Source organism: Manacus candei, unplaced genomic scaffold, assembly GCF_025592945.1.
Source record: "Manacus candei isolate 608988 ecotype Guabito, Panama unplaced genomic scaffold, ASM2559294v1 h1tg000028l, whole genome shotgun sequence".
Taxonomy (NCBI): Eukaryota; Metazoa; Chordata; class Aves; order Passeriformes; family Pipridae; genus Manacus; species Manacus candei.
Window position 1 is genome coordinate 7,569,184 of NW_026138076.1, and position 72,089 is coordinate 7,641,272.

The following is a 72,089-nucleotide window of genomic DNA, read 5'->3' on the forward strand; positions in this document are numbered from 1 at the left end:
CTGTCTACTCTGTCTTTATGGTTGCTGGACACCCTGGCCTCGAATTAATCAATGGCAGAACATTACAACCAAACTAGGCAGAAATAAAAACTGACAATAGCCAAATGATTCGGGAATAGTAATTTACGGGCAAGAAATATCTCATTACTGCAAAACCCCTTCACAGTAATGGATACTGCTCATTAAATAAAATAAGCTTTTGAATGAAAAGTAATTTGTGTAAAGAAGCTAAAAATGATAAACACAAATATAAGAGCTAGCAGGGTCCAGAATCAAGCTGCATAAATGGAATTAGTTTAAGCATTGAATACAATTTTAGTCAACAGGAGGGACAGAGATGCCTAGTCAAGTTCCATCGTTTCTGCTGTTCTTGAGAACATGTGCCCAGGAAGATGGTATAAAGATGTGTTTCAGTTCTTTGAACTCTCAAATGTCTTATGTCATGAATATAACCTGTTTAGAGTCTGTATTCTGTTTCCTGCTGGATATATGCACTTAGCCCCAGAGTCACATATTTTCTCAGAGAAAGTCCGCAGCTGGAACATCAAGATGAAATCTTACGCATGTATATGCCTCTGTCAAGGGGCACGCTCCACTTTGCATAATTATTTTTCTGCAGAGAACGTTGTGCATACACTTTCTCATTTCTCATAATAAGACATAAAAATATTTCTCAGTAAATAATGGAATTGTCATGAAACTAAACTATGAGCTAATTTCCTCCTAACAGAGAGAAAGATGTTAACAGTATTTGGAGTGTTTTAAAATGTGATACTGATTAATTCTGTATTTATTCAACACACATTAACTTTTTAAATCACTCAGGTAGCATCAAATCCTTTGCATTACAGTTTTCACACTGCCTGCAACAGGAGTAAAATGGTTTCTATGTTAAGGAATATATAGCACCAAGTGGAGAAAATAAAAATATAAAACTGTTGTGCAAAATATTTTTGTTATAGAAGATTGGAATTTTTAATCTGTGGTAATACATTGCAAAGGACATGGGTTTTATTATTTAATTAAAAATATGAACAAAGGTAATTACTGCAGGTTTCCAAGAGGAAATCACTCAGATAATCATGGAAACACTTAAGTTAGTTAACTTTGGAGTAGGTAATAGACTAAGTAATTTCTCCAGGTATCTTGCAGCCCTGTTTGGATAATTCCATAGAAGATACTTTGAAATATTCATCCTTCTATAGAATGTTCTTCATTCTAAGTTACTTTTTACTGATAATGAACTGTGTTTCTTGTCAAAACTCCTGTGAGCAAGTGGCTATGTCACAATCAGTGAGATTCAGCATCCTCCCCCTAAATGAATTTCACATGGTGTCTTATAACTTCAATATTAGTACAGACTTGGATACTAGATGTTTTTCTTCACTAAAAGATAAGTAGCAATGCATTTTAACTCCTGGAACTTATTATTATTATTACCTAATATTTTCTGTATTAATAATAGTGGTTATCTCATTTTAGAAAGAAGTGTGGCAAACACTAGTACTATGAAATGCCACTAATCATTGTGTTTCCATTTTTTGGACAGAAAACAGATAATTTTAGAGTTCAACCACAGAAATTGTGATTTTATTTGGGCTGAAGAGCAGTATTTTCATGTTTCTTGTTCAAAATAAAGTCACAGTAACCCCCAACCAACTGCTGAAAAATTTGAGTCTGCATTTCCAAAATCTTGACCAGAAAGTCTCAGATCCTTGAAGCTCTGCAGCCTCTAGTGACTGCAGGTCAACCCATTCTGGGTTGACTGTGAATCTATGGACTCATTTCATGCTCACATCTCTCGGGCGAGTCACAGGCTTCAGGAAACAATTCAATATTCATGAGTCTAGAGAGAAAATGAAGCTGTAGAGAGTATATAGGGAACGTTTGTCAGGAAAATGAGAAAGAGATTAAGTTCTTTATGCTGCATTTTCCTTTAAATGAAGAAAATACAGAAATAGCACTGTAAGCAGGAATCATCATGCAAACTCAGAACCAGTTTGGGGGTTTAAGGTGCTACTACATGATATTGAACAGACATAGCCAGAAACCTCAAGTGTGGATTTGTTATTTTTACATCAAGAGGCAGGTACTGAACACTGTGGCAACCACCACTTGTGGGATAGGGCAATGTGCTTCCCCTGTACATGAATCCACCTTACCCTACTTCTTGTTGTTGATCCTCGTTGCCTCAATTAATTTGCTTTCTCCTACTCCTTGCTCAGATTGCCTTGCCCAGTACCTTGAGTGAATGGCAAAACAGCACATATGCTATGGTTGCTGTGGGGTGTTAGCTGTGGCTCGGTTTTATTTAATAACACTGTGTTATTCTGTGCAACAAATTGTGACTAATTGCTTCTCTGCTACTCTGCCAGCCTGTGAAAAGGCCCGCATCGAAAACCATCAAGTCAGAGTTCCCTGCCGAATGCCTGTAAGCTTGTATAAAAAGCAGACTTCGGTGAATGAGGTCTGACTAGTAGAGAATTGAAGTATTCTGATGAAAGAAACGTGCTGATCATTGACTTAAGAGCTGAAGTTTGTGATTTTCCCCTCAGGTGCAATGTACATAAACAGTTTCGACTCTGCAGATCTTGTGAAAAACTCTTTGTCTTTCTCAGCAAATTGAACTGCATTTATATAAACTTGTGTAATTTCTATTATTTGCTTTATCATAGAATCATAGAATCACAGAATCATTGAACATTCTGAGCTGGAAGGACCCACAAGGATCATCCTGGCTCTGCACAGGATGAATTTTTATTTTAATCCATGAATATAATTTCTCCCTTTCTTGCTTTCTTCCTTAGTGCTAAAAAGTACACAATGTCTTTTTAATATTTAATTAATGATATCACTTTACAGGTTTTAGTTTAAAGGTAACCATAGCACAAATGCATCCATTATTAACTGCAGAACAGCAGGGGCTTCTTGGGAATCCTCTTTAGTTTAATATGAGAACCCCTGTCAACAGAAAACAGTGCTGATATTGTTGTTAAGTGTGACAAACTGGCAAATGCAATGGGCACCACGCTGGAACAATGCAAACTGCTTATATCAATGGAAGAGGCAATGTTTAAAAGTGAGGTGAAGGCGGACAGCGAGAGGCTGTCGAGGAAGGTTCGATTCCGTGTTGCGTCCTCACACAGCGGGAGGGTGCTGAAGGAGGTGTACGCCGATGGGGAGGCTGCCGACTCTCTGGACTCCGAATATGCCAGTAGCTCAGAGACTGAGCAAACCAGCCGGCTGAGCGAAGTGGACGGGCAGCAGAATGGACACATGGGGTCTGAGTGTGATGAAAATGAGAACGAGGAGGACGACTTGCTCATTTTAGTCAGAGCCACTAAAGAGAAAGGATTTGGTACGAAGCGAGTCAACATCCTCAGCAAAAATGGCACAGTCAGGGGAGTCAAGCATAAAGTCAGTGCTGGTCAAGCTCTCTTTGACAATTTGGCAAAAGTATTTCAGGTAGGTAATGCAGTTCTGCTGGCTGTAAGCCCTCTGCCTGTCCCTTTTAATTCCACACATTATTCTTCACTTTGTTCAAACTGCTCTCATTTATGATTTCTCAATATTCTGCTTCATTCCCATTGTATCCACTTGCTGTTGTTGCACAAGAGAGGCTCATTGGTCTTTCTAGCATAAAACAGCTCCACACTCCAAACTGACTGTGAACTTTGGTTTTCAAAATTGACCTAAAGTTTACTGAGTAGAAATATGTATTTTCTGCTTCCCACGTATGGACCAGCAAAGAAATGTAACAGAGGATTTAACTGGGGCTTTGCTGGAGATCTGTACAGGTCCATGGTACAGGGCCGTGTCACATTTCCACTCACATTATATTAATTCTAATGAGTGTACGATGTTATCTCCTGTCCCTAGATGTAAATATGTATACTTGCAAATCCCATTGTTTAATCTGAAAAGTAGATCAAATTAGGTGCAGGGTGGCAGCAATGACAGTTTTCCCACATGAAAATTTCAGAGGAATGAAATCTTAGTCAGAGGTCTCTTTTATTAATGTCTGGTTTCCACTTATTTTATAGAAGGAGCAGAATATTTGTAGTTGAAATAGCATATGCCACACTAACACCTTAGTCAGAGAAACATCAAAGAAAAATCAAGACAAAAGTTCTAAAATATTTAGCTCATATATACAATTTATCTATATATGCTATTCAAACCTTTCAGTCATTAATATTTATACAAAAGAGCAACAAGTGCTCAGACTCTTTCTGAAGGTTCTTATAATCCAGAATTATACTGTTCACTTAAATTGTCCTATAACTGGCTTCAGGGCACTGTATTAAAAGCTTTTATGTGGTTTTAAATCATGGGAAATTTGATATTAATGACTGTTGTTGTGTTCTTCCTTGCACTGAAACTAAGTAATTTCATAATACGTTTATAAATGGCTATAGATTAACATTCTCTTGCTTCTGGATGTGAATTTATCCTCTATGTTGTACCTAAATTATAACAGTCTTTTTGTCAATACAAACGTTCCTGTGGAAGTTGAAGTTTCAAAGATGAATGGCCTGTTATTTTTTCTTCTTTACATAACATCACATCATGTAGCACTTAAGTAGTTTACTTTCTTTCAAGCTATTCACTGAAGAGTTTGTCCTTGAAGACCCTACTCTGACAAAATTTGTAACAAACTCACTTTTTCTAAGGAGATATGAATTAGGAAGTTTTAACTGATGCATGTCTGAGTTCTCCAAATTTGATTCCACTGTTCTGTGCTGTTTCACTACATGTAGTACCCCAACTCACCAGCCTTATTCCCTCCTAAATGCTTTCTTCTGCTACATCAGTGACACCAAGCTAAAAAATTCGAATCAGCTAAATAAATAGACCCATTTGAAGATATCCACACCTTAATTAGTGTCCCCACCACTTTGCTTTTTCTATCTCTAGTTTTATATTGGAAGTTCTTCAGGAAAGACCCATGGACTGAAATCAATGTACCTTGATTGCAATGTTTCTTGAATTCCTAGAAGAGTTATAGCTAAGACCAGCGCTATTTCCATGAGGTGTTTTGCAAGAAGAAAATATTGCTCAAAAGAAGGCATATCCATCTTACAATATCAGAAAATTATATGTATACAAGTCTACCACAGATGTCCATAATTAAAACCTGTAAAATAATGACTGGTTTAAAAGGTGCTAAGAATTTTTTTATTGACAATATTTTACTGCAGAAGAAAGGGGAAAAATTAAATTATCAGATGAAAACAAATTAAACAGTTTTTCATACAGTACATAATTAAATTTAAGAACTCTCTGCTATAGGCATTGTAAAGTCCAAAAGGAAAGGCAGATTTTGAAAGCAGATGAGGAAAATATATGGGGAACTGAGCAGCTTCTGCTTAGGCAGGTCTAGATGACTGATTTCCAGACATAACTGTATATTCTTACATTAAGTGCCTACTGGATCAAAGACATATATTCAATAATACAGAGAACATCATGATTTTATGTTTCTACACAAACAAGTTCCTATTTCCCCAGAGATAAAGTTTGAAGTCTGGTGATGAACAACGATGGATTGCATATTTTTATATCATACTGTGAGCGAATTTTCTATGCTACATAGTGAACGCAGAGGAGAACAAAGCAAAAAGGTTAGTTTTGAGATGGATTTGGAACTGCTTTATTGTAATGTGAAATATGATTGAAATCCATCCAATTACAAATGAAGTAATGGCCTTTAGTGTGAGATTTGAGGATGATTTCTAGTTTTCTGTAAGCATGTTCCAGACTTCCTACTGGAATACCTCTTAGAGAACAAGTGTCCTTCTTTCAAAAAGACAGTAAGATAGAAAGATATCTCTTAGGAGGTATAACTCAAAATCTCTTGATCTGGGCATTTTTGTAAGTTACTCTCTTGATTATGTGAGGTCATCTGCAGTTACATGTTTCTCTTAGATAAGCAGCAGCAGGTGTATAACAATAGTTAAAATGTATATGGAGTCCCTTATCCCTGAGGAGAGTCCATCTGCCCCTTTGATGATTCAGCAGTAGAACTCATATGAGATGAACTCATTGTATATTTCCCAGAGTTAATGTCAAAACTGGTGTTTGTAATCTCAGAATATGCACCTGAACTCTTGGCAATCCTTATCCTAAGCACTGATAAATATGCGTTCAAATACTTCTTATTTAGTATTCACTGTATCACTTATTAACTAAAATGTGTATGCAAGAAGCAAAATATTGAGTATGTGTGAGTGTCTTGTGACTCTGAAACTAGGGGTTTTTTTAATGTTTTCTGCATTGACAACATTCTGATTCTTCAGATTATATCTGCAAATTCCTCTACTATGCTACTTCTCCAAATACCTAGATGTTCCCTGTGATAGGGAAGAGGTCTTTGAAAACAAATCACTTTGCTCAGATATTCTAGGGATAAGCAGGTATTCCTTAACTGTGGTTTGTTATGTTGTGCAGTCAAGACCTTTGATTTTTTTCTGTTCAAATACCCGTGGTAAAATTACTCCTGTGTATTTTAACGTTCCATCAAATATTTGGGATTTTGAGTATTTTTTCCCCACATTTTCTTACTACAGCCTTTCTACAGAATTGGTTCAGATCCTTTCTTCCCACAACAAACTCAGCTGAAAAAAAAATAACCACACCTTCTGGAGCTTTTTTCAATTTTAAGAGAGTGATGTAATACAGGAATTATTTCTAGATGAAGAGGTGGTTTTGGTTGTTGTTGCTATATGATACAAGCCTGGTCTGAGAATGTATATCTGCTGCCAAATAGATGTGCATCCCCTGCTACATCTTCCCACAGTCATGCACTGAGCAGTTCATCACCAGCACAATCCGTGACTTCTCATTTCCACTGTTCCCTGAGAAGTGGAGCTAAGTCCCTTACATTGATTTGCCCAAGGGCTGCCTGTGTCTCCAGATGAGAGTTGCTCCAGTGCTGTGACAGTGAAAGGTCTCCCATCAGGCCATCCCTGCATGGCTGGGGAAGCTGCTACCAGACAGGTAGGAGCAGCTGTGGGCAACTGGGGCTAGTACAGCCATGGGGATGGAATGTGGGACAGAGCAGGACACATCTGAGGATTGTTTCAGCAGCATGGCAGAACATTCTGGGGGAAGAAAGGTGGGGAAGAGACCAGCTCTACTGATGCTTCAGGACAGCACGGTTTCCATGGCAACCCCTCCAGCCTTTCCCTCCATGGGGTGGATGCCACAAGGAGACTGTTGACATAGCAACCACATCCTGGGGAGGGGGGGTGATGGGTGTTGACATAGCAACCACCCTGGGTAGGGAAGGTGGGAGGGAGGTCCCCAGTTGTCTGGTGAAGGGTAGGGACAGTCACATGTGTCATGCAGCCTCTGTCGGCACCTAAACTGGGCCTGGGGGGTGGCCTCCCACAGTGCTGGCAACACAGGTGTCAGACAGCCAGGAACACTTTATTTGTGAGAAACAGGCATTACTGAAAAGCTTGAAAAACAGGAAGGAGCTGAAGCTCCCAGACTCCCTGTTCGTGCACCTCCTTGGTATAAGTGACATTTTCTCCTGCTGAAACATTAAAACTGACAGTGTCAGCAGCTCCGGAGCTGGGGACGAGACTTGCCAATTGTGTCAGAAGCAAAAGCCCCTTCTCTGCATTTCCAAAGTAATGGTTTTATTTCAGTACATTACCAGACATTTTGCTTTCTAATATTAGAATACTATTTAAATGCAAATTGGTATGAATATTTCCTATATTTTCCCATAGAAAGTAGTAGAGAAATAGTTATTTTTTCCTTGAGATAAATATAACTCTCTTCACGACCAATTTTTATGACTAGACCATACCTATGATGGCTTCCAGGTAACAAGGAACAAAAATCCTTGTGTTGTCTGATATATTACTAGGTAATACAATGATCCTTTCATGCCAGTCTGGGTTTCCATCCCAGTGTGCAATGTAATGGAGCTCAGCCAAAGGTTTTATATGGGTCTCCCCTCATTTTCACTGCTTCAGCAAGGGTATTTTCCTCTATTTCCATACTTACACACTCCACTGGCCTTCCAACCTCCTCTGAAAGGTCGCGTTCTGCTAAATTAGCCACAGAACTCATTCTCAGGCAGGGCCTGCTGACGTCTTTTGTGAGAGGGCAGGCCTGGTTAACAAACCTGAAGAACGCCTTTGTGAGCACTGCGTCAGTGATATGGGCCAAGAGTCAGACACAGTGTACTTGGTCTTTACACTGTTTTCCAGCACAGTTTCTCAGGTAGAGCTAACATTTAAGGTTGCAAAGTGCATGTCATTATTCAGCCTGATAAAGAATGAGCTTATTAATGTTTAGGGAGAAAGGTAGGAAAGAATAAGGAATCATGTGGAAGTTTGTTAAGAGAAGAAGAGCTTTTGGGGTGGTTAAGTTCACTTTCATCTTTCTTTACTTGCAGGTGACCTGGTGTTTAAGCCATTAACCAATTTCAGTCTCTCACACCTGGAAAAGTTAATACACAGCAGGACATGCAAAGCTTACAAACCAGTAGGGCTAGCTAATACTACAAACAAAATAAATTGAAATACAGCAGCAAAACCGTCTTCCAAAGAAGGCAGATGCTACAAAGTGTTGTTAAGGAAAGTTTCTTGTGCAATCGTACAAACAAAGGTTTTAGGGTGGGTGGCGTGTTGTATAGTACTCCTCTGGATCATATATCATTAAAACTCCCAAAAGTCTGGGGAGATGAGAAAGTGGGATTTGCACTTTCACTAGAGAATTGCAGTCATGATATTGTCCTCCTCACTTCTTTGGCAGATGATCAATGCTGACATTCCAACATCAATGAACTCTTTGAACCCAAAGACCTCTGCTAGGACTGGAAAAGGATTGTAAAACATCTCTTGAACTTTTCCTTCATATTCTCATCCAAACATACTACCCTGTGATTCTCAAATAGGCATAGCTTGCAAGAGAAAAATATGTGCTGGATTGCTTGTACAGAGCATTTGCTGCAGTAATGCCACTTATTTGGATGGAGATAAAATCCCAATGAGCTGTAGGTATCTGAGGTACAAACTTCCAGTGTATCTTCCTAGTGTTAGGAAGTCTGGAAAACCAATTATTGAAATGCATTGCACTGAAATCCACTGGAGAACAGGAAAAATTGTAATGACACAGAGGATCAAGTGATTATGAAAAGTAGGCTTCTTCTTGTCACAGAAAAATCAGTGTTAGAAGGACAAATGGATAACTACTGGAATGGGCATAGTGTCCTTTCACCAACTCCTTTGTGCCTTCAGAAGGACTTTGATCTGTGACCACATTGCATGGGACAGTGATTCAGCTGATACAGTTGATCAATTCACAGTTATAACAAGTGTTTTCCAGAGTTGATGTCTAAAGAGACACACTGAATTAAAAAGTAAAATGTTCAGTCACTGAATTAAAAAGTAAAATGTTCAGTTCTGTGAGCTTTTAACCAGAGTCTGGATTTGGTCAGTACTTAGGATATTGGTTTTTATTGTTCTCATGTTCCTGTAGAAATCAGCTATAAAGCACTGATATCAGACAAATCTATTATTAGGCTATTACTGGCATTGTAGGATTTGCTTCTGTTGGACTTGAAGCAAATTCTACTTCACATAGAACTTGAATGATCGGCAAATAGACTTTAAACTATCTAAACCACTGAAAGTCAAATACAAGCTCTGATTTAAAAAAGACTAAGCTGTCTCGTTTTTTAAAAATGTAAATATGGGATGTCTTGACTTTTCAATGCACTCAACATTGGGAAGCTTAGCAATAAAACTATGGTTACATTTACTACTTCTTCGAGACTGAATCTATAATTATAGAAAAAAAATTGATAGACTTTTATGCTGGCAGTCTGACTAGCAAGTACTGGACGTCTGTCCAAGCTTCCAGCACACTGCATGGCATCAAAATTATTCTTGCTCTGATGAGTCTTGATCCTTGTAAAGGATCCATAAATGAGGTCAGCATTCTTGAGACACTGGCCTTGTCTCTTCCATGGGAAAGGGCATAGCAAAGAAGCTGTGGTAATACTGTAGTGAATATGTATATACAGAATATGTAGTACTAGACTTGAGATTCAAATCAAGACTTCAGATTAAGATTCAAAATATCCATAGGCCTCTGAAGAAGGACTTAGACATGAAGCTCCAACACTGAGATCCTCCAAACCTCTCTTTGGTGCTACCTTGCCTCAAAGGCAACAAAAGCCTTTCATTAATGAAAACTTGACTAATTCTCTGCCTTGGCCATGTGCCTCATCATCTCAGTGTTGACAGGACATGACAGTTACCTCCTACTCGTGTCCTACGGGAACCATAAAATAGGGGTTCCATTGCCTGTCTCACCTGCAGGGCTTGATGCAGTAGGTGTTCCCTGAGCATGCCTGGTGCATCAGATCCTACACAAACTGTACATAAGCAGATTCTGCTTTGTTACGAATTGTGTCTTCCAGGAGGCAGTGGTGGGAGTTGTACTTTGAAACAGACAGCAACAGGACAGCACGAGTAAGTTGCTGAAACAGGAATGGAACACAGGCTTGCTATACCAAATATTACTGTTCTTCAGCATCATGCTTGACGTCCATTTCTTTGTTTCTCTCTTTCTCACTCTTAAGGAGTACGGTGGTCACATTTCTTCCATATAGAGGTATCCTAGAAAAGCTGGTAGCCTGTGATGTGCTTGCTAGGGAAAAGAGGTAGAGAAGAGACTGAATCCAGGTATCCAAGACATGAGAGATTGCAAACAATCATGTTCTGCCACCTTGTTTCATCCTCTGCCTTTAAATCTAAAAATACATTTGCTTTCTTTTTGAATGAATGAATGCAAATGCCAAATGGAAAAAGATGCTTCCTGGTTGTAATAAGTGGGACTCCTAAGTCATATTGGCCTCAGGATATTCTCTGAGCTGAAACCAGTCATAAAATGAAAGAGTGTTAGTAGAAAATGCCATATATGCTTTCCATCCTCTTACTTTTAATTATCTGTCTGGTAGATGACTTGGAATACCAGATGAACACTGGGTCTGAGCCTACGTACTGCTCTGGGATACTTACATAATGTCCCTTTGTGGAACTGCTCAATAAGATGCTCAGCCTTTGACTTAAGATGAAAAATGCTTCATCTTATTTCAAACTAACTTGAAAAAGAGTCATGTTATGCAAACAGCCTATCAAAAAAAATCTTAGGATGTTAGTGCAGAAATTTTTTCTACTTATTCTAAGAGTAGGATTTTTTTGAAATTGGCCTCTTACAACAGAGATGAAAAAGATGAACTGATTAGTCTCGATCATTAATTAGTAGCAATAACTCTTGTCTTTTGCCATCTGTGAATGTCAACTCAGTAACTCAGCAGGAAAATAAGGAGAAAATGTCTTTTGAAGTACTCTTAAAACTAGGGTTATCAAGAAAATTTGGGGCTATTCCCTTTTCTTTGAAACGGTACAACAGGCTGCCTGCTAGTGCATTGCCACTGAGACTTGTATGCCTTTGACACAGCAAATACAAATTTTGTGGAACATATAAAGATGAACTAAATTGTCTGCAAATATGAACTGTCCTATGTACTTAATTCCTAGCACCATACTTGGTCACTGACCCCTAATTCCATGTACAAATAAATTACTCTGCAACCAAATATTTAAGGGTCCTCATCGCACCTGAGTGTCTTAGGTGAAGTACATTTTACTTAAAACTTTATAAACATGGAAGTAAATACTTGACTACTCTGGGCCAATATGTCACCAGACTGCACAACTGTGCATCTGCAAAAATATGGCAATAATGAGGATGAAACACAGCTCCTTTTTTAAAATTTTAAATATTTCCTAACAAGTTAAGTGCATTAAAATTCCTTTTTTTTTTTTTTTAGTTTACAGATCTCAAAGCTGTTTCGGTTCTGAAGTAGGATTTGCAAATGCACTAGTAAGCTTACACAAGCTAGAAAATATAAATGTATATGTGCCATACATGTTAAGGAGCTAGACTGCTCTGGTCTGTCAGCAGCTTGCTCTGACGTTTTTCTACCAGTGTTGACAGTTTATGACATACTGTACCAGCACAAGGCACATTATTAGTAGCTTGAAAGAAAGAAATGGTCAAAAAGATATTGCTTTTTTTTGGTTTTTTTGGCTAGAGCTTTAGCCTGTGACTGCAATGTTTGGCAGCACCATAATTTTGTAGCTGAAGTGGAATAAAACATTCTTTAAAATGGAATTTGTTACCAAAAAGAAAAGGGTACGGCTTTCATACATAAAAACCTTTCTCATTTCTGCAACATCCATTGTTAGGTAGTACAAAACATGAAATTCAAATACCACTGAAATTTTCCAAAACTTACAAGAGGAATAATAGATAGGACAGCATCCCCAGCCTGTTGATTTTAAAAAAGGAGCTGGAAAGATACAGCTCCCCATCCAAACAGGCAATCTTGTGTTTTGCTTGATGCGGTAGTTACATTGTGGAGAGGCTACCACAGCACTAGTCTTTATAACCTCCATCATACAAAGCAACAGAAATGGTCACAGACGAGCAGCTGGAGTCAGTGAAGTAGAGACTCATTTCACACATGGCAAGAAAGAAGACAGAAAAACTATCATTCATTGCTGGTATGAATTGTGGAAAGCATTTTAACAACCTTAGTACCATTTTACTTTGGAACTTTGAAGCACCCTCCATCAGTGTCAGAGGAGTATGTCTTCCGTACTGCAGAAATACCACACACAAACCTGTTCTTCCTCCTTTTCTCACAAAGAAGTATAAAAAGCCTTACTGGCCAATATTTTCACACATTTATAACAGCATGTGTTGTTGTGTGCTGCATTGACAAATCAGCCAATGCTGGTTCAAAGGCAAAGATTTTTTTCTTTGGAATTGACTCTCAGTAGCCTTGTTTGGAATACTACTGATTGCTAATTATCTAACAAGGTTTAAAACTACTAGGAATTGACAGGAGTGAAACACTGTTATTTAAGAAAAATCTGTTTCTCCTTGCAAGTTCTGTGAGACAGAAAGAAGTCAGTTTCTAAATTTGCAACTGAACTTCCAGTGTTTTAAAGAAAATGTGATATTTTCCTGCCTAGCCTCTCATGTCTTGCTCTTGGTTTACTACATCTAAATGCAAAGGACTTTCCTTCCTAGGCCTACAGGCAACTATGAAGCATTTCATTGTTGTTCAAGCAGGGAATGTCATAAGAGACAGACTGATAGACACAGTGAAAAATGAGACCTTTAAGCATTATTGCTGGAGTTCTTTCCACCTGTCACAGGTCTTAATCCACATCTTAAGAACTCCCCTTTCCAGGCATAGTCTGATGAGGTCTATGGTCAGACCCCACCTCAAGTACTGCTTCCAGCTCTGGAGTCTTCAACACAGGAAGAACACTGACCTGTTGGAGCAAGTCCAAAGGAGGGCCACCAAGCTGATCAGAGGGATGGAGCACCTGTCTTATGAGCATAGGCTGAGAGAACTGGGATTGTTCAACCTGGAAAAGAGAAGGCTGCAGGATGACTTAATACCTGAAGGGAACTTACAGGAAAGATGGGGCAAGACTATTTACAAGAGCATGTAAGTGACAGGACAAGGGGAATGGGTTCAAACCGAAAGACAGTGGGTACTAGTAAAAAATTCTTTATTGTGAGGGTAATGAGGCACAGGAACAGGTTGCCCAGGGAAGCTGTAGATGACCCACCCCTGGAAGTGTTCAGGGTCAGATTGGATGGGGCTCTTTACAGCCTGGTCTAGTTGAAGGTGTCTTTCCCCACAGCAGGGTTTGGAACTAGATGATCTTCAAGGTCCCCTTCCAAGCCAAACCATCCTATGATTCTATGCTGCTTTCAGTCAGATTCACGCACATGCAGTGGGTGTATCTGGTTGTTCCAAATCCCACTGTGGTTCAAAAATAGAAGCACCTACTCAGTCTCTCCGAGTCCAAACTTAAGGTATCATACAGATTTAAGAGAGGCATCAGTTTATAAATGACATGTTCATCTGTTCATCTAACTATGCAAAATATTGCCATGGCAGCTATTGTTGTACCTGCTGGGTGGTCAGGCCTTTTGGAAATCTATCTGCTTGGTGCATGACGGTCTTGTGCATCTCCATGTAGGAGAGTGTGGGGTGGAAGAACGATATTAGTGGCCAGTATTTACAGCTGGATACAGGTGACTAATACTATCTGGGTTTTTTTGTTACTGACTGAGAGTAGACTTGAATCATGTAGTTCCTTCAGACAGGTAGTTTTATCATCAGCTGCTTCAGTAGTTCTCTTTTGCAGTCACAACAGATAAGGGCAAGAGTTTTCAAAAAAAGGAGAGATGTCTAGCAAACTTTCTGACCTGTTTTTTATGCTGTCTCAATTCTCATTTTGGCAGAAGGTTATTCAGCTGGCAGAAATGCAATCAGTCTGGAGTTTCAGAATTGTTTATAGACAAATTATAATATTAGAATAAATGTTGTTATTAATTTTTCTTGCTGTAGAGTGTTAAATGATGACTATGCAAAGAAGCTATTGAAATGTTCATCTGAAAGAAAAGCAGATAGCCAATTTAATAATCTTAGCATCTTCATTTGTAGTCTTATTCCTTGACCAGAACATATTTAACTCTATGACACAATATAGATCCTAGCCCTATTATAAGAACATAATTATATGAAAATATGATTATCTGAACATTAGTTTCTGCTTTATTTAACAAATAAATATCTCTGGACAAAATCCTGTATCAGACTAAAGCATAAAGCTGCTCACACTGACCTTGCTAAAAAATTAGTCCAGTTGCAGAGGTGATATATACAGACTAACTAACTTGGCAGCTATTTTGACTAGCAGGTTTAGGAGCTAGTATAAAGCATACAACCTGCTATATTCTGATTTTCAGACATTATGCCTGTATGGTTAAAAACCAAATCAAACCAAAAGCTTACACCTTAGCTTTTTTCCAACAACAAAGTCTATAATTCTGCTCCACGAAGTTGTATTTCATTTTGTTGACACAGAACTGGTGGATGAGCCATCTGTCCCCTTTCATATATCAAGGCTAGCAGCCACAGTATAGACTATTCTAGGGCAGAGCTGGTTTATGTATGCTGTCTAGGAGTTGTATCCTCTATATCTGCATAAAAATCTTAAGCTCTCGTTCTTTAGTTTTGAAATCTATTGCTTAAGAAAAGACATGAAGCACTTTATGTGTGCAATGCAGATGGATCTTTAATTTAAAAAATGAATATTGAATATATAACTAGTAATTAACTATTCAGAGTTTGAAGATGAAGCTACCAAATCCCTAGGTATTATTAAGTGATGAGATAGCTGAGAGCATAGTTCCAATTAGGTTAAGTAATATAGCAGGGAAACCAGGTCCTTCATCACTCAGCGCTAACAGAGAACAAAGTAGTGCTATAACTACAAGAGATTCCTTTTCCTTACTTCCATACATTGAGTGATAGGGGTCTCATTGAGGAGTAAGGACTGAATCAGCACTTTGGTGCACTAATCACTGCTTAAGTTTGCTCTTTGCCTCATTCTAAGACCTGTGCAAAATTCATTGCTGGTTGCAAAGTGCTTTGTGACCGCAGGTGAAAGAATGCTCCATGTTCGCCTGACAAGTAGTTGGTTTTTTCTTTAACTGTGCAGTGCAAATGACAATTTCAACTTTTACAAAATGGCCTGTTTTTATCTCAGCCCAGATGAATAATATTTTCAGGTAGACTTTAAATTTTATAAAGTGTCAGGAAAGAAGAAGTACATCATTTGGCAGATGTTTGGAAATGAAAATTAAGGGAGAGTAGTGGTTTCTCACTTTTGCTCAACATTCCTTGGGAGTTTCAGGGTCTTAGTGCATCTCATTTCAGCTTCCATTTGCAGGAATACAGTAAAAGATAAAATCACTTTTGACAGAAAGCTTGTTACCTGCCAAACATGAAAACTCCAGTGTGCATCACAAATCAAAACCAGAATTCATTTAATTCTTTCTTCTCTTTTTATTGCTTAGGAAGGTAAATTATGAAAAATGAAATGTAATTTTTGAATTTTCTCTGGTATTGATTGCACTGGAGAATGACACTTTATTTCATTTATGCTATTACCTTCTTTAGTTGTTTTTTTGAGTAAGCAGAAGTAGTTCTGTTGCATAAGACTGACTCTAGCGTGTAATTAATTCATGATGAAAGGCTGACAAATCTGCTAATGAAAGTCCAGTAAATTTTCAGCTAAGTGTAACTGATAAGAGCTTTCCTGAATACAAGTTTTTACTTGCTGATTCTCTCTAACGCTAGGAAAAAACAACAGTTGCAACACTGGTGCAAATATAAAGAATTATTACCCATACAAAGGCTATTGTTCTGTTTCTGATGATATTCTGATATACTGATAGTATGTCTTGGGAAAACAGACCCACTTACCACACCAAACATAGCTGATAAAGAAGGAATAACCATGTAATATTGTAAGCAGGATCTCCGCAACTAACTGTTTTATTCTCCAGTCAGAAATACAATTAATCGCATCTGTAAGAAGCTCAACAGACTAGAATACATTTTTCATAGACCACTAATGCCTTTTAAATAACCAAACTGTAACTGATATTTGTGAACTACAAAGGGGATCACTGCTTGACTTAACTGCACCTGGCTATGTTTAAATGTAAAATGAGTCAGAGATCCCTGTATGTATGTATGTATTATTATTATCACATTATTATTAGCATCTATCCGTCTCTCCATCAGTCCAAGGATATCAAGGGAATATTTTAGAAATAATGAGTAAGGGACTGGTGAAAGAGAGGAGCGAAGAAAAAGAGAGAAGGAATACAAACCTTTTTTTTTTTTTAAAACTTCATTTGCCTTTCCAGAGAATAGTAAACAGGGTACTCCAAAACTGCTGCCAAGTTAAAAAGAAATGGGCCAGAGTCGACATAGTAATTTCCATGACAGCCATTTGCTGCTGATCGCACAAGTCTTTCTCTGCAGTACGAAATATTCTATCGAGTGAAGCAGCAGTGATTACAGACAGACAGTGTGCTCAAACCAGGACTCATTTGGAGCCATGTTATTTGCTAACTTTTCCACATGATCTGAGATATTGAACTCCTTCATCTTTATCTGCCCGTTTCCAGCAAGTCCTGCTCCAGTTCAATTCTGACTAAAACCATCCTTATAGAATATTCTCAAAGAGGGCATGAGCTGCCCAGTGATCCTCCGTGAACAGATAACATAGGTTCAAACATCACGAACAGTGTGGTAAACAACAAGCAAAATGAAAAATCGCTCATAACAAGAGAAAATAGAATTTTGGCTCAACAAATGCTGTTTAAGACAAATGTATTGTGGGCTTTTTTTTAACAGTTCAGGGTGTCAACATGGGAAACGGTACATAAGTAAATAGAATTACCACCGAAGTCTGAGCATGTAGAAGAACAAAACATTTCTTCTCAAGAGAATTAAACATATTTGAAAAATCCTACTCATATTATTAGAAAGCAATCTCCAAAGTAACTTAAACTGTGAACTGACAGTAGAAAAATAAATATACCAGAAAAATACTAGCCATTTATTAAAATATTTCATACCTACAACCACATATAGGCAAGTCTAGAGTTCTTTTTGGTCAAGTGACCAAACACTAAGTGCTAATCAGAACTCTTTCAAATTGACCTACATACTGTCTTCTTTTATTTCCAGCCCTTCTTCTTGTTTTGAATAGAAACAGAAAACAGAAAGGCCCAGAAAAAAAAAAAAAGTAAAAATTGAACAATGTTTTTTAAACTTTAGAAAAAGTTCCATTTTTTAGAAATTCAATTCTCATTTTGCTCAGTCTGTTTCTCCCTGTTGCTAGCAATAAAGAGATAGAAGTGAAATAAATGCTGATCAGATGTTGAATAACAATTATTTTTCATACCCCCTACATATAACTGTTATCACCAGGTGGTAACACATAACTGTTAAACAACAGGAAATTAAATTATGTAATCTAGGACAAATCTTCTTCTAAGAATAGAGACTTATTCTCACATTTCCAGAGCTTTCTTTTTGTTTAGAATTGTGTAATTAATACTAACATTCTTTTCGTGACCCATCTGTGATCCATTGTTTCAGTCCTCTGATCTTCCACATTATTTACAGACACACCTTCAGGCAGGCAGATGCTATGCAGCTCAAGCCATACATTTTTAATTTACTGATAGCACCATCTCTTTAGGTGACTTGCAGTAGACTTTTTTTTTCTCTTTTACATTAATTAGTTTCTGTTTGCAAGGTATATTGAAGTAACAGTCACCTTCCAATTTGCCTGTTCTCTAACTTTGTGTTGTCTGTTAGTAGAAGTAGAAAATGTGTGGAAATGATAAATTGTGAACTATTTTTTATTTTCACATTTAGTTTGACCTCAATTTTCCAGATATTTTAAAATCACTGTATCTTACTCACGTCAAAGGCACATTGCATAAACTGTTATGCTGATGTTCTGTCAGCAAAATCTTCAGAAAACTGTCTCCAGCTAAACAGCTGAAAATGGCCAAAGTAGAAATTCATTTCTTTCCTTTTCCTTTCTCATTGATGTAACACAGTCATAACCCTCACTGGGATAATTTAAAGCTGTGTCCTCTTAGTTTTGCACAGATCAGACATGCTACTTGAGCCAAAATGAGTATAATATGCAATGAAAGTTCAAGCCAAAATTTATTCCTAAATTAAAATGTCTCCAAGTGGTCACAGGATTCATGCAACAACATAATCCTGTACATTTTTTTAGACACCACAACCGTGTTCAGTCCTGTCACAACACAAGCCATATCTACCAGAAATAATGTTTTTCTTGCAGAAGAGGGAAGTTTCAGTTTGAAGACTGGCATGCCACCATGCTTCACAGCTACCATGTTTTCTGCGGACTGGGTGTGAATTTTAGTGCAAATTATTTAAACATAATCAAGTACTTAATTATTTTAGTAAATTTTGTATCTAATGATTTTTAAACAACTTGCATCAAGCAGTGCAGGAGGTGAGATAGAAAACTGATGAGTGGATACTGGGAGTAAATGTGCAAAACACTGTAGGTTATTGGTGGGGGAAACAAAGGTGTCCCCTCCCCTCCTCTCCCCTCTTGTAACTGAAGTCTCTTTGGAGAAACCACTACGAATACGAAGTTGATAGGAGGAAATTTTGTAGCATCCTTGTCAAGTTATTCTGTAGGCATATCTGAAAAGATGAAGCTAACCAAGAACCAGAACTAGTGGAAACCAAGATCATGGCAAACCATACTGTCTGGGTTGTAGATACTGAGATAAAGTAACTAATTTTCAGAAAATCTCTGGTGATAATTATACAAGGCCTGTGACTGCAAATATATGGGATTGGGTGGAGAGGAATAAAATAGAATTGCTGATATTGTAGAGGGAATTCAGGAGATAAATCAACTACTTGTAGAGAAAAACTGAGTTTATCCATGAGATGCTGGAGAAAGCTTCCTGCTATCTGGATTCACAGAGACATGTCAGAGGAAAATGCAAGACCTGTGATTGTCAGGTTTTGGAATATTGTTTGGGAGCCTGTGAAGCTGATGTATTGGCTGTGGACAAGCTCTGCAATAGTTTATTTTCATTTTTTTTTAAGATGGTTAGGTAAATGTGTTCACTTGGACTCAGAGAATTTCTCAACAAACCTACCAGAGAAGGAAGTAATGCTTTGAATTCAACATATTTCAGACATAAACTGCAACCAATAGAAAGTGCCAGATGGCCAGAGTTCATCTGAAATGGTGGCACTGTCCATACTCCATGGCAATTCAGGGCAATGATCTTCATACGAAAGGGCAAGATGTGTGTGACACTTTCAGTGAGTATAAATGCCCAGAAGAAACCAGAAAACTGTGTTCTCCACAAACGTCCCTAGTTTCAGCTGGGGACATCTATCTGCTTAGTAGTGTAAGTCCTCTAAGGAGGTACCATCTACTTCTGAGCTGGCACCATGGAAATCTCTAGCTTCCAGCCACTCCTGCAACCTGCCTGCAGCACAGGTTTGTAATTTTGACCTTATATAACTCTTATGAAAAGGTAAGGACTGCACTTAAATTCATTCCTCAATAGCTCCCAGAAATGTCAAGTGTGGCAGTGAAGTACTCTGTCTTGAGAGAATAAAGCCAAAAGTGAGAGAGGAGAAGAAAGGCTTCTGTATACTGGCAGTATTGGAGGAAGTAAAATTTCTCATGGAGATGTGGGAAAATTGGGTGTTCATTTTTGAACTTTTTTAAAAAGAAGGACTTTGATCTGGAAGTCTGGTCAGATCTCTGAAATAAAGAGAGAATAAGGGATAAGGGAAACAGGAGTTTTCAGTTACAGCTTGAATTCATAAGTTTTGGCTAAGCCAGATAAATGGGAGCATGTAGGGGTTTTTTTACACTGTATTTCAACTACACCTGTTGGTGACCAATATTAAGAATAATCCATTTGTTGATTCTTTCGAGTGCAGCTTTAAAATACCTGTATTTTAAATACATCTATGGTGAATTTTCTTTGTAACTTTCTTTTAGCCAGAAGAACAAACTGTAGGATAATTTCCACCAGAACTTCAGTCTTGACCACAAGAGAATTTGAATTTTTGCAAGATTTTTGCAGTTTTTACCATTTAATTTTCCTAAACTTAGCTCCTCATCTGCACCTGACTGGTACACTCTAGGTCTTAAGAAGTGGTACTAAAATTTAATAAGCATTCTTGATTAGCATTTGTTTTGTGCAGTCAAAGGCTCAAGAAGCAGATCAGGGAGCTAATATCTCCTGTAACACTGTAACACAATTTTGCAGAACTATGGGTTTCAATTTCCTGATCCAACGATTACATCAAACAAAGAGAAATTGTTTATATCGCCACTCAGATTGTTCAGCTGAAAGTCATTTATCAAACATAGCAGATAATCAAACCTCAGTAACACTAGCTTCTAGCTCTCCTACCAGCACTGCACCTGTAGAAAACAAATGTTTCCCTGGTTGGATGCCAGGTTACAACACACTGCAATCAGTCTTGCAATAGAGAGTAAGCACAGAGGGGAAATACGGCATAATCCAATGCCAAAGAAAATCCATTTCTAGGACTGGTTCTGGCTGGAGTTTGCATGATGTAGAATCACAGAATCATTTTGAGTTGGAAGTGACCTTAAAGATCATCTAGTTCCAACCACCCTGGCACAGGCAGGGATGTCACTCACTACACCAGGTTGCTCAGAGTCTCCTCTAGCCTGGACTTTAACACTCCCAGGGATGGGGAATTCACAACTTCTCTGGGCAATGATGTTTTCTGTATAGTTTAAGGTAGGTATTAAGCATGTTCATATTAAATATACTGTAAAACAGCTATGAATAACAAAAACTACTTATCAGAAACAGCAGCATTTCTCCACTGAGAAACTGAGTTTGTTTTACTGCAACAAAAAATGTCTTAACATCATCTGAGACGTGTTCCCTGCCTCAGAAGAACCATTTTGCAAATACTGTGTTTATGAGTAAAGTAATCCCAGCACCTTTTCTCTTGTATAAGAAGTCTTTTTACTCTTAAATGAATTGATAAGGAGAGTAACAGATGAACTGGCTGTTTGATGAGCAGCATCAGAGCAATTATTAATTTTCTTTACTCTCTCCTTTCCCAATCAGTTAGATTCAGAGCTGACAATACAGTTACTGAACTAACAGATGAAAGAATGAGGCTGGATTGTGACATGGCCCTGCCACTGAAGGCTGAGTAGCGCTCAAGCTCTCAGTGAAGATGAAGATCAATATCAGAAAAAGCAAGTGTACTTCCCATGTGGTCTGAGACCACTTTGCTCACCTGACAAGAAAACACTGTATTTTTTTGTAAAATACACACACCGAGAAACTCCTATGGAACTTTATCTGGGTGAATAGTCACTGATGTCACACTCAAGGAATTGTAGTCCAGGAGCTAGAAAATAATTTTATGAAATATAAATAGTGAATGCCTTGTAAATGACAAAGCATTCCCTTCATCACATTTACTATTACAAAGCTGAATCTTGGTTACCAAGTAAAACTGGCTAAAAACGTCAAAATGTATCTGTAACATCATTCAAAAAAACTGATATAAAATAATCATCCCAGAGTAATTCTTTTCCTGGCTTACAATGATTGATACACTCAAAGAAATGAAAGCAATGTGACAACACTCAATTCCTGATTTAAATTCCTACTTAGTCCAGGAAATATTTGGCTGCAGTCATATTTTGCAGGAGAGACCATAATAAGGTTAAAAGATAGCATATGAGGTTTCAGTTGTCTATTTTGGTGTGAGATCCCACAGCACTCTTTGGAAATGAAGGAGAAAGTTATCATATGCCTTGCTGAAACTTGGTGTAGGCATTTCCTGACTACTGCCTTAATATTGCACTGGGAGTTTCCTGCTGTAAATGGCAAAGAACAGAATCTGCCTGTCCTAAAAAAATAATTGCATGTTATTTTTGCATGGTGATTGTGCTGGTCGATGAAAATTTTCTGAAATAAATTTCTCTGGCTAATGCTGCTTAGAAAATTGCACTATACTGAATTATGTTGGATTTTTCTGATATGGACCAAATCATAAAGATGCAGTGATAGGACTAGGGAGAATGACTTCAAACAGAAAGACTTAGAAATACTGTCAGTTTAGCTTAGGTATTTAGGAAGAAATTCTCTACTTTGAGGTTGGTGAGGCACTGGAGCAGGTTACTTAGGCAAGTTGTGGATGCCCCATCCCTGGAAGTTTTCAAGGGCAGGATGGATGGGGCTTTGAGTGACCTGGCCCAGTGGAAGGTGTCCTGCCCATAAAAGGGGGCTGCAACTATGTGATCTTTGAATCTACTACCCAAACCACCATTCTATGATTTTATGATTTTTTTTGTACTGGTAGTGGAAATTTCAAAGTCATTGGCAGTCAAACTTTTTTACAGGCTAACTGCAAAAAGATTACCTGTGGAACCATGTGTCTGACTCTAATATTTTATTGCTATTTGTGTTGTGCTCCATAACATTGCATTTTTTTCTCTATTTATAAGGCTGATGAGAGGGGAGGAGGACACTAGCAAACTGGAACACAGAGATCTCTGCAACAATGAAGGGTTTTTAAATAATAATAATAGGCTCAGCTATTACCTGTCTCAACCTACTTCCTACTACTCTATCTGAAGTAGCTTCATAATTGTCACAGGACAGTTTAGATACAACTAGTCTAGCTTCTGCTAAATACAGGAATGGTTCAAAGAACTTTACAATGTGAAAGGAGATTGATGGACAGTCCATGTTTCAAACAGCTTCTAATGCCTCATGTAAACTGCTGGAGAAAAAGCTGTTTTCAGTAGCTGCTGCCTCTTCCCCTTCAGTCTTTGTGGGGAGTGTCCTCACACAACAAAGAAATGCTTCTCCTTTATTACAAACTGATAAAAACTAGAGTAACATTTCCAAGAGTCTTCCCAGATACTCTCTTTTTTTTTTTAAGAATTTCTCAGAGATGTCAGATTGGTGAATATGAGGAGAAAGAAATAAGCAATGAGCAAATGAAAGAGGGAAATAAGCATTATATTACAGAATTGTTTCTTCTCAGGAGAATTGCAGACTAGGTTAGAATTAATCACAGGAACATCTTTTGCTTCTGATTTTTGAACATTTAATTTTTTTTCTGTCATATGCAGAATGGCATAAATAAATGAATAAGAAAATACTGATAGACCTTTCAACGCTTAATAAACAAAATCCAATTAGACATGTACAGATATGGATCTTCTTTCAACTAATTAGAACATATTTTTCATTTATTGGAAATAAATTTTGTGCTGGCTGACTTCACAGCATTGCTGTGCCTTGTTGAAGAGAAGCTGCTTTTACCCCCAAGTCAGTGCCACGCCTGTATCAGACAGTTTGATTACACGTACAGAAGCAGAGGCATCAGGGTCTAGCAGAGACCATGAACCCTGGGGACATAACCTGTTCTCTTATCCGAGCTCAGGTCACCTGCTTGTATGGGTGTGTGCTGGATGAACAGTAATAAGGACACTGGGAGGTAAGCTCAGTTGCAGTCTTTGTACCTTCTGAACCTGAAGATGGCTGAAGCATTGCAAAGAGCAGGGAGAGGCCAGGTCATGCCCTGTACTCCTTTGCTGTGGTACTATAAGTATTTTTACTGCTTTGAAATAAGAACACTTTGATATCCCTTGAACAGCAGTCTGTGCCAGAAAATATGTGGGAAAGTCTCCAGTGGCAAAAAAAGAGAGATGATGTTATATTGTACTATTTGCAGAAAAGAAAGGGTTGCAGAAGAGAAAGGGTAACACCACACATATACATGGTGTCAGAAGATAGAAAGCGTTCCTTTTGTTTTTGTTTCTTTTTTTGGCATACTCTCAAGTGATTTCAGGATGAAAGGAACAGCATAAATATCACATGAAATATTATTATTACTTTTGTTATTTTCTTCTGACATCCCCAAAATTGATATACAGCCTAAAAAGTACAAATTAATTACAAACATATATAAATATACTATAACAATGTCTGAGGTATAATTGCATCCTATATCTATTTTACACTGCAGTTGAACAATTTTGAGGATGTCAACCTTCAGGAGGTAAAATCACTGTTTTACAATCAGCAGTATGTGGTGTGTGTGTTGATGAGTGACAACAGTTTCCCAGGAGTTAGAAGATCAGAGAATTCAAGCCACTGCTGGATCACAGCCCTCCTCTACAACTGAGACCAGTTTCTCAGTGTTATCTAGCCCTGTGAAATGCAACCAGGAAAAAATGAGATGTTTCATGCCCTGAATTGTGACACAGGCAGAGGAAATTGCTTCAGGCTTTTGGAAATTGATGTATTCCTAGGGCTGCTGTTTGTGGGGAAGGTGAGTTACAACATACAGCCCGACAAAAGCCACACAGGTATTTGTGCTATTTTAAAACCTGAGGAAAACAGTGACTTCCTTAGAGAAAGCAAAACTAGTATCTATATTTGGGAGTGTCCCAGGCTCTCTGACTACCTTGTTTAGGAGTGCAGCTCTTGATGTCCTCACTTGTAAATTGGTATTGATAGACCCTCTCAGCTTGCCGATGGTTATGAGGATGGTAACTGGTGATATCATTCCAGTGCCCCAGGGGGTCACAGACTACAAGTCATACAGCTATAGTCCCTTTAATTACCAAAACCATGTAAGAAAAAGTATAGTGTTTTTGAAGGTATATATTTAAGAGAAAGTCAGTACATGCTTTGACTTGAGTATACGACTTGCACTATTGAAGAAGTCAGTCTTCATTCTACACAGTTTCTATAAAATGCAATTTTCTGAATTTAATAAAGTTCTGAATTTTACTGAAAATTGATGTGCTAGGTCCTTGAAGACAATGCAAACAGGACTGTAATCTTAATGTAACAAGCACTTAAGAGAGAGTGTAAACTTAAATTTAAGCGCAAATTGTGCTTTGCTGTGTGAGAGCCCATGAAGAGTTCGAACTGCAAACAGCAAAGTGAAAGGGAACATTATTTTGTAACAAGAGTGCATTCCATGGCTGGGGACCACTTGCAATTCCTCCTGTATGTGTAAATTACTTATGTCAATGAAGTCTGTTGGTTGGAAGAGGTCTTTTGACCAGCGAATCAATTCTTCCTGAGAAATGACATTAAACCTTTAATCTGAACCAGGCAACCAACAGGAAGAATGGACTGGTTCCCAACTCCATTAGCATTGTACCATGCTGTTTTGATGGCAAATACTGTAGTTTTTGCTACAACACAAACCTTCAATCTCCTTCAATCTCATTCAAAAAATGTTGCATGTTGTCATGTAAGCAAAGACCTGAGGAAAAGTATGTTTGTCATTAAATGTTATTTAATGAAAACATTTTTGAAAACACGTATGTTCTGATGAAGTATCATGTAGAAAAAAAATTGAAAATTTTTGTTCACAGTTTTGACTTTAAAATAATCTTTCAGAAAGTATTCATTACTTTTACTATGTGTTTTGAAAGCATTTTAGAACTCAAAAGCTAGTAAAAGCTTGAAAATCTTGCAGAAATTAAATCCTTAAATTGCTTTTTTTTTGTCCACAGAACTTCTTCAACAAAAAAGTCATAGCTGTTCTCTTCTTTTTATGAGTGTAAAATAAAAACAGAAAGTTCAAACTAGATTATGATCAGAAAATTAGTGTTAGACCGCAATTCTTCTTGCCACTCAGTTATTGATAACAATTCAAGCGATAAGCCACATAATGCCAATTATGAAGTGAGCAGCTTAACTCAAAGCTTTTAGATATGCAAGCATACGTATATATGTATATATTCATGTTCTCTTAGCATTTTCTTTTGATATTATGAAAGCTTCATTTAAACACTGAAGAATCTGGTACAGGGTTTGTAATGTGCTCTAGACTGCTACCTCAGCCTACTTAGTGGACAGTAGATACTTCTCCCACTCTGATAGTATCTAATTACAGAGCCAAGGGGTGCATATTTCAATAGAACACTCTGAGAAGTTGAAAGATGATATTCTGAGACAGAGAAGGGCATATCAGCCATTGATTTAGGTCACAGAAGCAATTCACTACCGCATGAATAACATTAGTTGAATGTTATATCTGAACATACTAAAAACCTTTAAAAATGTCATATGTGATAAAGCATTTCAGCTTTATCAGTTTTTACACCTTCCCATCAATCTTAGCAGAAAAACATTCTGCTTTTACTAGAATGCAATTGCTAATATTTAATACAAAGTATAGAGTAGGTTTGGTGATTTTTTTCTTTTGTTACTTTGTACTTAAAAAAAAATCAAGTGTAAATTTGTGGGTGGTGCCACCATTGAAATTAATTACATATGAATATGAAGGTAAATAGCTTTTCTTTTCACACCAAAGAGGTTAAAACTCATGTTTATGCCTTCCATCCAGAAAGAAGATTAAAAAATAAACCCATGACTACTTCTGTTGCTGTCATGGTTTTCATCTGCAACCAAATAAAAATGAGATTTATGTCATTCCTCTTACTGCTGGACTTGTCTGTTTACTTGTTTGCAGACACGCTCATATGAAAAGGTTTTCAGAAAGAAAATGTTACCACTGTTTTAGGAGCAATCACCCTATGGCCCAACTTCCAGCAGTGGTCCTTACACTACAAGCAGAAAGGCATTGGTTTGGGTCACTCCCTCTGCTCTGACTTTGGCTGGTTCTTAGCCGTTCTGCAAAATTGTCCATGATAAGAGTTTCGGTCTAAAGATAAAAAGCCACTCAAAGCCAGCAAGGCAGACATAAAAACGTCATAAACTACATGAAAGAAAGTCTATAGCCTTTAGAAAGCAATTAATGAGAATTATGCTGATGAAATAATCTCGTATTGCTATTCACTAAATCATTTTATAAATTCCCCTCACAAATTGGAGTGTGAGTGATATCTGCTGAGACTGGCAGGACTGGTCAGGGCCAAGGTAGCTATGAGACCAATATAAAACACAGACTTATCTTGCTGCTGCTTCAGTTGCAGTTGAATCCAGAAGTCAGGGATAAGATACAGTGGGGAAGGCCTGAATCCAGAGAAGTCTGTGGGAGATTTATGGTGTACATATTTATTTGGCTTTCAGAAGCACCATGGAAACACCTGACTGTTGTATTTTTTTCAGAGCTACTGAGATGTCTATTATTATTTTCAAGGTAGCTGTTACACAGAAGAGGTAATTCTTAAACACATTCTTTAGGAGTGAGATTCTCAAATTTTTATTTCTAAAGCTCCAGTAATACACAAAAGTTTTCAAAGAATACTTCAATATATTGAAACAACTTGAAGATTCACACAATCTGTAATGTATTTGTTGTTGTTGACTACCAGGATTTCTTTTAAAAGAGGTTCTGGATGTCTTCTTTCAGTGACCTTCTCTCTGTTCTGTCATTTACTTTGTTTCATTTCACTGCCTGTCTTTTTTTTTTTTTTTTGGTCATATTTTTCATGGTTTTTATTTCTACATTTAGTTTTTACTACTTGTCCTTTGCCAGTATCCTGACAGTTTTTCATTTATTGTTTGTTTTTTGCTAGTTCTGTCTTTTCAGCCCTCTTTTTAGGCCCCTGCTCATTTGCTTGCTCTATTAAGCTTTCTCTTTCTCATCAGCAATTTCTTTCTCTGTTCTGGGGTCTCTCTTGATGATGAGCTCATAAATTTAGCCTCATGTATGACATCCCTCATGCTGTTTGCAGAGGACTTGCTCAGTTAATTATTATATTTAGTTGCAACCACGTCAGATGGACACCAGTGCAGTGGCAGAGGATAAGTTTCCCCCAGTTGTACACCAAAACCAAGATAGATGGGGCTTTGAACAACATGGTCTAGTGGAAGGTGTCCCTATGAATGGCACGGAGGTTGGACCTAGATGATCCTTAAGGTCCCTTACAACCCAAGCCATTCTATGATTTGCAAAAGGCCTGATCCACCTGGTAAAGAAATCTGGGAACAGACCGAGTAAGGAGCAAAATAAGAAAGATGTTTTGTTTTTCTCGTGTTCAGTCATGAACAGGATTGAACTAGTGCAACAATTACTTACTTTTTCTCTCTGGACTGAGTAAAAAAGGGGCAGCTGTCCCTGAGTCACTGGGAGTGGTGGTTCTGCTGTGAAGTGATGCATGTCATGCTGCTGCTATTGCTGCCCTACTAGACACTCCCAATGCAAGCTCTTCAGTTTGATGCACTAAAACAGATACTGCCCCTGACCCCTGGGGAGATGGTAGTGCTGTGCTGTTAAACTAAGAGCTGTAAATTATGTAAAGGACTGCTCTAAAGCAACTTTATTTCGCTCTGAAAATCCCTTCCTTGGCAATCCTTCCACACAGACACTTTCTCTGAAGCATAGTCTTGGCCCATGTGCACAGGGCTTCCTGAACCTGACACAGTATTTGCCACCTCAGGCCAACTGGTATCCATTAAGCTTATGTTTCAATGAGAATTTCCACTTACAAGATATGCAAGAAAGTGGTCAATATAAGTTGCTCCAAATCTTTTGCTATGTTCATCTGCTCAACTTTCACTTTATTAAAGTTAAAAGCTTTATTAAAGTTTTGTCATGCTTATTAAGAGAATTGCCTTTTGTTTTTATGTGCATTTGTGAATTAAATGATTAATTTCAAGTTTGCTAAGCTAAACTGTAAAGTTCATTGTCTAAAGTGTCTTTCTATTAATTTGTTTATATTCCTTCTCATTTATTATGTTTTTGTCACAATTCCAACCTAGGAAGGAAAAGCACAGTGTTTACTGGTTTACTTCAAAAGTGTATTCTACTAATTAAATATTACAGGATGTAGCCATTTAATTGGGTAGCAGAATAAGAATTAGCATAGATTCTTCTTAAGAGAAACACTGTTTTCAATTATGAGTTCTAGGTGGGTGACAAGAAGGATCTTTCTGCTGTGATAAAGTCCTGCCAAGGACAAGTTATGTGTGTTTGTATTCCAGAAAACAAGGTTTTTACTAAAATTTCCCTAAATAATTATTTAGTCAGTGCTCTTGATACTTCTTCGTGGGGCAAACAAGGGTAGTTCTTCACTGCCACATTAGAAAAAATAAAGGAATAAACATAAAGGGACTCTGTGTACACACCTTCCACTTGATATCTTTCCAGATCACTTTACAACTTTCCATTTTTCCGTTTCTTCAGCTGCTTATTTGTATGCTGTAGGGACACCACAACCCTGATGCTTCACCAGATAATGACTGTCTGTACCTACGCTGCCAGCCTCTGGTGTCGGGGAACAAACAGCATTAGAGATTAGAACTATGAAGGAACAAGAGTCTCCATCCTGCTGAATAGTTTTGCACTTCAAAATGTATTACCTCTCCAAAGAGGAAGAAACAACGCATATGTGAAATTTTCTTTTTAAGGAATATTTTAAGAACTCCTTTTGGTTACTTCTGAAAACAATGAACTCCTCTTCCTTTGAGCAACCCAGGTGTGGTTACTAAAATATATGGCAGTGTTTATCTAGAGTACTTGTCTTTTAAGTAGAGGATGAGCGAATTCTCTCACTTGGAATGTGTGAACAACATGCTGGAAAAAAGTCAATGCTACAGTAGCAGTGTAACAGATTTTCAATGTAAAACACAGGCTGGAGAAAAGTAGCCCACGTTTTATAATGTTTGTTCCTAAAACTGAATTTCTGACATGCATTCAAAGAGAAATAAATATTGACCTATCACAACATGCTTCCTTCCCAGAATGGGAGATCAAAGCCGTTGTTACATATGTTTGCAATTACACTTCCAGTGCTCTGTAAGTGATCTGTGACATGCAAATGTTTTCCCTGAGACCTCTTTACCGTAGGAAGAATGTAGTGAACACCTTTCTAAGTAGAATATGCTTTCTTCAAGGAATTTTTTTCTTTGACATTTACACAGTAAGATAAATCATGACTAGTTATGTGGCAAAATCTGCAATGACATCTACCAAATTTTACAACTGTGTCTTTACAGTTATTGCATGATGTAATTAAAAAATTATCCATTCACCCATCGATGTTCATTTTTCCTATAATGCTCCAGTGCATTACATGTATCCCTGCTTTTTATTTTCTAACTTATATTTTTTACTCCTGGAATACTGATGAAATAATTAAATATAGTTTGCTGAATATAATGGATAATTTTGAAAGCTTGGACATGCCTTGCCACTTTTTTAAAAACCTAGCATTTTAGCTATATATTTGAATATAATATCTTTGATTCTCAGGCTTCTTGAAAATGTATCATTCTCCCTTGGGCAACCTAATCCCTATAGTATTTACCCTATCTAATTGTTTTCATCCTCAAAAGGAAAGATGCAGTATAAACTTTTACATATGAAAAAGTGGGGCAAAAAATCAAATGTAAATTGTAGTGTGAAACTTTTTCCAGCCAAGAGAACTGCCTGCCCTAGCTGCAGTAGGCTCTGGATTGAACACTGAATATGCACAAAATATACTTTTTTTATTGTTGGTTGGATGTTAGAGTAATTTTTTGTGGAATCACATTAAAAATTAGGGATACACCTGTCCCCTCTGAAGTCATAATCTAGTTCAGTGTGGAGACACCTAAAGTATTCTAAGTTAATATTGGCTCATGGCTGTGCTGAAGATTGGCTTAAGCTCCTGTCTTGCTTAAAGCAGGCTGTCAACATCACCTGATCTGCAGGTTTATTCTTTGGATACTACCAGAGTGTCTTTGTGCAAACATGAGTGACTGTATTAACAGAATCAGACATCAGCAAAACAGTGTCAATTTATTCATAGTTGGAAGTCCACCAGGATCTAAAATATATTTGTTTCTTGAAAATGTATAACTTGACTCACCATCTCTAAAACTTTCCATAAAAAGTCAAGTTGCACCTTACTTAGATAAAAAACTTAAATTGCCTTAAGTTGGTGTTTGCAAGAACTTAATTCTTCCTCTTCTATCTTCACATTTGAAAAAAGTCGAATGTTTGATTATGTTTGAGAGATGCTGGTTTTTTTTCTTAATACTATCTTAAATAAAATAACTCAATACTTGGAAGCTATTAACACCTTGCTTAATGTAATGGGAAACATTTTTTTTTCCAGGTATCAACAGTCCTTGAGTTTGGCCGCATAGTAATTTATACAACCAGTCTTCGTGTGGTGAGAACTACTTTTGAAAGATGTGAACTAGTTAGAAAGATCTTTCAAAATCATAGAGTTAAATTTGAAGAAAAAAACATTGCTCTGAACAGCGATTATGGAAAAGAACTAGATGAAAGATGCAGGAAGGTCTGTGAAGTTCCCTCACTCCCTGTTGTGTTTATCGATGGCCATTATCTTGGGGTAAGTAAAGCATGAGCCTATGTTTTATTCTACAGTCAGGAAAAACAGGTGAAGATCTTGATGAATGAGAAGTAGGGTTTTTAGAAAATTGCCTACAATGCTGAAATGGTGGGAACAATCAAAGACGTGCTGCACAGATCCACACTGGTAGGTTTGATCTGAAGATACCAAAAATAACTGGTATTATTTTTTGTCAGGAAGGGAATAAGAGACAGTAATGCAATCTAAGATATCTTCTATTTCCTAAAAAATAGCTCATCTTTGTAACTGAAGCCATGATAAACTAGAGAGATGGATTTTTTTTTTAATTCATGAGAACCTATATGTATGGTTTACTCAGAAAGATGAACACACACAGCATAAATGTGTCATTTAGTAATATCTGTGTTGAATATGAAACTAACAGCTTGGAGTGTCAGATTTTAAATATACATTGAATTTTAGATGATGTAATCTGTATCCGTACATGTAATCAACTGAGCACTCTTTTAGGTACAGAATTGGTTTATACTAACTTTTAAAAAAGTCTGCCTGTAGAAGAGAGAGATAAACAGCCCAACTCTGCCCTATTGCGAGACATAAACTCCAAATGGAAAACTATAATCACCATTTGTGCTCTAGGACTCTAGGTCTAGAAGCTTATTGATAATTGAAATCACCTTTTCATTAAGACCAGCCTGTACTTTTGAAATGTATTTCTCAAAAACTGGAAAAATCAAAAGAAAGATTCTGGAAAGTGGCACAAAGGAAACAGCTTGAGAGTTCAGAGAAGGGATTTGTCTCAAGTAGTAAAAAGCTAGCAATTAGCACCAACTGTGAGACTATGATTTGTGAAGCCATAAACTATATTTAAACACAGTGGGGTTATTGTGTTTGCATCACTTAATACTTTCATTTGCACAAAACATTTAAGTAACAAAGTGCAATGTAACCAACATTCAGGCATAATTGATATTGGGCCTGTATGAACAGTCAAATATCCTTTCTTGTCTTTTTCCCCATCCCCTTCCTAGCTTTCCTAGTATTCTGCATGAGTTAGGCTTCCCTGAGCACTGTAACAAATGCATTTGCTGGCATGGGGCCTGCCAGACCACTAGAGCAGCTGCAAAATTGCCTGTGTGTGAAATATTAGCAGACAGTGATTTTTACTTCATAGTAGCATATGCTTTTATCAAAACTCTGAGTTGGAGTTTTCCAGCCAGCCAGGAGCAGAAGTGCTTCTTTCAATAGCAGTTTAAAATTCAACAGGCTTCAGACTAAGATTTCCTCACCTAATAATCATGTTAAAAATATAAGTAGTGAGTTATGACCAACTCCAAGAAAATCTCAGTCTATGTGTCATAAATTTTTCAAAAGAATTCAGATAAAATACTCAAATTGATTGAATAAATTATTTGCTTAGTTATAGCAGAAGCCTGGCTACAGTCATTTTGGTATGACGGATGGCCCATTTAGTCACTGCTGGTTTTATTTATTTTTGTTTTGGAAGAGTGTGAGAAACTTGTCTTTTAACAGAGGAGCAACAGTGTAACAGCAATAGATCTCATTAGAGCTCTCTATTTACTGTATATGACATTTTGGAGAGGTATAGAAAAGAAAGCAAGTGAATTAGGAAGATAGCTTTCTGTGGGAGAAAAAAATCTACCTCCTATAGGTAAAAAAAAAAAAAAAAAGAAAGAATCAGATTTGGTATGTGTTCTCTTTCTTCTCTTTCTTCTTTTTCTTTCCTCGTTTTTTGTTTTTTTTTTTTTTTTCCCTTAAATTGATGAGGCACACTGTAGTTAACTGGAACAGACTGTAGTTCCAGGAGAGGATTAAAGTTATTCCATGTAAGAATGACATTATTTGTGAAAAAACAGCTTTTCAGGCAGGGAACAGTCTCTGAGATGCCTGCTCTGCTCACAGAGAGCACGGGACAGCAGCAGCCCTTCCCTCTGCCACTGTGGGTGTGCCTCACACCTACTCCCAGAGGAGGTTTCTGCTCCCCACGGCTGTCCACTAATTATCTGCATACTGGGAGGCACTGCTGCTTGCTACACCATCATTCTCTGAAGCGCTTTAGTTGAGGTTAACTACTATGACAAAACCAAGTCCACTGTGAGCAGAGCTAACTTGGGTAGCCCTCTGTGGCTGCGAACAGAGCTCCGGTGGCAGGCAGGGCTGTGGGAAAGGAGAGCACCAGGGTGAGCCTGGCAAGGGATCTGTGTGCACACACTCTGGTTGGTAAAAGTGGCAAACCTCATTACTGTATGGTAGTTTTTATTTCTCTCTCTTAATATGGCTTTGCAAGAGAAGCTGACATTTGTTTGTTTAGGAAGAGAAATAAGAAGGGGGCACTTGGCATATTGAGGAGGTCTGGCAATGAGGTATTCACCCCCCAGTCAATTGACCTTCCCAAGACAGTGGCCTCCTGATCAATGATCCCCAAAGGCAGTATGTTGGCTGGAACATGTGCTAGGCTTGTGTTTCATTAAAATCTGATGGAGAACTAATTACAGAATTTGGTCTCATTAGTAACAGTGGACATTTCTATAATTCCTTTAATGATAATTAACTTCTGATATGCTAATGAAACACAGAAATCACAAAGTTTGGTGTGTCAGTAAATAAATCATGCAATATTTTCCTTTTTCTTTTTGAATATTTTGACTATTTATTTCCTGAAAAATTCCTCCCTGAAAGAGGTGCAATGTAGCAATACAAAAAAGAATCCATATTGAGCCACACACCTTTCAGTGAGTCCTAAGGAGAAAAAAATACCCCTTCCCCTAATTAAAATATGAACCCTTTTGAAAGGTGACAAGATTATTCTTATTGAGATAAAAGTAACAAAATCATCAGAAAACAGCATATGTGCATCTGATAGAGTATATGGTACCCAAGCTGTTCAGCAGCATGGACAAAGTTGTTAGAACACCAGAGGCTGTGTGGATTAATATTCACAGTGCTGTGGAATTTATCACTGCCTGCACAGGGGCAGCGAAACAAATCTGTGACTTGGACAGAAGCAATAGAAAAATCATATTTAGCCCCTGTCAAGTAAAGTCCTGCATGCTGCAGTATAGCAGGATTTTTAATCTTCTCATTTTTTCAGGATTGAATCACTGTGTTTCTTGACACACACAGTCTAAATATCAGTCTGTCAGGAAATTGCAGTTTCTTTCTGCAGCACGCTCTTTACCACCTGATCTAATCCCTCCTTTTCACCTGAGGTTGTCTCCATCTGAAATGGAATTATGCCATCTGCTGGGATACCAATGCAGAATAAAAAATTACTTCCAGAAAACAGAAAGCTACACAGAAAAAAATTATGGAGCATTCATTCACTTTTATAAAGGTACTCAGAATTGTTAAAAGTTTAAGCTATGCAAACCCTAGAAAAGGTGCACATAAAAAAGGGCAAATAAAGTCATCCTTAGTAAACATATTCACTCACAGCATAATAGTTTAAAAAGACATGGTTCTTTTCCACTTGGAATATATGATTGAATTCCAGCATTCACTTGCCATACAAACCTACTGGATGTTTTTTCAGATATGTGAATTTAAAACTTTTTTCCTGAAGAAAATGTTTCCTGTTTAGTTTTCCCAGCATGCACAACAGCATGAAATTTACAGTAAAGTTATTTTATTTGACACATTGGGTATGATCATTTCCAAAGAATGATGAGGCTATTTTTGTAACTAACTTCTAGAAAATACATGTGTAACATATTTTTTTGTTAAACAGGAATTAACAGTTTCTTTGTAGCTGCTTTCCAGTGGCCATATATAATTAGTACCTCTCTATAGCCTCCAAGTTTTGTTAAACACATAGTCCTGGTATTCACTTGATGGGGTGGATATGAATAGCTCTGTGACAGTAAAACTATGATGTAATTATTGCATTGAGTCACCTAACATTTTCCCACTTGTTTCCTTCATTTTGCAGTTTAACATTTCAGGAACTTCGGGGTTCAGTCTCTCTGATGACTCTTTGCACATCAACCTTTCCTGTTCTTTGCATACCAAATTCAACATTTCTGGTGCTGGTACTATACTGCAATTTTCAGTTTAAGGGCAGATTTCCAGGCACTTATTCATACCTCATGGGTATCTACTGCCAAGGGGCACCTTGCTGTGAGAGGTGAAGTGTTGCAGACTGAGGAGTGTGTGAGTTCCAGGTAGAGACAGGGGTATATAAAGCCCATCTCCTTGGTAAGTCACAGTGAAAAATGTGGCAGGTCCAGTGATGGTGAAGTGTGTGAGGGCATTTTGCTGCCTTAGCAAGAGGCCTTGCTTACATACTTAGCAAAAGTTTGTTTTTAAGGAAATAGGGCATGCAATTTATCTGCACAGGAAATGTGTCCACAAGAGGGATGTTGCAGTGCCATGCTAACTTTTCTCTGTGTATAAGGAAGGATGTGGAAGAGAGGCTGCTTCTCAAAACCAGCAGGTATTCTAGTACAGCCAAATGCAGAGCCATATATCTGTGTTTACTCCTTGATGAAGAATTGCATCACAAAAATGGTAATGGGTTATATACAAGAGAGGTGAGCAACAGACAGGTGAGGACAGAGCTGGGGCAGTAGAAAACTTAGTGGACCTTGGATTTCTCCTAGTTCTGCAATTAATGGGAACTATATATAGGAATTCAGTGTCTGAAACATGATGTTAATTTCTGGAGGTTCTCAAGAGATAATTGGGAAAATAATCTTATTAATTAAAAGAAAACATGTTGAATATTTTAGCCAAATCTGTGCCATTTCCTTGCCAAAAGAAGGGCAGAGGTCTGACCACAGCCCCTGGACTCCCATGATAGACAGCTAGCAAAGTTAGTTGATAAGGAATTCACAGGCTGCTGCTTTGAAATTTAACTGATTAACAAAACTGAAAATTCACTTCTCCCTGGTGATTCTCTAAACATTATGGTCACTGTGCCTCATGCTCCTTATGTTAACCTCAGTAGGGACAGACTATTTACTGCTTCGCATCCCTTTGTGGGTAATTGTGCACTGAGCACAACCTAGGAAGAAAAAGAAAGGCATCGCTTTTTGGTCAGAAAGCAGATATTGGACTTATTTAACAGCTGCTTTAATCACTCTATTAATTACAGACTGTGTTTTAAGACTCACAGATCCAAAGGGAAAGTTAACCTCTGCAGACTGTCCTTTATTTATATTTCACTTGGGGTAGCTGTTACTCAGAAAAGACACACTGAAACACTTAAAAACTTTGATAGACATTTGGATGTTTGGTTTTTAAATTAAAAACTATAGCTTTGAAAGGAACACAGCTGAATGTCATTGGCCTTATAAATCGTTTAAAATATAAATCTATAATGACAAACCTGTCAGACTTTTAATTACACTGCTGTAAAAGCCAGTCAGCATTATCATACAACATCACTGTAGCATGGAGCAGATGTCACAGGAATGCTTTTGCCAATTGTTGCTGCAGAGAAGAGATTCTTTCCTAAACAAGGGCAAATTGGGGCTTGTCTCATTTAAGGAATTTGCCATGCTGCAGTTCCATCAATAAAGTTGCAAATCTTTATTGTTCTGCATCAGATGGGCAGCACAAGCTTTGTCTTAAGCTGATGCAGTGTATTCAGGCCCAGAGCTAATACTCCATGGGCTGCCTTGGCAAATCCTCACTTTGTTGTGCCAATCGCTTTCATTACCTGTTCTGTATGAAAGCAGAGAAAGATAAGAGGACAAGTGTGAAAGGGGCTGACAGACTGCTAAAAGCTGCTCTCTCTAGGACTCAGAGAGCCTAATGCATATGTTGGAGCTTGTACACTCTGTGCCCATGATCTATAATAGATTTCAATGGAAGAGTCAGCACAAGGAAGGCTAGCTGATCAGCCTCCTATCTTCTGTGATTAATTAACCACAACTAACTATCTTGTGGGATAGTTTTTAAAAAAAAACCTCTTTGAAAGTGTAACACTCTGAGTAGTGTTCACTCAAAAAAATGGCACTCAACATCCTCTAAAATATTAATATTTTCCTTTTAACTAAAATATTGATATTTTTGTTTTTACCAAAATATTAATATTATCCTTTTTAACTAAAATGAAAATCATCAAACACAGAGTCAAAAGTGCTTCTGTTTTGTACAAAGCCAGAGCAAAAAGCCTTTCTACAGGGAAAATAACCTTAGTAGGGTGTCATACAAAATCCTTTGTAATATTTGGTGGTCCTTATTTGGCTTTTGGGCTACACACCTGTAGCCTTTGTAGACCCCAGCAAGGTCCTGTGAATGGCTGGACACTTAAAGGTATATGAGAAACACATATGTGTTCCCTGTGCTCACCAATAGCTTTTCCTGGTCCTCCCAGAAACAAGGAGAGAGGTGGAGTTCAAAGTAATGGGGAGTTCAAAGTAATGGCATATCTGAGATGTGTGCCAGCATCCCACCACATCCCTCAGCCCTATGCTAGCAACCCACCACACCTTCTGGCTGACACTGGAAGCAACCTCAAAGATGAAATCTAAGAATCTGCAGGGACTAGCTGACTGGGGCAGCACAATGGCATGAACTCACCTCGTGGTCAAGATGTGGCCAGTTGCCCTTAGCAGAAAGTAAGGCCTGTGCATCTGTGCCTCAGTTTCCTCACCTTTTGTTGGTTTCTTGTGGTCTATTGATTAAAAGTGTCTGCAAGTTTGTTTGTTTTGTTTGGCAATATGCAGTGTGCAATGAATTTGGTTTTACAAGTGAAGTATAGATGTTCAAATGTGGCCCTCTAATTAGAAGAAAAGGGAACAAAAACTTTTATATCATCCCTGACACTTTAATTTTGTCTGCGGTGATTTCTTAGCATTTACTTTCAGAAGGAAAAAAACCCCAACACTTCAGTACTGCCTTGGTTCAGGACACAGAACCCCTTGGAGGCCTAATGTAGCCAGACTAAATTATTATTATTATTCATTATTGTGTCTGACTTTAATTTTGTTACAGTATTTTCATTACCCTTTTTGTCCTTGTGTTATACATTAGGCACATTATGTCTTAATTCAATGCTTAACTGCCAGAATATTTGAAATACAATTTCCTCCTCTCATTTTGCTGCATTCTCTGATGTGCTGTATATTTATATAATTGTAATTTTTTGACATGGTAACTAGACATATTTTTTATTCTGTCAGGAAACACACTCTGTAAAATAAAGGGAACACAAACAGAATTTCCAAGCTGCGTCACTTTTACAAAACAGGCAATGTGATACGTCACCTGGTAATGAACTTCAGGCATTACTATCAGACCTGCGATTAGATTCTTCTCTCCTTCTAGCTTTCCTAAGGTTGACCTAATTGCACTGTACTTAATGTGAGTCAAACTTGTCTTCAGCCTGTTTAAAATTTCAAGATCAAATCTTCTAATCATCTCTGTTTTTTCTAAGATGCTAAGGTGGCTGACATTTTTCTTCTTCTTCCTAATAGGGTGCTGAGAAAATTTTACTAATGAATGAATCTGGGGAACTACAGGATCTCTTAACCAAAATTGAGGTAATTGTATTTCTGCAAATAAATATAGGGAATATACACTGACAACTTGTAATTGAGTAGATTTTCTTCTTTTACCATTTCCTTTTCTTCTGTTATAAACTTATGATCTCAAATGCTTTTTGGTTTTTCTCTATGAATGAATGATATAGTATCATACCCCACTGAGTTTAAGAAAACATGAATGGTGATAACATTAACCCAAAATGTCCATCTCTCTTTTCACTTGATTTTGTCACAGTGGGAATGGCAAACAATTTTCTCTTTCCCTCAACCTTTTAAATCATCTTTGGTATTTAACCTTCACCCTTGCCAGGGGGAGTCAGGTTTCTTGTGTGGATTTTGCACCAGTTCCCTGTGTGCTACAGTGAACGTACTGGGAATCTGTATATCTGTATTCTGGCTAGACCTATAGCTGGACATGTACAAAACCTGGGCAAATGCTGGAAGTCTCCCATTATACCAATTTGCACAAATTTCAAGTTACAGGTTATCATGCCTTTCTTCAGCTCTTATTTTCCTGGGTCCATTGAAGTTCTCTGGGACAAGTTTGCCTTTTTACCAGGAACAGCTGATGCACACTCCCTGAGAACACTTGAATTGAGGGTCTGCTCTCACAGCTTTGCTGTAAGCTAGATATCTGCTGGTCATGACTTTTCTGCTGGTCTTGTGCTATTGGCTGCTGAAGGCATTTTCTTTTTTCCTTTGGATATCCTGCAACGAAGAACATTTTGGGGAGATATGTGTGATTATGTCTGGGTTATATGGATAGTTAACTCCTTAGAAAAGGAATGTATTGCTATTAATTATCTTGTTATTTTGAAATCACATCTAGCCAAATTAAGATAACACATAAACTTCTGAAGTGTGTAACATAAAAATTAAAAATAGTTATGAGGATATGATATTTGTAAAAGACATTGTGAAAGAGCAAATGAAATCTATGTACTAGTTGATTTAACCCCAAAGTTTTTCTTTCCCTTCATTTAGCGAAATTACAGCATATGATTTGAGTAACTGTATACCATACATCTTTGAGTTCATCACTAAATTAATTTGTCTTTTTGTGAAGCATATTCAAGAAGAAAATGGCCATTGTTCAAGGAATTGAGCTAAAGGAATTTTGCTTTGTTTTTTTGTTAGTTCTCTTAACTGTGTGGAAAGGTATCTGTATATTTACAAGCCTAACAAGTAATAATGAATGTAAAGATTAAAAATATTATTCTTTTAAAATTTTAAGATATTTGCAATAATGTGCAATGAAGTAAACCATCATCATAAATTACGAAAGATGTGAGCACACCTGAGATAAAAAGAATGCTAATTTTACATTAAATACTTCCAAACATTGTCCATGGAGACGCTAATAGTAATAGGAGCTGTTTGCCTGGTGAAGAAGAATGTCAAGTTTATGAACTACAGGACAAAAAAAACCCTGCTTTTTTGGCACATTCATTTGAATGCTAAATTGTTTTGAAGAAATATTTTTATTTTTCTTGATGAAAGCGAGGTACTACATTATCTGTAGGTATTTTATCATACTCTGGTAGTAATTTGTCACTAATTTTTAGTGGTATGTAATTCTTCGGATTAACACTATCAGGAACTGTACAGATTTTTGTTCTTTCTTTGTGAGTAAACCTGTAAAGTCTTTACTCAATGGCGCAATATTAAACCGTGGTGGTAAGTACCCAAAGTGGCATACCTGTTATTTCTCTGATATAGAACTTTAAAGCAGTCATTAAGCAAACTAGCCACATTTTCAGCAAGTGAAACTCGAAAACATCTTTGAAATCTCTTATTGTCTTCTCCATTGTCTTTAATCCAATACAGAATAAAGTAAATTTACTGTTTTGCTTGGAAACTAGTATAACTGAGGTGCCCAAGACCTTGCTTGCAGCAGTTTTCCCTGGGTATAACTGTTGAACATTGGTGATCTTTCCTCTTTACACTTAAAGCTTCAGCATTCTATACCCATAAATTTGAATACACTACTTATTTCCTTGAGCACTACTTGTCAGAAGCTATGAATTGCTTTTTATATCATCAGCTTTAACTGTAATAAGTGTAGTATGTTCAGCAGAAGCATGCAAATGCTGAAAGTCATAATATCTTAACATACAGTATAGAAAATATAACATCAGCATAAACTGCCTGGAGTTTGGATTCAATCTATTGCAATACTTCCGAGAATTAATCTAGACCTAAACAACATCCAAGTAATGTATGCAAGCTATCCTTTAGCTAGCTATTTTGGAAAGTATAAATGCAGGCTATTAAGGTATAAAGTGACCACTGTACCTGCAGTGAGCCTGTCTAACCACTTCATGTGGATCTCACCAAAGGAAGATGCAGATGTAATGGTCTTTCATGGTGGTTTCCCGTGGGATGGATGGTGGGCATTGCGAAAATGAGAACAAAAATGTGTATTCTCGGCTCATCTAGAGTCCTCATTGTCCTAGAGCTTGTGGTGGTTGATGAGGTAACATTTTTGTCTTTCTCACATTCTTTGAGCAGAGAGTCCAGCATCCTCATGAGTGCCCCTCTTGTGGGGGCTTTGGTTTCCTGCTGTGTTCAGCGTGCCATGGGAGCAAGATGTCTGTGTTTCGGAACTGCTTTACGGACTCGTTCAAAGCCCTCAAGTGTACTGCATGCAATGAGAATGGGCTACAGCGCTGCAGAAGCTGTGCAGGCTAAAGATGGCATGTCCACGAGTTCAAACTAATTTTATGGTACTGCACCAGTTTGTAATAATGATTTTTTTTAAAATTAATCTGTTTATCCAATTCAGTCAATAAAAATCCATTTGTAGTATACTTCTGCTGGTTTGATCATTAGAATTTTGTAAACTTCAGTTGCCAACCATATCATGATCTCTGAAAACATATGTTTCTAGTTTTTTTATAGAGAGACTTGTACTCCGGAAAACTTACCGCATTATATGAATGTTTCCCTTTTTCTATAGGGGATTATCAGCAATAGTATGTATTTCTTAGCAAAATTACTTATACTTCAGATTATGAGTAGTGCTGCTTTTAAACTGAGAATAAAGATTTTATGATGTCGACTAGCCCAAGACCTTCCATACTTAGCACTTCCCTGGAAAGTCACTATGGATGAATTCTGGCCTGAATTGTATGTGTAAACAGAGGAACAGAAACATTTCTTGAAAGCCCCATAAATCAGCTCTGTCTTCTAGTACTGCTTTCTATTTGGTACAAAACTAATGTTGTTAGACAAAGTTACATAAACATTTAACATGGTAGATGTTAATAACCTTGTTGGAGTATCTTATAGTGATCAAGAAAGAATACCAGACAGTTTTATAAATTGCATATAAAGTAATTGAGGATAAGATTTCAGCTTTTTCTTCTTAGTAACTCATGTGGTTTCATGTCCAGCTTGGCTTGAGTGTTTTAGAGCATCTGTTCTCTCCAGGAAGGCCACTGGTCTGTGCCCAGACAACTCCAGCACTGTATATACCTTCCCCAATGTAAGCACAAGATAATTAGTTAGAGTTTAGTCTGAATGGACTGTGGGCTCTCCACATTGAATATATTCCAGTTTGGAAGTGCATTACCATTCACACACTTCCACGGAATACTTTTTAACAGGATAACTTTAGCAAATCAGCGCCAACTGCTTATGTTGATGTTGCACATATTCCATCTGTTGCTGCTATCAGTCTGTATTGGCACAAGTAGTAGAAAGGTTTACCACCTTGTTGAAATTGGTGTTGGCTTGAAAAGTCTTCCATGGTAGTAATTTCATCTTGCCCAGACTGCTTTAGCAAATATTAAGCCATGTCACTTTTTGCTGCTGCTTTGCCTATTCTTTGTAAAGCTATGTTGACTGGAGTTTGGGTAAGTGCAGTTGGCTTTACAAGGTATTGCTTAATCTAGTTGGGGATCCCATTTCCCTTCTCTCTATCCCATGCAATGTTCCTTAATTTCTCTGTGATGAGAAACTCAGATTTTCTTTCACTGTTTTGGGCACAGTACAGCTGTGGTATAAAGCAGGATAGCCACAGCTGCACAAAGCATAGCTTGCAAAAAAAACCTTTTTGTCTTTCTATGCCTTATTTTCCTCACCTGATTCATCAGACAACCATAGTTCCTCCACCTCCATTCCACTTGCTATGTCTAGAAGTGGTAGCTGCTGCTGAAGAGTTGGACAAGTTGGGCTTACTTATCTCCTTTAACATTTGAATCTAAGGGACTTATGCATATTCTATGATATATTGAATGTGCAGGCTTGAAAGTGCTTGTAAGATCCTACTGCTTCTACAGTTTCTATTGCGAGGCTCAGAGGAGTGTCTGGATCTTCTGCGTAACATGAGATAGATTAAATTTCTTACAGAGGCCACCCAAAATGCTTAGCTGCACCCGAGCTATAAAACTCTGAATTGAAGGTGTGCTTACCTTTTTACTGCATGGGTAAGACAAAAAGAAAGAAAATACATTTCCCTTCTTTTATTTAATAGTCATGTACCCTCCATTTCTGGCTTGTATTGCAGCCCAGACTGGTATGATACAGAAAGAAAGGAAGCATAAGGCAGAATACTGATGTTTAGAATGTCATAATTTCTGATGCATGAAAACATACTTTTTATCTGTTTACATGCTACAGATCTAGAGACTGAGAACATTCATAGTAGTGAATACTGAACTTAAGATGGCATGAGCAAATTCATCCTTGAGGGAAATTACTAGTGAAGAAAAGGCCAGTGCATTTGTGATACTGCAATTCCACAGTCTTCACCCCTGAAAAGACATTGCTTGATGACATAGTCCATATCACCATTCTCCCACTGAAGCACTGTATGACTAAATTACTATAACTTTTCAAAATATGTTAAATATTTTCAGTTTCACTGAAAATGAAATTTCTTCATTGACCTGGAATAAGGGTTTGAAGCTGGTTTTTCTGCCTTTCAGGCATTCAGAAAATGACTTCTCTTCAAAGTGAGACAAATACTTTAAATCCTGTTTCTTTCTTGATTTATCTCCAAGGGTCATGTAAGGAACTAGAGACTGTCCTAGCCAAGGCACTACCCTTCTAACAGAGGCACTTAATACCTACAAGGAAAGATAAGGCAAAACCTCCTCAGTTTTCTTTTCAGAAAGAGAAATGATGAAAGCAGAAATTAATTTGGCAGAATCTTCTATTTTTTTTTTCCAGAGCATTTTTATGGGAGGCTAGAAGATTATAAAACACAGGACACATAAGGCTGACAAATAGAACATTCTTCAGGCACTGCTTATTTTTGAAAAAACCTATGACAAATTTCCAGTACTAGAAAAAGATTTTTTCTTCCCAGTCATTGACTGAATTACTAGCTTTTTCTCTCCAGCTATATTTTTCTTGTAACAGCCTGCATGAAACACAAAACTTTTTTTTTTTTTTGCCAGAAGATATTTTTACTGCTAGGGTTTTGGGTCTGGCTTCTCGGTTTGCTTCAGCCATCCTAGAAACACTAAGTGTGACAGAATGACATCATTACTAAGGCAAGCCCAGGAGCCAGTTTAGGGGTATGATGCTTCCTCGTATGACAGACGTATCAGGCAGCTAGCAACATAGCTTTTAAGTCAGTCTGAAATAAAAGCAGGAATGCAGCTCTGCTCTGATTTACACCAGTAGTGCATCTTTACTTTCAAGGAGTCAGCAGCCATCTCCTATGGTATGACAAATAAGACTCATCCAGATGCATCTTTGTATAGGAAATTTTCCATTTATAAATGCATCAAGCTCTGCCCTCTTGTTTCTGTCCCTCACTGCTATGCTGCAAGTAAGGATCTAAGTAAATGTTCTCTGCCATATCTGACTTGGCCGTGCTGATCCTCGTGGAGTGAGAATAGGGTAGGAGTGAGAACACAGCCTTGTTTCACACCATTCTTAATTAAGAAGGGCTCAGAAAGTGTGTTACCATATCTGACTGACAGCTCAGAATATTAACATACATGACAATGACTATCAAAGACCAAGGTAATCCTTAGGCTATCTGCTTTGCAAAATAGTGGTTTTGATTCTGAGAAGGAGAATGGTTTGGAGTTCTTAGTCCAGTAGCTTGAAGCATGCTTTCCAGGGTCCTAAATATTCCCCATACTGATACGCTACAGCCATCAAGAGGTTTGGCTTTACCAGGATTCACATCCTAGGACATGATGTGATGCAAGTTGTTCTTTAATTTTTTTATAAATTTAAATTTTAATTTCATTTTTTTCATGGGCTTTATCTACTGATCACTTTCATGAAAAGAACTGAAAAGTAGAAACTGAAATTCTGCAGGAAACTGGCTTCCACATCAGGGGCATTTGAGGTTTCTTGCACTTGAAACTTAATGGATAAATGGAGGCCTTCCTATGGGAAAGGCTCCTACTGACTGACAAATAAGGAATAATTTCAGGTGTAAGCTACAAAGACTGTGGATGTTGCTCTGGGGATTATATATATATAATTCTAACTAAGTGGCTAGTCAGAATACACATGCTTTGGTGGTTTCCTGAAAATTTTGAAAGGAGAAAACTTTTGAACTAACTCTACCTTAAGAGAAACTTAAAAAGAAGCAAAAAGAGTGTTTAGAGCAAAGGGAGAAATTAAGAAGAGTAAGACAGAAAATACTAGATGTCTATGGATAATTTTTTCTAGATAATTTTTGGTAAGGGAGCAACTGCCCATTATGAGAAAGACGAAGACCTATAGGAGTACTTTCTAAAATAAGAACAAATGCTGATGTGGGACAAGCAACCAAATTCACACCTGGCCTGAGATCTCTGCTGAAGTCAGATGCCTGTTCAACCTCTACACAGATTGACTCATGTGAGTTCAGACTCATTTGAGATGAACAAGTACTCTGAGAAGATGTGTATGTGAATTTTCAGTGACTGGATCTTGGTTAGGAGCTTCTTTTGAGTTTTCTTTTTCTTTTCTTTTCGAGCTTTTCTTTTTCTTGCCTGAAGTTTGCGTTCAAGGCTGCAAGAGCAGATTTTCCTCTACAAATTTTGACCTAAACCCTTTTTCTCTTCCTGTAGAAGAGTCGGAGAATGGTTGTGGTTGGAAGGAACCTTAAAGATCATCCAGTTCCAACTAGATTTGATGAATTTTAAGAAAGGGATGAATGTCCGTAAAGCATTTGACACTTCTTTCTGAGTAAAAAGTCATGGCATACTGAAGAAACTTATATTAAATTTCAAAAGATGATCATAGGTTGACAAATCTTTATGTACTTTCATTTTACGTAGTCTTGGGTTGGCACCTGAGCATAAGACTAGTCTTTTACTCTGTAGAGAATTTTGCTGTCATGGGAGTAGAGACTAAGCAAATTTCTTGCTCTAAATAGTGAGGACCATGTAAAGCAGGGTGTTCATCCTCCTCACTTTATTTTCTTTGTAATAACACTGGGTTATTTCAGAGTAATGTACTTCTCACTTGCACTAAAAGCCTAGGGATTATGAATATTATTTAATATTACACTATTTAGTAAACATCTTTGGGTTTGCTCTGCTAGGGAGTAGCTTGCTCTTTTAACAAATCAATGGGCATTAATGCTCTGTGAGAAAAATCCAGGCATTTTCAAGAAGAAATAGTGCATCTGGGAGTTGATTTTCATTCAATCTCTGGTTGTTTCCTTGGTGTATTCTTTCTACATATGTAGTGTAAGAAAACTTACTACTTTTGACTTAGTGTTCTGTGAAAAAAGGAACAAGAAGTTCTTGAGAGTGTTGGGTTTTTATTAATGAAAATAAGAACTGAGTTTGACTGACATGAGTTTCACAATTTTTGTGAGTAAATACACAATGGAAGACAGTTCAGGCACTTTTCCTAGCTATTGTCTTTGTATTATTGCATTAAAATTAATTTTATTCTCTTAGCCTGAGATACATTATTTGACCACAAAAGCATTCAACAGGAAACATTTACGCCCTAAATAATTTAGTAAGAAGAAGAAGAATTTAGGTTACTTATCTTACTTTAAATAATTTAGAGATTCTAGTAAAGACATTGTAATCCAACAATAACTTGAAAAGTAAAAATTATTGGAAATAAATCTTTATGTTTAATCCAATTTTTCTTTCTTCTGGCATGAATTTGCTTAGAGATGATGAATCAGGAAATAATTGCATTAGAAGGAAATGGCTGGGGAAAAACACTTGCAATCTAAGCTTCTATCTTATCAGCTCTACTTTGAAAAGTTGGTTTCAAATGAGGTAAAAGATTTTTGAAAACCAATAAGTTTTCAACTCCAGAAAAGCCACAATGCAATAAGTCACATACTTCCTGTGTCTCTTTGAGGTCTCATATTTTCTCCAATGATGGAAAAATCATTTAAGGAAAACAAATGTTTATTTAAAAGACTCCCCTCCTTCCCAACAATCAGATATTAAGTTCAACAAAAAGCATTATCCTTTACTGACCTGAAATTTGGAAGTATATATCAAAGAAATACGCTGCAAGGTAATGCCCTCTGATAGCTGACAGAGTTATATTTTGGCCTGGAGAAAAGGCCTGCTATGACGGCAAAAAACAAGCGAGGGTTATATGACCAGTCAGAAGGGTTGACTAAAAGTTATTATTATTGATCATGGTCTGTTCAAAGTAGGAAAGAATGATCAACAAAATTCATCAAATGTCATCATTTAAATGTGAACACTTAAAAGGGGCTGTTTTACTTTTTAAATATTAAATCTGATGGATGCATTCTTGTCTCTCAGATATGGGAGAAATGCATTCTTGTCTCTCAGATATGGGAGAAATTCCCTTTGATTTCAACTCAGGTAAATTACAAATGAGTGAGGATGACAAACCTATGAAACATCATTGAAATGTGAGTCCTCTCTGAGCTAACTCCCAGTACCAATGCTATACTATCTGCTTGGGACTATGCCTCTGATTTGAACCAACTACTGAGACTGTGAAGAACATCTAGACTCTGTCTTGCCCCCAGATTTGTACATTAATTTTCCCATCATATAGCAAGTAGGAATAGCACACAGTAGGACAGAGATGTACTCTAGCAAAAATCCTCCAAACCTGTGGGATGATGTGTTTCTGTTAATCCTTATGCATCAATAGAGCTGCATGGGTGATGAATGCTTTATGCTGCCTCAGGGATCTAATCAGACAGACAGAGCATAAGATCAATACCTCAGTCTGCAAAATTAAAGGACTTAGTAAAAACTTGCCATTTTTTGTTAAGTATAAGCACAAAAATAATAAACAGTCATCATCATTACTCATATATTTGAGATATCACAATAATTGTTTTTAGTATTGTAGGAGAATCATGCTGCCTGTCATTATAACTTGATGGTAATAGCTGATGCTGATAAATTTTCCTTTTCAACATAATCTCAGAATAAAATTTACTAGAATACTATCAAGCAACAGAACCATACTTTTAAACATAAGTAGAATGTTATTATCATAGTTATTCCCTCCATCATTTAGGATCTCTCTCAGGAAAAGTCAGAGTAACTAAAGCAAGATTAGCAGATAAACCTATCAGAAAGTTTAGTCTGTAATCCTCTTCCTCAGTGTTTTAGAGAGATCCATTAACTTGTTTCACAATAAAACTCCTTGCTATTTGATGTTGTATTCTTGTGATATCCCTGAGAGTGGGACACTGCGAGATGGCTGGTGCTGTGCTGCCTTTTTCTACATCCCATGTTCTTTTACAAGTTTGGAACATAATGATCCTAAATTTTTCAGTCTTTTCTCGTATTCTCAACCAAGTGTACACATTCTGTATCAAAGAAAAGTTAACAATAAAACCCTCTCCTCTTTTTATAGCCACCATATCTCATCTTCCAGGACATACTTCATGAGCAATATGATTTGAAAAACTCTGTAATATTTCTCCACATTTATTCTCCACTCCTTTATCAGGTCTAGGACGGCAATCAGTCTTTTCTATTACAGCCTATACTTCTTGCAGAGCATCTAATGCTCAATAATGCCAAATATGTCATGCCACACTTTATGCTTACCTTCAGCCAACTTGGTATATCTACTTACTGTAGGATTTATAGCCTCAGGGCCTACCCACAAATCCTACTGTCCTTTCTGGTGGACTTCCTACCATCTGTCTTTGCTGTACTATAAATTGCGGTCCACAATACCTCGCTATACCATAACTTGGTTTTAGAATTTGATCTCAGATTCACTCATTGCATCCTCTCTCCTTCAAACTCTTTATCAGCCCTGCTTAACAGAGGTAGCTTCTTCCACTCTGCTCTCCTGAATCCTCAAATGGTGTCACCTTTGTCCTCCACCTCTCCTGACAGCCGCCTTGAGTGGGGCTATTAACCTACTGTAACCAACTCTTTTCATCCTATGCACACCTGCAGAGAATCACCGTAAAGCCAAAGCAGACAATATCTTTACTTTTATTCTTAACTTCATAGTGAGCTTTGTTTTTTCAACACTTATACTAAATCCCCAAAGAACTTTTTTCCCAAAGTGGCATTTCATATTGATAATGACAGTAATAATTACAAACTGATAAAGGACTTGGCTGTGAATCTGAAAGCATTTCATAAACAGAGAAGATCAGCACAACAATTCTGAACAGTAAATCAGATTTAACATCCCTGTTTTAACATCCCTGCTTGCTTCAGAGGCAGAGGGAGTGAAATTTAATCAAAGTCTCCAGGTTAAAAAAATTTTTACTGATGCCCAGATTCATGTAGATGCTATCAGGCATAAATCGGAATACACTAAGTCTTTTCCCCCTAAAAAACTTTTCTTTGAAGTATTTATCCCTATTTTTGAGTATGAAGTTCTACAAAAGATTTATACTTAAAAAAGTAGAAATTTCTGTCCTTCCTTCTTTCCTTCCTTTGCTGATATTATTAGATAGCTGGAAATAATTAAATTGCTATAACATAGCTATAACATCTGCTTTAACTTTTAAAATCTGATTGTGTATAAAAATTCAATGTGTTGTAAAGTATATAGAAAATTGAACTTTCTATTGTAAATTTACTCCTAACACTGAGCAGCAGATTCTCCACATCATCACCATTCATTAGAAACAGATGTCAATAGTGACACATTGGTAGCAAGTTTGGTAATTTTTTTTGTCTTTATCAGTATTTGATTCTATGACATTAAATTACTAATAATATTTTCAGCAGTCATTACTGAAGGAGATCCTCTACAGCAATTGAACTTGTAAATGCATTTTTAGGATAATTTTTTTTTGGTACTGATTTCTTTAACAAGAGAAAGAATTTGAGACTTGTACACAGTAATATCTGTAGGTAAGACAGAGACTGGGCAGAAATGTTCCCTAGATGTGTTCAAAGTTATTTGATCTGGAGCTAGTAATTTGCAGGTCTATTTTTACTTCGTGGGGAAAGGTCATGTAATCCTGAAAAATGTTCCTGAAAAATGACAGCCTGCACAAACTAATCGTGCAAAGAAGACATGTCTTCCTGATTGAATGCAATAGAAATTGTAGCACAGCACAAGGAATGACGAAGGACTTCTAGAGCAATCGTAAAGTAATTGGTATTACAAACAGAGGGGTAGAAGTATTATTTAATTCTAGGGAAGGTAGAAATATTTTTGAGAAACAGAGATTAGCCAAGAGTTGTCATTGCATCTCTAACCTTGCTATATGATGTAAATAGGATGGAGATTGCCATAAAAGAGAAGTATGATAAGCAGGAGAGAACAGACAGTGAAACCATTCCTGTTTTGTAAGAGATGTTGATTTCTTTTGGATTCTGAGTTCCTGATGAAAAGTAGATGCTGGTTGCACCTTTCTTACTCCAGCGGGTTATTCACTCTAATTTCAGCTGCTCTAAGCTCATGTCTTCAGTGCATATCCATTTATCACAAGAGATCAGTTAGATGAGTTGGCTGAACTTTAATGACGTGGTGGAAGAAATCTCCTTTTGTGAGGGTTTCTGGTGACCCAGTGCAATAGCTCAGATGCTAAAGCTGTGCAAATATTCCTTAGCATCACTTGTCCCTTTTCCTTGGAAAAAAATACTTTCTGCTTACATCTTTCACACCTCATGTCACATGTGGCCATAGCATCTGCACTAACAACAGGCCCCAGGCCTATAATGTTACTTTGTGTATCAGTCTGAAATTTGATACAGGGGAACTGTGTAGCCTCTGCAATATGACACACACTGGAGCCATTACATCAGCAACTCATGATGTTTGTGGAAGTCCAATAAAATATATGGAATGCCAAAAAAAATAACAATTAAAAAAAAGGCTGCTGCTGGCCTCATTTTGAAAGGTACCTTGTCAACTTTGGCACACATTTATTACAGACCTGGAAATCAACAAGAATGTTTCATGATATTTTGGGGATTTGGCTGGTTTTCCATCCTCAGAGATAAGATAGTATCAATCAGGGAATGAAGATAAATAATTTGCCTTTTGCTAAATCCTTGAAACATTGTGAAATAAGTAAGTACTAAAAGTAAAGTCTTCCCAACTTGAACTGAATAATAATAATAATAATAATAATAAACAAAGACACGGGATTTTACTAGTAGGGCAATACAAGAGATTGATTGTTCACAGGAAAAAGGAGAGCATATATCTTCTACCACTATTTCCAAAAGATCAGATTTCATTTTGGAATTAAAATGATTATTTGGAATATATCACATAAGTTCACACGCTTGAAGAAAGTGAAAATAATAAACCACCTCCCTAATAAACTCCAAAAGCCCAAAGCTGAGGCTGCTATTTCCTTCTCACTTCTTTATTTTCATTTGACAAATCCAGGCTTACTAGCAGAGCAGTCGAGTGCCTTTAGCTTGAGCACCTCTTGAAGGATCTCTTGAAGCACTTTCCAGAAAGGTCCAAAGTGAGGATGTAAAAGAACTGAAGTGCTTTCCTTTGCTTTCTTATCACTGTTCTAAATTGCTGTTGTGGTGGGTTGACCTTGGCTGGATGGCAGGTGCCCACCCAGCCACTCTGTCACTCTCCTTCCCAGCTGGACAGGGGAGAGAGTAAGGTGGAAAACAACTTGTGGGTTGGGATAAGGCAGTTTATTTAAAGCAAGAGCAAAGTGGAGGCTTGCACACGCAAAAGTGAAGCGAAGTGAAAGATAACACGGTTTATTCTCTACTTCCCATGGGCAGCGATGGTCGGCCACTCCTGAGCAGCAGGGCTTCGGTACGCGTGATGGTTCCTCAGCAGGCAGGCATTGGAGACAATGAATGTCCCCTTCCTGCTCCTTGCCTCAGCTTTTATATCTGAGCTGACGTCATATGGTATGGCATATCCCTTTAGTCACTTTGGGTCAGCTGGCCTACTTGGGTCCCCTCTCAGGGTCTTGCCCTCAACTGAGGAAGGAATGTTACAGTGCTGATGCTGTGCTCAGCAGTAGCCAAAACACCAGTGTGTTATCAACATCCTTCTAGCTACCAATGCAAAGCACAGCACTGTGAGGGCTACTGTGGGGAAACGAACTCCAGCTCAGCCAGACCCAATACAAAGGCAGACAAAAGATAGGAAAGAACCTGCCTTTGGCAGGATGGAACTTAATGCCTCCTTTAGATCTGCACTATTCCTTATGAGTGCCTTATGTTTGTTGTTCCTCACATGGGAAGCATACATTCATGAATAGGTGCAGATACAATCAAAACCTGCTTTTTATGGTTTGTGCTCTGAACTTTCACATCACAATGACAGCCATTTCTGGAAGTATGAGGTGCACTGTTTGTAGTGCTGGCAATGAACTGCAAGAATTAGAAGAAATATTGCCAATGACACACAAGAAAGCAGTGATATCACAACTTTGATGAAAACAGCACCTGGAGAACAGCAGAGGAAAATATTCTTCTTACTACTGCTGTAAATGAGAACCCAGGTGAGTAGGTAGAAGTCCATGTGGGATACACTGTGTATTATCAGTGAACCTTTTTCCTGCAAGCATATATTGTCATCAGTTTTACAAGATGCCAGAAGCAATCCAAAATGCTTGGGAAGCTCCTTAATGACTATATTGTTCAAGTTGGGAAATATTTGTAGTCACATTGAGAAAACTAGTAATACCACGGACATATTGTTACACAGTGTTACAGTACACTTTTGTCATATTGTTATCTTTTTTGATAATAAAAAAGTGCAGAAAAATAAAAAACCCACAAGAAGCTGGCTGAACTCGACTGTTGTTTGGGATTGTTTTCAGCAGTCCTAGTTGTTTCTGTCCCAGGCAATTCAGCTCTGTAAGCTTAGCCTCAAGCTCTCTTTTATCATGATGGTAAAACTGTCATTGTTTTTCCCAGAGCTCCTCTTGCTTCTTGAGGGCTAAAGCTGTGTATTGTGATGTAAGAGGGAAAGATCTGTTTACTTTTCTGCTGCTTTCTCCACTGGCAGCACAAGTCCCCGTTTCCCTATTCTGTTGCTCATAAAGCTTGTGTTGCTTTGATAAAAAATAAATCAAAAGAAAAAAGGTGAGTAATATGAGAGAAACAATTTTTTTTTGAATAAGAAACAGAACCATTGTAGTTACCAAAATCTTCAGGACATCGTAAGGTTAAAAGTGAAGGACAAAGCCTCCAGCTCTGGAACAGTAGGTTTATGTTGTCACAAGAATAATTAGACGCCTGTGTAAAAGGGCTGCTCTTTTTCACAGGAAATACATTACACAGAGACAATCCAAGCAACATTGCTGCTGGACAAGGACATGTCTGATGAGCATCAGCAGAAGCTGAGGACCTTCATTCCTAAGAAGTTACACAGAAAGAGAGGCACCCCAGACTGAGATTAAGGGGTAAATAATGAACAAACACAAAAGGGAGCCACTTTTTTTGCTATTATGTCTCTAAATCATAGCTTAAAAGAATCTTCTTCAGCAAGTCAGCCTTTTCCAGCCCAGAGAAACAAACAATTAGATTGTTGTTGAGGTGTTTTCTCTTCTGACCCTTGAAAATGTTACTGCATTTAAGCTAGCAAAAATACTTTAAAATAATTTTTTAAATGCTCATGATTATTTGGATGATATAAAGAGGTTTGAGAACCAAGTTAAGAGTGGATCCATACCGTTTAGACAACTGTAAATATAGGCAGATAATCTCTTCCAAAAATGAAACCATGCCTCAGAATATCTTAAGTAGGTCGTGGATATGTTAACTACAGACAAATATGTAAAAAAACCCCAAACATACATATAAAATGTATATATTATTGATATAAGGCCTATATGTGTAAACAAAAATATAAACAATAACATTTACACCATGAGCAAACATATGGGCCTCTTTAAGCCTTCCCTTTAATGATTTGATATGCATCACTGACTATTCAGCATGCTCATATTTAGAGTGCATGCTCTTTAGGAGACTGAATCATCCCTTACATTTTCTGTGAAATACATTTATTGGGGAAAGTGCAATAAGTAACAAGAGTATTTTCAAATAACATTATATTTATATGAGCTTATCAATTTTCTGAGGTCTTCCAGCACTCTAAGAGTTCAATTATCAAGACTGATCATGATGTAGTAAGATAGAGATTACTTCCCCCCCCAGACTTGGTTCTTAAAGAGAACCAAACTAAAACATTATCTTTACAGGGCATTTCTGCATTCTGGCAAGAGCTGGCAGATTATAAAGGAGTTGATGAGTTCATGTAGGAAGTTATCAAGGTAGACCTGTCTCTACATAAAAAATAATCATTGTAATACAGAGAAAGCATGAAAATATATTGATCACTGATGATATTATGAACTGCAGATTAAAAGGTAAAATGCGCTTGTATGGAATAACATATTTATGGTAATTTCTGTCTTCCCACTGTAATGAAAAATCCTGCTACTGCAGTTTTCATTTGGCAATGAAGATAAATTCATATCAGAAAAATGTTTTAATAGTAACTACTTGGCTCGGGGCATATAAAGATTCTAGGCTGGGCTATGTGGAGGAACAGAGCTGTTTCAGTTCCTAATTTCAAACTGATGTTGTTACTCATGTTTCTTTTCTTTCCTTGCTCCATCACCTAACCCTGATCTGACTAGGCACAGCCCTTCAAATGAGAGATAAAAAGTACTGTAACGTGTACTGGGCTCCTGTAATTCCCACTTAAACACCATTAACTAAAGAAAACCTGCTGGGTGTAAAACCTGCTGATCCTTAGGGATGACTTGGAGGACATTTCGCCTTTAATAGCTTCATCCCTTGCCAGACTATAATTCACTTACATTTCTGTCAACAGCCTCATCAATGTAAGACTATGACCTTAATGAAAATTGCTGTACTATAAAACTTTCTATACTATGTGATTTTAATTGATTGATACACAGGAGCAGAAAGACAACAGAGCCATTATATTGATTATTCTGCTATCTGCTAGGAAATAAAATTACAGGCAGCACTTTTGCAAATGATTTTTACATGCCTTTGAGAAGATAGTAAGTCAAAGGGCAAGTGACCTCAATCAGCAGAAATCCACGAAGATACCACAGAAAGGCACCTAAAGTGAAATGTTGTTGGTGCTGGGGTTGGTCAGTCAGTTCATCCCTTGTTTTCATGAGTAGGTGGGTTCATATGCCAAGGACTGCTTTGAAAAATAAGGTTTTACCAGCTCTGAGCACTGGGGATGCACTTTCAGCCTAGTGTTTTCTGGGGAATATGACGTCAATAAGAGAACCCTAACTGCAGCACAGGAAGAATCAGATGGTTTTGACTGTGTACATTAAGTTATCTGGATCACATAATAAAACACAAAGGCAGACTAAAGACATTTTGAGTACAGTTTTTGGCCTTACCCTGGAAGCAATGGCATTTTGGTGAAGGACGTCCACAGGAGCAAGACTGATGTTGTTGTGTGCAAGTTGTGCAAGAGAGGTGGAAATGAAAACTGCCTTGCCCCAGCGCAAAAAGCGCAGCTTGCTTTGACTGAGTCAGTGATGATCACATTGGGACCAGCTGCTTATGAGGGAATTTAATTGGCTTCGTCAAAGTTTGGGAAAAGACAGATGTTGCAGGGCTGGCTGTGTTCCCGCAGCATCATTGTCATAGTGCAATTTCCCGCTGGTGTGTTTCACATCCTCGGAAGCCCAATTAGCCAACTAAGCTTTGCTTGCAGCAAACAGAACTAAGAATGCTCTAGTTTCCCCCCAGGCAGCTACTTTTTTGTTTTATGCATACAAGGAAAAATAAAAAGTCATCTTTTTCAGTTATCTGAGCCAGAGCACCAGCACTTCATACCAGCAAGGCTTTAAAAATAAGCTATTCTGTATATTTACAATGTCTTGTATTTCCAGAGCACTCTAATGTTTTCCTTTCAAAATTACACACTCAGGATTTTTTGTCCCTTTGGCTGGGCAGAATATAACTTTGTATCCGACTCAATCTTCCCCTCTTCAAGCCATTTCCAAAACACTCTCTTTCTTTAGCTGTACAGCTTTATGATCACTCTTTTCAGGACCTTAGTCATCTCATCTAGGTGATTCTGCTTACTTTTGTTCCCTGTATTCTCCTGTTCCCCTTATATCTACCAAAATCAGATGTACTATAGCCCAGCCCACGTATAGAACACCCTTTAAATTCTTCAAATTGTTCAGGGAAGACAGCAGAGGTTCTCTGCCAATTGCAGTTTGCTATGTATACTCTACCTCTTTCACATGAACAGGAATCGGTTGAACACTGCATCTATTAAAGAACAAATCTGACAATAGAAAACTTATATTCTTCCTCTTATTGTCAGAGAAACAGTCTCCTAGTTTTCTCATACCTTTCTCCAAGACATTTACTTGAATATCTTGCCAATGGTGGTCTGAAGGAAGGTGATTGTTCTCATTGGCAACAATTACATTATATTGAGTTCAACCATCAACATTTCTTTTCCATGTAAGATTGTGTATTGCCAAAGATACTGCAAAGATACTTCTCACTGAAAAGACTGGAGTGTTTTAGAGAACATTGTCCATTAACACAGGATCCATATTGGAAATGAATTTTATTACCCTTATATCATGGCAACAAGATGTGAAAATATGCATTTGAAGACTGATTATCAACACACAGTCAACATCAAGTTTCCACTAGAGCTCTAGATGACTTGAAAATGCAAATTTGTAGTGCTAACTTCATCTGCAGAATTCAGAGGTCCTGAAGGAGCAGAATGGTTCCTGGTCTTTGCAGCAATCCTAGAGCAAGATTCCACTGTGAAACAGAAGAAACATGCACATGTAAAAATGACAGTTATAAGGGAGAGTTACTAAGTCTCCATAAATTTCATGTAAATAGCAATGAAGATTTTTTTTTTGATGATCTATCTCCATCTGTTGAGGTTCAAGGCTTACTAAAACCCCAAACTGAAAGTTTATGATATAATAGCTTACAAAACCTGTTCTGTTATGATAAACAGCAGGAGTTAGAGGATCACAAATGGAAAAGGGGACTTTAACAGAAAATGTTACATTGGTACTCTATGTGAATTGTTAGCATTGCCAGTTGTTTTTGGACATCCTCAAGGAAGTGTGAGTATTGCTCTATACATCCTTCCATGTAGGTTAGTAGTTTCAGGATAGAAAAGAGTTACTTTTGCAATGCATAAAGAACTCTGTGCCTTAGTGACATTGTACAGGTTTTGTCCCAGCGTATAGATCTCCAGGATTTATAGACATTACAGGATCTTGAATAATTTTCTTTCACCTAGTTGACACTAAACAGGTGGCATTTAACAAATTTATATCTTCAGGAGAGACATTTAATCTTCATACAAAGACATGAAACAATTAAAAATTCACCATTTCCCTTAGGATTTCCCTATAATGATTAATCACCTTCATTGCTGGAAAAATATCATGCCAGAAATGTCTGGCATTACTTCCTGTCCATATGTTCTTATTATGACCCTACTATATTAAATATCTCCTTAATACATAATTTATTGCTGTGAAGGCAATTGCAAGCAGTAATCAAGCCACTTCTCAAGCCCCCGTTTTTGGGCTGAACAGATTGGGCTCTCAAACTCTCACTGCAAGGCAATTTCTGCAACCATTAAATCATTTATGTTTCTTTCATCTAGAGATTTCCCAGCCACCTTTTTACTATGCAGACATTTACACTGTACACAGTTTCGTAATATTAGTGTCAGTCTTGGCATAGCTAAAAATAAATTCATTTCTCATACACCTATTACTAATTTAAGTATCAAGTGACTGCCAACCCTTTTCAGTGCTGCATCACATGGGAGCTTATGTGGAGTTGTTTTTTTTATTAGTAATATGATACCAGGTTTATTCCTTTGAAGCCTGCACTTGGTTTCTAACACTAAAACCTGTGCTCTCCATGCTTTTACTTATCTATTCACTATGGATAAATATTTTTGTTGTTAGTGGACAAAAGCATTCTCTGATGCTTGAGGTAGAAGGACAAAATACTATCACAAGAAAAAAATAGTAATATTAAAGAAAAATAAACAGATTACTTGTGAATATATTTGCACTTCCACATCCTGAGTGGCCATGCTGTCATTTTCTCATCATAATTTTAAACTCCTTTTTAGAAACCTTAATTCTCTTTGGTAGAGACATGAATTTTTTTTTTTTTTTGATTGAAATCTTTAGCTTTGGTTATTCATTCACAGCAAATTGGTTGCACATAAGCTTTATTGATTCCATAGGTTTTTTTGCCCTTCCACATACATTTACTATATACTGATTACTCACACCATTCAAATTGCTGCCTTGACTTCAGTATTGAACCAAGTAGTCTTCTAAATAAGATTTTCTTTCTTACTTTTATGTATTGAGGTTTTTTTAAACATTCTAGGAAAAGCGTCATCATTTTGTTTCCAGCAGAATTCCTGCTTTTTTGTCTCAGTCATAATTTTCATCAGTTTGGGGAGACAGAGGCCGACTGACTAGATCTTGCATGTCCTTCCCTAAAAAGCTATGCCTTTAAGTACTTTTACTGAAGAAATTCTGGTGATTGTACAAAAATCTTCAAGAACCTAAAGGCCACACAAATGCCTGGTAAGGCCTAGGACCTAAATGTACACAACAGAGAAACATAAAAGAAAGTTCAAGGTAAAACATAAAATTAACAACTAGACCACACTACTTGGACAGCTTTATTTTTACCTGACTAAAATCTTGTTCTACTTAAATAAGCAGGCCAAATAAACCAGTTACAGCCTGGTAACCTACATATAGCTTGAACATTATTGAAAACAAGCAGAGGCAGACATAAAACAAATCACTCCTCTTAACAGAGCCTACCTAACCCTCTGACCTCAATCTCTCCCCTCCCTTTTTTTTCTTTTGTTTTCCCTTTTTGTTGTGTACCCAAAGCTTTTATTTAACAAAGGTTTTGAGTTAAATGTATTCAACTGAAACCACTGACTTCCCAGCTAAGGTACTGCCAAGAATAACTGTTGACTTAACTCGTTAGGTACCTACTCAGAGTTTAACAAAGAAAAGCCATTCCCCCGGGAGAAGGGCTGTGTTGCTGAGAGCTGCTAAACCCACGTGTATCTTCCCATAAGTGGTATAGGAATAAAATTGCTTTCTCACTCCTCATCTTGTGGTCCTGCTGGTCTGTGGGATAGATGTAGCCTCTGCAGGCTGTGGATTATGGCAGGGAAATTACATTGTACCTTTGGAACACCTTACAGCTCAGAATTCATTTCTAGGGTGAAAACAGTCCCTTTGGTAATGTTGTGGAACTGTTGTCACCTTTACAAACATGGAAGATGGGAGAGACTTTGGGCTTCGTATGTGAACCTTAGAAAACTATAGTTACAGAAGGAATATTTAAAGCACTTACTGTGTTCTTTTTTCATGTTTGGTTGAAAATTTTTTTCCTTTTAATTTCCTTTTTTTTCTGTCCCTTTCCCTTCACTGCAACCTAAGAGATCTGTATTGTCTTTTCAGGAGTGGCTCTCTCTCCTGCTCTGTGGAATCTTGTTCTATCTTAAATATGAGATATTCATGAAAGGAAACACCCAGACGTCACTGAGAAGCTTCACCACAACCCCAGATGCGGCTTCCTTGGTATTAAAATTAGCACAATGCCTAAGAAAATATGCTAAGTTGCTGTGTAACTGAATGCCCTAGATTTTCCACCAGATTAACAGTGACAGAGATGCTGAAGTCAATGTCTGTAAAAAGTTTCTTCTAGACTTTTTCTTCACAGAATAGCAAACATTTCACTAGAATACACTTTAAAAAAAACTTTTTTTCTTTCTTGATTTACAAACACATACTTAAAACTAGGTTGAGAAGATCAAGCACAGGAAAGAGTTTCTCATCACCCCTTGTGGGACACAACCCTCACAGCTAACAGAAAATACACTAAGCAGGGATGTTGATGATTAGAAGCCTGAGTAAGTACAGAAGGAACTATTAAGCCAATCCTACATGTGGGGTGTGTTTAATATTAATAACCTCTGTGAGTTTGCAGATGCACCAGTGGATGACGCTGGAACAAAGTCCTTCATGTACCTTAGTAAGAGCAAAGCTTTGGAATTCTGCATCAAAAGAGTCTGTGATTAAGAACATGTTGCTCAGAAGTAGTAGAAAACTTTGCTATTCAGTTTTTATGCATATTCTATTTTCTTTGGCTTTGTGATTGTCTTTTTTTTTTTTTTCTCACTGTAGGTCTATACCCCTTCTAATCTTTCTTGCTGCCCTTGGAAGAAGCAGCCAGCCAGGCCTTGGGTGCAGAACACCCACAGCAAGGACTTGGATTGATTTGCACTGACCAGTAACCTCCTGGTCTGTCTGGGCAACTTTAAGTTCTTCCACACCTGAAAGAGAACTTGGGGACTTCTGTTAAACTCCATAGAAAGACTATCACAAATCTTGTTTCATTAACAACTGCATGTGAAAACAATGGTTAGTAGGGTTTCAGGTATCTCCCAGTTGATCCATGCTGTGATTTAAAGGCACTTGGAAGCCTTGCTTTAGGATTTAAACCATTCTGTTTTTCAGTTTGGTCTCTTAAAGTTTACCAGTGGAGTAACTAACATGGTTTAACATTCCTGTAAACTGTCAAGACTTATCAGTCAGAAAAATATTCACCTCACCTCTGGTGTTCTAGCTCTTGAACTGGATTCAGTGTCAGATGAGTTAGTGGCTACATATCAACCCAAAGTCTCCTGGAAAGGAATTCTTTATTTTGTTGTGTTTACTTTCTATATTTTTCTTTATTTTCTTGGGGTTTTCCCCCCAAATTTTCTTGATATAAGCTGTAAAAATACAGGTTTCAGTGATTTCTATGTAGGATTTCCATCGTAACAGTACTACAGATAATTTTCTCTGGTGGCAATAGGGGAGGAAAAAATGTCACTTACTTTTCCTTTATGGTTGATTTACAAATTTTTCATGAGCAACAAGAAAAATATTCATTTTGACATAAAATCTATTTTATATAGAAAAGTTAGTCTTCTGAATTATAGTTTAATTCAACATTTCTTAACTGCCTCTACGTGATCACAATATAAAGACTGGTTTTGTGATTAAAATCTTATAAGTCTGGTTTAAAAATTGCATAGTGATTATAGGAGCTTTGAAATAAATGGAGGACAGCAAAATGAGGAAATTGAAAGACCAGTGATTCATTTTTGTAATGAAGATGTTTATTCTTGCTGTGAAAGACAATGCATTTCTACAAAGTAGATTTTGAGACAACATTGTTATTATATTATGTTTTTATTGAGTCAACTTTGACAAAGGGACTTTCATTGCAATCTTATCTACTTTCAGTGCTCATCTCTCAATATCAACTGGATAATGCAAATAAATCTTTATTCAACACTGGTATATAAAAAAAAAGGTCTGCAGAAGCAGTTTCAGCAGATGGAGCTAGTGTGCTTCCAATCTCTGACAGCTGTGCTCACCATGAAAAAAGATAAGCAGATTAGTGTACAGAACTGTGGTTAGGGATATATCAGGGTTATTGGTAAAGATTTTCTTTTGGCTTAGTGGAAAAGTAGCAAGCATAAGTGGGAATTACCTATCCTTTATCAAGTACTGGTGGACAAGAGGAGTGCAGCTTTGCGATTCATATGTCAGTGATGTACCACAACATGGAAAAAAACCTTGAGAATAATGAGTATTGCATTTGTCATCAAATTTTTTTTACGATATCTCACTATTTTGAGCTGTTACTGTCACACAGTAACACTGTGCTTATAAAGTGCCATAAAATACAGTATTCACAAAACCAGTGGCAAATTGTTTAGGTCTTAAGGGACATGTTTGTCATATTGGACAACAGTAAGAAAGAAGATGTCTCTGTGGAGATGCAGTCACTTAATTCAAGCCTGTACTGACCTGAACAATGTACTTCAGTTGTTTTCTTTGAGAGGGCTTTTGTACAGTCATTGAGACTTAGAGAGATTTTTAAGTAGGGAGATGCTAGAAACCCCAGAGAGTGGTCATAAAATGCCTGCAAATTAGTCAAAATTAAGCCTGTTGTTCTCCATTTTTTAAACCACGAATTTCCACACTGAAGTCCAGGCCTTCCAGCTCCAGCGGTACCTCCAGCAATCAGGGAACAGATTGCAGTGAGATCTCATCAACTGTTCACATTCAGACTAAGGTTTTCTCCTTTTTATCTCCAAGCTAATTTAATGGGTCCTCTCCTGCAGAGCTGTTCTTGCAACAGGAGCTTTTACTGCATGAAGGCCCATAGCTCAAAAGTTTAGGAGGAAAGGATAGGTTGTTGGATATAATGTGCAGGTACATAGCACCTATAATCCATGTAGAGCTCTATGACTGTATTTGGCATTCACAGAAGGGTGTATGTGAGGGACACAAAGAGACCATCGGACCTGTCTGTACTATGGTTCAGTTTTCAAGGTCAGTGATTATCATTCAACATACTAGCAGGCACAGAGGGTGGAAGCTTCTCACAAAACCCTGCTTCAATACAGTGCTGGAGGCTAACAGCAGGGAAAAGAAAATGCTAGGAGTTGTTAGCCAATTTTTCGAGTTGTCCTGCTTTGGGAAGAGCACCTGAGAGACTCGGGATTCAATATGCCTATCCATGCCTCCAAGCTGGGAAAGGATAGGGAAGGCAAGAAAGCAAAACAGGATTTTCTGTTTGTGACAGTAACTTTCCAACAGCAAAATATGCAAATGCTGAGAAGAGGAGAGTTATGTGCTGTTTCAGAAGTTAATATAAGGTATCGGTGCTATCACTTTGTACCTTCTCTGCAGTTCTTCAGTTCCTACATTGTGATTTAGTGTAGAACATTATAAGAGCAGTGTGTGAAAGTTTCAAAGCCATCATTGGTCATTGTTACAGCAGCATAACACTGACAAGCAACTGATGGAAAGAAAGGTTTTATTGCTGCCCTGTTCTCTTCTTCTTGGCTATTTAGGTTTTCAGCTCTGGCACTTTAGCGACTCCATACGCTGCTGAATTCTTGAACAAAGTTTCAGTGGGTATAAAGTAAGGCATTATTTTGTTATGTGCATGTCTGATACTGAAAGGACATTTTTACTTTACTATAAATTGACTACTGCAACAACAAACTGGGCTATGGTTTTTGCACCTGGTTTTGATTTCACATTGGTTTGATTTCATGATCTAATTGGAATTTAATTGACTTCAAGAAATTGTCATGTGCAAATTTGAATCTATTTTTAGTATTTCAAAACTTTATTCCATAAACGTCATAAATCCAGAATCCTTACTGCAGATACTACTCTCAGATACCAGAAATGTAGAATAAAAATGTAGGCAAAGGAATTCATCATGTAGGAGAATCTCCTCTGGGTTTTCATGTTGCTTAATTTTCTTTGTTACAATGAGTCAGCTGAATAATGACAATAAATCTTGGCTGGAAATGCAGAGATTTGGGGGGTGTCCCCAGTCTCTGACAGAATTTCTGAATGACTACTGCTTATATCACTTGTGGTTTCAGTTTCTAAAACAGTATTTGTGTTCATCTGCTTTTGTAAATTCCTTGAAATCAGTGGATGAAAAACGTGGCATAAAATTGCAGCACTGTCTACAAAAGAACATGTCCACACTTTCCTTTTCTGCCATGAATGACTCATCTTTGTGAAAAGCTGGTGCACAATACATTACAGTGTGAATTCACAGTATGTAATTTACTCTACCTGGCTCCAGGTGAGGGCATTCTCACCATAACTATTCATCTGACACAATTGCAGCTGTCCCCAGGCTTCTGCACGGCCGATGGAGAGTCTCCTGCAAAGGGAGGGGCTCAGAGCATGTAAGTTAGGCATGTGTCATGATCTCCACTCCACAGAAACTTCTCTCTCTCCCCCCACACCAACTACAGAATCTAGGGAGATCAGCTTCCACCTCAAGTGATGTGATATCTTTCCCTCTCACCTGCTTTGCCTCTTACCATTGTCTGCGAGACAAATTCTTTCATGTTTGTTTTGGAATTAATTGTACATGCTCTAAGTGGTATACTCATGGGGCCCAGACTCCCTCTACAACCAGCAGGATAAAAAGGTAAATTTATTTAGAAATTAATTAAAAATAGGAGACTGCCACAGGTATAGCAGACATGCCTCTGCTTCTCTCTTTCTCGCCATCCTTCCAAGCATGAAGTTAACCTTCCTGATGAGAGATAAGGAGATGGCTTGAGGAAACTGAGAATTCACACCCTCCCTAATTCACAACATTTACTAACTTCGCTGTGTTGCCAAGCAAAAGCGATATACAGCTTAATAACAAAAGTGTTGTCTTTATAGAAACTCGCAGAAAGTGAATCAGAGTCACGGGGCAAGGACTCCACATCCACTCTTGGGAATTGCTAGTATCCCAGGTATTGCCAGTAGAATACTTAAATAAGTAACATACAGTATTATTTTCCCAGTGGTAATACTTAATGAAACTAAAAGTACTTTCGATTCTTTACTATTGTGAAATTAGGTACTTTGCATTTACAGTCAATATGACTATTGGAATGAAATATCATTCTTACTGATGCCACAGTTTTGAACCCTGTGGGACCCACTGAAACTGTATTATGCAGAAAAATAATTTTAAAGGAAAAGGGGTATATGATGGCTCAGAATTTTTAGGATTTTTAGCTTTTTGTAAATTTTAAAGTAGCCGTGTAGTAAATATAGGTTTTTAGTACAATTGTATCATCTCACACTTTAGAATAGTAGTTAACACTTACCAAAACCTATTCCCTCATTCCATATTGAATTTTCTAAATTCTTTAGGTTTGTTCAGGCTCCTTTCAAGGCAGGACTATAGTAAACTCATTCTGTTTAAGAACATACGCACCCCAGGCCTGAACAATAAGATACCTTCATAGTCAAAGCAACCTTCAAGCCCAGAACCTTGGAGGAGCTCCAAAGACAGCGCATGCCATGAAGAAGAGGAAGACCGGGAAGAAAGGGGTCTTAGGACCTCTGACTCAATTCAGGGGAGGATCTGAGGGTAGATAGTTCTTGGATTGGATGGATAATCCTAAAAAATTGTAGAACCACTGGACACAGAGGGCATGCCTTTGTACTCCTTACGCCAGAAGGCCTTCATTAAAGACCTGCTCTCTATCTTATCTATACTAAATTTACCTGGAGGTTTTTTTGCTCCCGATTTTTAAGCAACACTTATAACATGGCAAACAACAGCACATGGGAGGCAGAGCTGTGCAAGGACCAGTGCAGAAACTTCAGAATTTGCTAATAAATGATTTCCATCAGGTTCTTGGCAGGAACCAGAAAAAAAGCTGTAAATCTACTGTAAAGAGAAGTAGAGATGCTGTCTTTCAGAACAACAGATAAAGTCTGACTGCTTAGAGAAGAGATCTGAATTCTGGGCTGGCAAAGAAATCTTACTTTCTACACAGTGTTGGTAAAGCACTCATTGAGGACTGATGAGTACTGAAGCACATACATGAAGAGCTTCTATATTGCATCAGCTATCTCTAAAGAACTCATCAATTAATGATTATTGAGCAAAACTTAGAACATCATGCAATAATGTTTTCCCTTGAATTATCCCTGCACACAAGTTCATGAACAATCACAGTGATGAATGAGATCTTAAATAGTTCTGTAAAACAACAGGAAAGAGATTCACAGTAAGTGGAGAAGTCTTTCTAAAAGACTCTGTGTTGGAGGGGCAGTAAGGGAAAGAGGAAGCAAAAGATTTAGTTGTTGAAATAGTTTTGCTTCTTCTTTAATAAGGAACATACTCTTAAATTATTTAGGTGCTCTCATAATGCTCAAATAGTTGTCAATTACAAAGATTGATTGTTAAAATGTAAAAGGATCTTCCTCTGTCCTGTGTATTCTAGGATCTAGCATAGTAGGATTTGGTGTTTATTAGCTATGTTAGTATAAACAATTAATACTGGAACTAATAAATCCCCTCAGCCAAATGTGCTCTGAATTTTATGTAATGTTTCTTTTGAAGTTAGCTGAAAACTTTGCTGCAGTAATTTTTAAACGTGTTCTCCCCCAGTGTGGATACTTTTTTTCCTTTGCATATTTGATTTCTCATAATTCTCCCATTACCTTCACTGATGTGAAAACGGGTAAGAGAAATGCTTTTTAACTTTTACTGTTTGTACATAACTCAGCAACTGTGTGGAACAGATGGAAATTGTCCTGCGCAATATATTTCATCTGAATTCTTTCATCTGGATAACTATTCACAGGGTGTATGTCTTGTTTAAAAGTTTGGGGGTTTTTTATTAATTTTCAGTTATATATAATTTTATCTGGAGATTAACACACATGCACGGACACTTTTTTTTCTTAGGTCAAGGCTCAGTAAGACACAGCTAAGAAGACATTTATGACTCATTAAACCCTTGTATGTAGTTCACAAATTACTTACGTCCTTTTGTCCACCCTCAACAGAACAGAGTTATAGAATCACAGAAAGCATGGTGTTGGAAGCTTAGGGACCTCTGGATGCCATCTGATCCAACCTCCTTGCCCAAGCAGAGTGACTTGGAACAGGGTGATCAAGACTGTATCCAGATGACTTTTGAATATCTGCAAGGATGGAAACTCTGTAACTAGTCTGGGCAACTCTGCTAGTGCTCAGTTACCCTCTCACAGTGAAAAAGTGTTTCCTGATGTTGAGATGGAAACTTTTGATCTGTGTCCATTGCCTCGTGTCCTGTGACTGGGCACTACTGAAAAGCACTCGACTTCATTTTCTTTCTATTGTTCCTTCAATTATTTATATACATTGGTAAGATCACCCTTACACCTTCCCTTTGCTAAGATGAAGAATGATTTTTTTTTGAATCTGTGTTTGAAAGTAAGGCAGAACACATGCCATTAAATAAGCCAGAGCCAAGCAAATGGTTTTGACCATTACTATGACCACACACACTGTTTAGCTGTTAACATGATTCATGACCTTCTTATGGATTACTATATTGTTCAGACAATGTCTGACCAAGGTTTCAGACAGCTGGTACCAAGGGCTGTTTCCAAAAGGCAGGATGGATGGGACTACATCAGGTTTGTCACCCTCCCCTCTCTGCAGTCCTCCAGGTCTGTGTCAGAAGGCTTTGTACCATCAGACATCCTGCACGCTCTGCTTTAGGGCTATTGCACATACCTTCGGGCTTATATTGTGAAAATGCCTCTTTAGTGGTAAGGACCTATGTAATGTATAGAAACTAAACATCCATCTTCCTCTGGCCAGTTTTACAGGACAGGGATGGAGATGCATAGGACTGCATAGGTAGAAAATAAAATGCCTCTTATGTAGAAATTCAAGGCCATCCTTGCTGTCTTACATTTTGGGAAGTCAACCTCACAAAAATGTCATGCTGGATATAAGGTATCAGCAATAATGTTGAAAAGCATGTTCCACAGGAGAAAACACGTTAGACTTACTGTAGTGCAGAAGAGCCTACTGATGACAGGAATACTATTTTCATTTGTGGACTGGCAGAAACAGTCTCAGAGGGCCTTTTGCTCTTTAGAAACTCAAAGATTGCATTGATTAAAAAATCCCCCCAAACTATTCTGAGCGTGACACTATTGATGAAAACAACACATGGAAAGTTCATCTCTCACTTGTTTAACAACAGATGGTGCCTCCTTTAGGATGGGAAGAGATAGGGGTGTTGCTGCACTTAGGAACAAAAAATGTTTTAGAGTATGAAGTTGAAGACACCGTTTTATTCATTAGCAGACTCTTGTTGCAAACCTCCTTAAAACAGAGCATGTCATACATATACACATTGATGTTAAATGTATGACAGTCTCCACACCCAAAAGGCTAGTCCTCTGCAGAAGACCATGAGGAAGAATTTAGAGATGATGTGTATTCACAGCCATTCAGCACATTTGGGCTGGTTTGTTTTGTTTTCTTGGAGAACATAGATGTATTTCTGCAACAGAGAAATAAGGATAGCAATGCCTGTGAGGCTGGGACTGCATGAGCCATTTCAGCTTTTTTCATATCTTGGTGAAGTGAGTCAGAAGCTTTGTAGTGCCAGAAGTTTCTATCTGCCCTAATTGTATGAAAACTTTGAAGGGAAATCTCAAAGCATTGCAGAAACATCAGAAGCATAGTGACACTGCCAGGTTGCAGCAAAGGAGGAACTAGTGGAACAAAATCTTTTTCCTTCAGAATGTGAGAACCAGTGGTCTTTATCCAAACCCTTAGAAATTCTAAAGCTCTTCCATGAGTAATTCTTGGATCTACAAATAAGCATTTTTTCCTTTCTCATGTGACCCAAGAAATGCTCCAGAAGACGTGCAGATACATCTTTTTTACTTGAAATGGTCTGTAAAAACAAAGATAATATAACATGAATGATGTCTGGCTGTTTTCTACAAAAACTTAAATTATGAGCCTTCTTAGTGAATCTGGCACTCCTACAAGATCATCCTTACTTTTGAAAGTATATCCAGATGTGAGCAAATATCCTTCAATAGAAGTATTAGTAAATATACTTTGAGATGATCACCTTATATCAGTCCTGTTTATTACATCAAGTTTTAAACTCATAGTATTGCTAATAGTCAACAATAAAAATCTGCTTTGGAAGTCCTAGTCAACAAGAAATTGAATAACAGCACTGAATTCCCCTTATAGAATCTTTGTGTATGTATCATACTACAGCTATGAAACTTTCTGAAGTCTTGTTTTGCAGATAGGACATTTTTCTATGACTCAGGTTCTGATACCCATTCAGTATATCTGCCCTGAATAAATTTGCAGGGGAAAAACCTGAAATAGACACTTTCATGGTAACAGTCAGATTTTATGATTCTGGCTCCTCCCTCTTTTTTGAGTGCTCCAGATAAGAAAAAAAAAAAAAATGGATCTGATTAACAGAGAGTGAGCGATCATCAGGATTCACCTCATCTTCCCCTGGAACCTGTTTCTCACAGCAGTGATTCTACCACCAATTAGCTACTCTAAGGACAAAGTAATGTGTATCAAAATAAGAAAAACCTTTCTGAATGTCCCTAACAACATCCTGGAGGCCACCCCATGATTTTTAGCACACAGAGTAACTGACCCTCTGGAAAGACTCTAGCTTTTATTAATGGCAAAAATTAATGTCTGTCACAAAGAATGCCACTTCTAGACATAGATGAATGCAGCTGATCCTACAAAAGCTATAGTACATGTTATTCAGTACTGCTGACACTGTGCAGGACTTGTTGAAAACACACTTCAAATCTAGAGTACTGTCTACAGATCACTACAGAGACACACTGCCAGTGTCTCTCCTCCTTCTGCATGTGGAAGAGAGGTCTTTGCTTGAATCAGATCTTGAAGATAATTTTCTCTTTATTTTTCTGAGATAACACATTAATGGAAGGACTTGTTCTTTCTTTTCCCTCGCTCTTTGTTTACGTCTGCCTCTTCTTCTGTAAATGTGCACCAACAGTTTTCTGGCTAGCTTCTTATCTGGAGTTACAAGGGGTTTGTAGTTTGCCTGACACAGTTTCAGTTGGCTCAGTTTGAATATATCCATCTTTCTTTCACCTTTTCAGAATTGCTGGCTTCACAGTTTATTTCCCTTAGCCAGCAGTGCTGTTGAAGTGGCCCTGCTGTCCAGGCCTTCTGCTGCTTTTTTGTTGTGGTTGTTTTCAGTTTAACAGTGCAGACTAGGGGTGGGGGCTGTATGGTATCTGTTTTTCTGAAAATATCTTTCCACATTGCTATTTTCTTTCGCTTTACAATTAAGTAAGATATAGAGCGTACAGATAGTTCTTAATTTTGCAGATTCTGCAAACTTCAGGTTTCTCAACAGTGATTAAAGTCCACTGTCTGTAAACACATTAAACACAGTCTGTGGAAGGTTGTGTCTGGCAAGCTGAAGTGTGAAAGTCAGGGAGAGCAGGTACTATTTTATGTCTAACATATTGTTTTGACAGTTATCCCAATAGCTGTGACCAAACAACAGTTTATCTTCATATATATAGAGAAAAATGTGCGTGAGTATGCGTGTAGATTTTATATTTTCATACCATGTATATACATATATGCGTAATTCTAGTTTACTCATGTATTTTACCCACTCAATCAAGACAAAATCCCTTTATCAGTTTGAAATATAGACAGCTAGAAGTTTTTGGATTAAGTATTTGAGAGCCTCACCACTCATGTTTTTTCTGTAAAGAGCATAGTAAGTCTTTGTTGCGCTTCCATCCTGTAAAATACTAAAAGCAGCAACAATTTTAAGTCATATGTATCCACTAGTCTTTCATGAAAAATAAAGTAACAATGGAACAAGTTCAAGATGTGATGTTAGTTTTGACTCTAGGAAACTTGGCTCTACTTTATAACAAATACATTAATATATGAAGAGTGAGTTGCTATAAAATTTTTACTTTAAGTATTATGACCCTAAAGGATTGCTTTAAGAGACAGTTTAATTTTTATTTACAGTTTGTGTTTTTGTTGTTGTTATCATTTTTTTGTTTTGTTTCTGTTTTTTCTTTTTCTTTCAGAAATAGCACCTCTTCTTCCTTGTCTCGTCATCCTAAAACAATGATATTTTTTTAGCCTGAGTTTTCTCAAAAGTGGGAAGAGCAAGCAGGTAGTACTTAAAACTGCAATATCAGTACTTGTTATGTTTGCATGTGGCTGCAGGGCCAAAAGCATCTTTGGAGTGAAGAGACAACTAATTAAAGTACACAGCAAGTTTCAGGTTCCCTGCCTTACAGTTATGTATCCTTTAGAGTAAACAGGGTATTTGCTAAATATTCTTTAATGGAGTTTGTGACATGGTGAAACAAAAGCTAGACGGTAAGTGGAATAACCACCTGTTTGGTCCTTGGATATCATAAGTTTACATATTGTTGGAGAATTACAGGGAATAATGTCCCTGCAGGATTTTGTCTGAGTACCTGTTTTGCTGGCAGATTAAAGGAGCTGAGGTCTAGGTTTCTTAGGGCTACTTCTGTTTCACAGTCCTTGCTGGGAAATTTGCAGCTACCTTATTTATCTCAGCTTCACTTCAAACAAACCTTGAAAGACAGTGGAAGAAAGTCAGAGCAAATGGGTGATTCATGATCTAATGTCAAATATTCAAATCTGTCACTGAATCAGGTGTCTCATAAGGAGAAGGTGAACTCTCCTACTTAACACCGTGTGAAGCAAATACAAAAATCCAGTAAGTAAACGGGAAAAAATAAACAACAAAAGAACAAAGCAATGAAAAGCACCAAACAAAGATACCTAGAGAAACAAGCACAGACCTCTCCGATGAAAACCCAGTAGGTCCCGGCTGGAGTCACGAGGCAGTGTGCGAGCCGACCGAGTCCGGTGGTCCGGCCTCACCAGGACGAAAAGGCAGAAAGACAGACTCCTAGGCCTTCTCTCCAAATGCCCGCACGCAGGTCCCCATCTCCTTCCCAGAGAGTGAACTTCGCCGTCTGCCCCTCTCC

At 37.6% G+C, this 72,089-nt stretch overlaps 1 protein-coding gene across 2 annotated transcripts; it reads left to right on the forward strand.

Moving 5' to 3' along the window:
* Window positions 1–3,069: 3,069 nt before the first annotated feature.
* Window positions 3,070–42,260, forward strand: GRXCR1 (glutaredoxin and cysteine rich domain containing 1). 2 transcript variants are annotated; one of them, XM_051790097.1, is made up of 5 exons: window positions 3,070–3,465; window positions 5,940–5,942; window positions 31,554–31,793; window positions 39,218–39,283; window positions 41,798–42,260. In XM_051790097.1, the coding sequence occupies exons 1-5, from the start codon at window positions 3,070–3,072 to the stop codon at window positions 41,975–41,977; spliced, it is 885 nt and encodes a 294-aa protein (XP_051646057.1). In that variant the 3' UTR covers window positions 41,978–42,260. The 2 variants fall into 2 exon arrangements, 1 of the variants encoding a protein (XP_051646057.1); XR_007904907.1 differs by lacking the exons at window positions 3,070–3,465; window positions 5,940–5,942; window positions 31,554–31,793 and adding an exon at window positions 39,027–39,104 and having other exon boundaries at window positions 41,798–41,813.
* Window positions 42,261–72,089: the final 29,829 nt, after the last annotated feature.

Bases quoted from the DNA above. Each gene is read 5' to 3' on its own strand.
- GRXCR1 (XM_051790097.1), top strand. From the start codon at position 3,070: ATGTTTAAAAGTGAGGTGAAGGCGGACAGCGAGAGGCTGTCGAGGAAG. The intron at 31,794-39,217 runs GTAAGTAAAGCA...TCTTCCTAATAG, and splicing joins TCGATGGCCATTATCTTGGG to GGTGCTGAGAAAATTTTACT. The intron at 39,284-41,797 runs GTAATTGTATTT...TTCTTTGAGCAG, and splicing joins ATCTCTTAACCAAAATTGAG to AGAGTCCAGCATCCTCATGA.